The sequence below is a fragment of the Loxodonta africana genome, chromosome 1 (genome assembly GCF_030014295.1).
Source record: "Loxodonta africana isolate mLoxAfr1 chromosome 1, mLoxAfr1.hap2, whole genome shotgun sequence".
Classification (NCBI taxonomy): domain Eukaryota; kingdom Metazoa; phylum Chordata; class Mammalia; order Proboscidea; family Elephantidae; genus Loxodonta; species Loxodonta africana.
This window is the reverse complement of record NC_087342.1, coordinates 52,848,136-52,911,772: the sequence shown is the minus strand read 5'-3', so window position 1 is coordinate 52,911,772 and position 63,637 is coordinate 52,848,136. Positions and strand designations below refer to the sequence as shown.

General features: G+C 40.8%; 1 protein-coding gene across 1 annotated transcript; it reads right to left on the bottom strand.

Moving 5' to 3' along the window:
• Positions 1 to 12,195: 12,195 nt before the first annotated feature.
• On the bottom strand, positions 12,196 to 59,377 carry SMIM13 (small integral membrane protein 13). The gene is made up of 2 exons (XM_003416492.4): positions 59,201 to 59,377; positions 12,196 to 16,517 (listed from the first exon to the last, which is right to left on the bottom strand). The coding sequence occupies exons 1-2, from the start codon at positions 59,277 to 59,279 to the stop codon at positions 16,330 to 16,332; spliced, it is 267 nt and encodes an 88-aa protein (XP_003416540.1). The 5' UTR covers positions 59,280 to 59,377; the 3' UTR covers positions 12,196 to 16,329.
• Between the last annotated feature and the right edge of the window lie 4,260 nt (positions 59,378 to 63,637).

Genomic DNA, 63,637 nt, shown 5'->3' with positions numbered 1-63,637 from the left:
CTCTTTTACTTCATCATTTCTTTCATTCTCTTTAGCTACACTCCATTCAAGTGCAAGTTTCAGAGTCTCTTCTGACATCCATTTTGATCTTTTCTTTCATTCCTGCCTTTTTAATGACCTTTTGCTTTCTTCATATATGATGTCCTTGATGTCATCCCACAACTTGACTGGTCTTTGATCATTAGTGTTCAATGCATCAAATCTATTCTTGAAATGGTCTCTAAATTCAGGTGGGCTATACACAAGGGCATACTTTGGCTCTCGTAGAGTTGTTTTAATTTTCTTCAGCTTCAACTGGAACTTGCATATGAGCGATTGATAGTCTGTCCTGCAGTCGGTCACTAGCCTTCTTCTGACTGATGATATTGAGCTTCTCCATCATCTTTTTCCACAGATGTAGTCAATTTGATTCTTGTGGATTCCATTCGGCGAGGTCCATGTGTAGGGGCACCATTTATGTTGTTGAAAAAGGGTACTTACAATGACAAAGTCATTTGTCTTGCAAAATTCTATCATGCAATCCCTGGCATCATTTCTATCACCAAGGCCATTTTTTCCAACTGCAGATCATTCTTTAGTTTCCAACTTTCACATTTCAATCACCAGTAATTATCAATGCATCTTAACTGCATGTTTGATCAATTTCAGACTGCAGAAGCTGGTAAAAAATCTTCCATTTCTTCATCTTCGGCATTAGCGGCTGGTGCATAAATTTAAATAATAGTCGTATTAACTGAAATACACAGAGTCACTGTACTGAAAGAACTGGTTGACATTCAACCATTTAAGGAGATAGCATATGGTCAAGAAGCAATGGTATTGGAGGAAGAGGTCCAAGCTGACTGAAGTCACTGGAGAAAAACAAGGCTTCAGGAATTGACAGAATGCCAATTGAGATGTTTCAACAAACAGGTGCAACACTGGAAGTGCTCACTCATCTGTGCTAAGAAATTTGGAAGATAGCTACCTGGCCAATTCCCTGGAAAAAACCCACGTTTGTGCCCATTCTAAAGAAAGGTGATCCAACAGAATGCAAAAATTATTGAACAATATCATTTATATCACATGCAAGTAAAATTAATTTTAATTTTCTTTTTTTAAATTGTACTTTAGATGAAGGTTTACAGAACAAAGTGGTTTCTCACTAAACAGTATACACACTGTTTTACAACATTGGTTAACAACCCCACAACATATCAACAGTCCTCATTCTCAACTTTGGGTTCCCTATTGCCAGATTTCCTCTCCTCTCCTGCCTTCTAATCCTTGCTCCAGGGCTGGTGTGCTTCTTTAGTCAGGCTTTGCTTTACAGGGCTGTTCAATCTTTGGCTGAAGGGTGACCTCAGGATTTACTTCATAACCAAGATAAAAGGTTGTCCAGGGGACATACTCTCATGGTTTCTCCAGCCTCTGTCAGGCCAGCAAGCCTGGTCTTTCTTTTTGAGTCAGAATTTTGTTCTACGTTTTTCTCCAGGTCTGTCCAGGACCCTCCATTGTGACCCCTGTCAGAGCAGTGAGTGGTGGTAGCTGGGCACCATCTCGTTGTACTGGACTCAGCCTGGTGGAGGCTGTAGTAGATGTGGTCCATTAGTCCTTTGGACTAATCTTTCCCTCGTACCTTTAGTTTTCTTCATTCTTCCTTGCTCCCAAAGGAGTGAGACCAGTGGAATATCCTAGGTGGCCACTCACAGGCTTTTAAGACCCCAGACACTACTCACCAAAGTAGAATGTAGAACATTTTCTTTATAAACTATGTTATGCCAATTGAGCTAGATGTTCCCCGAGACCATGGTCTCCACAGCCCTCAGCCCAGCAATTTGGTCCCTTAGTGAGTTTGGATGTGTCTATGGCGCTTCCATGACCTTACCTTGTACAGGTTGTGCTGGCTTCCCCAGTGGCAAGTACAATTTTGCTGAAAAAAACTCAAAAATGTTTGCAGCAGCACATCAACAGGGAACTGCCAGAAATTCAAGCCGGATTCAGAAGAGGATGCAGAACAAGACATATACTGCTGATGTCAGATGGATCTTGGCTGAAAGCAGAGAATACCAGAAAGATGTTTATCTGTGTTTTGTTTTTTTTTTTTGACTATGCAAAGGCATTTAACTGTGTGCATCCTAACAAATTATGGATAACATTGTGAAGAATGGGAATTCCAGAACACTGAGTTGTGCTCATGAGGACCCTGTACATAGACCAAGAGGCAGTCATTTGAACAGAAAAAGTAGATACTGCATGGTTTAAAATCAGGAAAGATGTGCATCAGGGTTGTATCCTTCCACCATACCTATTCAATCTGTATGCTCAGCAAATAATCTGAGAAGTTGAACTATATGAAGAACACGGCATCGGTATTGGAGGAAGGCTCATAAACAACCTGCAATATACAGATGATGACTTCGCTTGCTGAAAGCAAAGAGGACTTCAAGCACTTACTGATGAAGATCAAAGACAATAGCCTTCAGTATGAATTAAACCTCAAAAAGAAAAAGCAAAAGTCCTCACAACTGGACCATAAGCAGCATCACGATAAATGGAGAAAATATTGAAGTTGTCAAGGACTTTATTTTACTTGGATCCACAATCAGCACCCCTGGAAGCAGTAGTCAAGAATCCAAATGATGTATTGCATTGGGCAAATTTGCAGCAAAAGACCTCTTTAAAGTGTTAGAAAGCAAAGATGTCACTTTTAGCACTAAGGTGCACCCGATCCAAGCCATGGTATTTTCAATTGCCTCATACGTATACAAAAGCTGGACAGTGAATAAGAAAGACTGAAGAATAATTGACAGCTTTGAATTATGGTGTTGGCAAAGAATATTGAATATACATGCCATGGACTGTCAGAAGAATGAACAAATCTGTCTTGGAAGAAGCACAGCCAAAATGTTCCTTGAAAGTGAGGATGATGAGACCTCATCTCAAGTATTTTGGACATTGTGATGGTTAAGATTGTGTGTCATTTTGGCTGGCCATGATTCTCAGTGTTTATATGTGATCAGTCCCACGATGGGAGTAGCAAATCAGTTGAAAAGAAGTTTCCTTGGGGGTGTAGCCTGTATCCAAATATAAGCCGACGTTATGGCTTTTTTGCTTACTTTGTATCCTGTGGCTGCCTCCTCTTCATCTAACCTCTGGTACTTGGGACTTGAGCTATCAGCTTATCTGCCAATCTTGGGATTTGCCAATCTTCATAGCCTGTGAGTGGGAGCCCTCCTCTCCAACCTGCCAATATTGGGTTCGCCAGCCCCTGCAGCTACATGAATCAGAAGTCTTGCAGTCTCGCCTGCCAATCTTGGGATTTGTCGATCTTCACAGCCTGTAAGCAAGAGTCCTGCTGTCCAAGACCTGCCAATCTTGGTTTCACCAGCTCCTGCAGCTACATGAATGAGAGAAGCCTCTATCCTGATCCATAGACTTGAGATGTTCCAGCCTCTACAATTGTGTGAGCCATTTCCTTGATACAAATCTCTATATTTATATATTTATACATTTTACTGGTTTTGCTTCTCTAGAGAACCCAGCCTAAGACATGTGGTACCAAGAATGGTTCTAGAGAAACAAAATTGTAAGGTCGAGTTTTCTAAATTTGTTCTCAAGTCTGGTTAGTCTTAAAGATGTTGATGACTCTGCTTCCAGCAGTAAAGAGGGCACTGCTAAATTGATGTCGTGAGGTGGCGATACAAATACACAAAATATCACCACCAGTAGATCAGGTATTGGTGAAAGGTGAGGCTCTGGGTAAACACATGTGTGATATCTTTCCTACAGTTTTGTCAGAATGAGATGTATAAGGAAGCTGGTTGGTTGGTCCTACTTTCGATAGACAAACTGGTGAAAGAAAGATGTGCTCAGAGTTTCAGACTCAAAGATCAAGTGCCACGTAAATGACTTCAAGACTTCCACTTGTGCTTTGAAAAAAAGTCTTATTTCTTGTAGTAACAGAGCTGAAATTGCCAAAAATCAAACCCAGAGTCTTGTTGTAAGAGTGGCTGAATTACAATGCCAGCTCAATTGCCAACCTTGAGAGGTGCCTGAAGTTGAAGTAAGGGCATTGATTGGGAAGAAATGGAATCCTGAAACTTGGGATGGGGACATATGGGCAGACGATCAGGAAACTGGGGACACTGAGCCCCTAAATTCCATTGAGTCACTCCTGCCAGCAGAACCACTCCCATCTGAAGAGATTACTTCATGTTTGTCTGCTAAACCACCCTGCCCAGAAAAACCATTAGTCCCTCCATTCCCATCTAATGAGATTAGCCCTAGCCCAGCTGCCTCTAAAGAGCCCTTGCCTGAGTCATTGCCTGGGGTATGGCCTGAGGCAGATGCTTTACAGGACAATGCTGAACGTTCTCAAAATAATTCCACACTACCGATTCTGGTTCAGGTCCCAGTAAGCCCCAAAAGGTGAAGTACAAAGTGTGACCCAGGAGGGGGTATGTTACACTCCAAATGAACTGCTTGACTTTTCTATTATGTACAAACAAAAACCTTGGGAATATGCGTGGGAATTGCTATTAAGGGTGTGGGATAATGGTGCCAGGAACATAAAGAAGTATTGGTCTGAGTTTATTGATATGGGTTCACTGAGCACAGATTCTTCATTCAATGTTTCAGCTCAAGAAGTTAGGAAAGGATCTAATAGTTTATTTGGTTGGGCTGCTGAAGCATGGATTACGAGGTGCCCTATACTAAATCGAGTTGAAGTACCACACCTGCCTTGGTATACTGTAGAAGAAGGTATCCAAAGGCTTAGCGAAACTTGCATGTTAGAGTGGGTTTGTCAGGTTAGATCCACAGATCCACACATGGAGTGTGCAGAGGACACACCTTGTATCATAACTGTGAGGAACAAATTTGTGATGGGAGCCCCAGCATCCTTGAAGACTGCTGTGATTGCTATTTTATGTAAATCAGATTTGACAGTGGGAACTGCCCTACCTGAATTAAGACACCTAGCTACAATGCTGCTGGTTGGACCCCATGGTAGTAGGGGCCAAGTGGCTGAACTCAATCAACAAAGACAAGGTGGGCGTGGTTACAGTAATGGACTACAGAGTCAGAGCAGTAATCAGAATATTCTGACTTGTATGGATTTATGGCATTGGCTACTTAGTCATGGTGTCTCTAGGAGTGAGATAGGAAATCTACTATTTACTTAATCTGTACAAACAGAAGAATTCCAGGTCCAGTGAACAGCAGTCTAACTTGAATCACCAGAATAAAGAGTCACAGTCCCTCAATCAATTCCCAGACTTGAGCAAGTTTAAAGACCCACAACCCCTTGAATGAAGGGGAAGCTGGGTTCCCTTGAGGAAGGACTCCAATACACTGCCAAAAATTTTTACTGTTAATCTTTCTCACAGCCTTTTACAAGAGTGACTGTTCATTGGGGAAAAGGAAATAATCAGACCTTTCAGGGATTACTGGATACTGGCTCTGAACTGACACTAATTTCAGGAGACCCAAAACATCACTGTGGTCCACCAGTCAGAGTGGGGGCATTTGGAGATCAGCTTATGAATGGAGTCTTGGCTCGTGTCCATCTCACAGTAGGTCCAGTGGGTCCCTGAATCCATCCTGTAGTGATTTCCCCAGTTCCAGGATGCATATTTGGAATAGCTATACTCAGCAACTGGCAGAACCCTCAAGTTGGATCCCTAACAAATAGAGTAAGAGCTATTATGGTAGGAAAAGCCAGCAGAAGCCATTAGAACTGCCCTTACCTAGGAAAATAGTAAACGAAAAGCAATACTGCATTCCTGGAGGGATTGCAGAGGTTACTGCCACCATGAAGGACTTGAAGGATGCAGGAGTGGTGATTCCCATCACATTCCCATTCAACTCACCTATTGAGCCTGTGCAAAAAAAAGATGGATCTTGGAGAAGGACAGAAGATTATCAAAAATTTAACTAGGTGGTGACTCCAATTGCAGCTGCTATTCCAGATGTAGTTTCATTGCTTGAGCAAATTAATACATCTTCTGGTACCCAGTATGCAGCTATTGATCTGGCTAATGACTTTTCCTCCATACCTGTTTTGAAGGACCATCAGAAGCAGTTTGCCTTCAGCTGGCAAGGCCAGCAATATACCTTCACTCTCCTACCTCAGGGCTACATCATCTCTTCAGCCCTATGTCATAATTTAGTCTGCGGGGAACTCGATCGCATTTCCCTTCCACAAGACATCACACTGGTCCATTACATGGATGACATTATGCTGATTGGACCTAGTAAGGAAGAAGTGTCAATGACTCTGGACTTATTGGTAAAATATTTGTGTGCTAAAAAAAAAAAAAAATTGGTAAAACATTTGTGTGCTAGAGGGTGGGAAATTAATCCCACAAAAATTCAGGCATCTTCCACCTCAGTGAAATTTCTAGGGGCCCAGTGGTGTGGGGCATGTCAAGGTATTCCTTCTAAAGTAAAGGATATATTATTGCATCTGACTGCTCCCACAACTAAAAAGGGAGCACATGCCTAGTGGGCTTCTTTGGATTTGGGAGGCAACATATCATTTGGTTGTGCTACTTCAGCCTATTTATCAACTGACTGGAAAAGCTGCTAGATTTGAGTGAGGGTCAGAACAAAAGAAGGCTCTGCAACAGGTTCAGGGTGCTGTGCAAGCTGCTCTGCCACTTGGGCCATATGATCCAGCTGATCCAATGGTGCTTGAAGTGTCAGTGCCAGATACAGATGCTGTTTGGAGTCTTTGGCAAGCCCCTATTGGTGAATCACAGTGCAAACCCTTAGGATTTTGGAGTAAATCCCTGCCATCCTCTGCAGATAACTACTCTCCTTTTGAGAAACAGCTTTCACCTTGTTACTCAGCCTTGGTAGAGACTGAATGCTTAACCATGAGACACCAAGTCACCATGTGGCTTGAACTGCACATCATGAACTGGGTGTTTTCTGACTCACAGAGTCTTAAAGTCAGACGCGCACAGCAGCACTCCATCATTGAATGGAAGTGGTATACACAAGATCAGGCCTGAGCAGGACCTGAAGGCACGAGTTGCATAAGGAAGTGGCCCAAATACCCATGGTCTCCACTTCTGTCACATTACTTTCCATCTCCCAGTTTGCACCTATGGCCTCATGGGGAGTTCCTTATGATCAGTTGACTGAAGAAGAGACAACTTGTGCCTGGTTTACAGATGGTTCTGCATGATAGGCAGGCACCACTCAAAAGTGGACAGCACCAGCAGCACTACAGCCCCTTTCTGGGAACTTCCTGAAGGACAGTGATGAAGGGAAATCCTCTCAATGGGCAGAACCTCGAGCAGTGCACCTGCTTGTTCACTTTGCTTGGAAGGAGAAATGGCCAGATGTGTGACTGTATACTGATTCATAGGCCGTGGCCAATGGTTTGGCTGGATGGTCAATGATCTGGAAGGAACATGACTGGAAAATCAGAGACAAGAATTTATGGGGAAGAGGTATGTGGATAGACCTCTCTGAATGGGCCAAAGAAGTGAAGATATTTGTGTCTCATGTCTCACTAAATGGTGACCTAAGCAGAGGATGATTTTAACAATCCTGTGGATTGAATGATCTGTTCTGTGGAAACTGGTCATCCTCTTCCCTCATCTACTCCCATCATTGCTCAGTGGGCTCATGAACAAAGTGGCCATCGTCGCAGGGATGGAGGTTATGCATGGGCCCAGCAACATGGACTTCCACTCACCAAGGCTGATTTGGCTATAGCCACTGCTGAATGACCAATCTGCCAGCATCAGAGATCAACACTGAGTCCCCGATATCATGCCATCCCTCGACATGATCAGTGAGCAACCTGGTGGCAGGTTGATTACACTTGGACAACTTCCATCATGAAAGGGCATTTTGTCCTTACTGGAATAGACACTTACTTTGGATATGGATTTGCCTTCCCTGCACACCACGCTTCTGCCAAAACTACCATCCGAGGACTTACAGCATGCCTTGTCTACCGTCATGGTATCCCGCACAGCATAGCCTCGGATCAAGGGACTCACCTCACAGCAAACGAAGTGTGACAGTGGGCCCATGCTCACAGAATTCACTGGTCTTACCATGTTCTCCATCATTCTGAAGCAGCTGGCTTGATAGAATGATGGAATGGCTTTCTAAAGACACAATTAGGGTGCCAGATAGGTGGCAAAGCCTTGCAGGGTTGAAGCAATGTTCTCCAGGAGGCTGTATATGTTCAAAGCAGTGTCCAATATATGGTGCTGTTTCTTCCATAGCCAGGATTTATGGGTTCAAGAATCAAGGGGTGGAAATGGGAGTGGCACCACTCACCATTACCACTACTGACCCACTTGCAAGATTTTTTGCTTCCTATCCCCAGGACGTTATGCTTTGCTTCCAAAGGGAGGAATGCTCCCACCTGGAGACACATCACTGATTCCATTGAATCAGAAGCTAAGAATGTCACCTGGTCACCTTGGGCTCCTTATGGAGGTAAAGAAGAGTATGTCTGGAATGCAGGAGATCCCTTAGGGCATCTCTTACTATCACCACGCCCTGTCATTAAAATCAATGGAAAACTACAGCAACCCAATTCAGACATGACTATTAATGGCCCAGATCCTTCAGGAATGAAGGTTTGGGTCACCCCACCAGGCAAAGAACCACGACCAGCTGAAGTGCTTGCTGAGGAAAAAAGGGAATACAGAATGAGTGGTGGAAGAAGGTAGTTCTAAATACCAGTTATGGCCACATGACCAGTTGCAGAAATGAAGACTGTAATTGTTATGAGTATTTCTGCTTTGTATGTGTGCATCAAATATTTTTGTTTTCTTCACTTATGAAGTATAAGATGTAAACGGGGCTATTGTGTTTTTGGTTGTACGCATGTTAGTTGTATCATGTTAGGAACAAGTATGACTTTATAATTGTCTTTATTCAAAGATTATTATGGTTTAAGGAGGTGTGTGTACATGTGCCAAATTGACAAGGGGTGGACTGTGATGGGCCATGATTCTCAGTGTTTATATGTGATCACTCCCACAATGGAGTCTGTTGTGAGTAGCCAATCAGTTGAAAAGAATTTTCCTTGAGGGTGTGGCCTGTATCCAAATACAAGCTGACATTGTGGCTTTTTGGCTTGTTCTGGATCCTGTGGCTGCCTCTTGCTTGTCTGACCTCCAGTTCTTGGGATTTCAGCTTATCTGCTGATCTTGAGATTTGTCGATCTTCACAGTCTGTGAGTAGGAGCCCTGCTCTCTGACCGGCCGATCTTGGGTTCGCCAACCCCTGCAGCTAAGTGAATCAGAAGTCTTGCCTGCCAACCTTGGGGATTCGTCAATCTTCACAGCCTTTGAGAAAGAGACCTGCTCTCCACGACCTGCCGATCTTGGGTTCGCCAGCTCCTGTGGCTATGTGAATCGAGAGAAGCCTCTATACTGATCCATGGACTTGGGACATTCCAGCCTCTACAATTGAGTGAGCCATTTCCTTGTTATAAATCTCTACATATATTTATACACTTTACTGGTTTTGCTTCTCTAGAGAACCCAGCCTAAGACAGACATGTTATCAGGAGGGAGCAGTCCCTGGAGAAGGACATCATGCTTGGTAGAGGGGCAGTGAAAAAGAGGAAGACTCTCGATGAGAGGGATTGACACAGTGGCTGCAACGATGGGCTCAAACATAGCAACCATTGTGCGGATGGCACAGGACTGGGCAGTGTTTTGGTCTGTTGTACACAGCATTGCCATGGGTCAGAACCAACTTGACAGCACCTGACAACAACAAGCTTGGTGGGTTTTTTTTTTTTTTTTTTTTTTAACTCCTTAGGCATTGTTACCATTAGCAGACTAAGAAACAGAAATTAAATGACTCACCAACTATCAAGTTACAGCATTTGGGTAGAAATTCAGTTCTCCAGATCTACACTAAGGTCCAGATTAGCCATCTTCACTGGTCTCACACGCACCTGGACTTATCCTCAAACTGTCCCCTCAAACATTCTCCACCGTATTCTTCATGAGTGATCCATTATTGACTAGTCCTTCCTTGCCCTTCACCTACCATATCTAACCAATCACCAAACCCTTTCACATCGACCCCCATTAATGTTTTCAATTTCTCCCCGTTACCACCAGCCTTGCACAGACTCACATCATCCTTTGCATGGACTACTGCAATACTGCCCTGTTGCCACAATTTTTTAAGTCATATTTCAGTGACATCATTCTATAATAATGGTATCAGTTGAACCTTCACTCTTCAAGTTCCTTCTTCATTTTTCTTCTAGCACATTACTGTCTTCCAGTTCTGTTTCTGATTCTTTTATCATTCTTAATATCCTTTTCCAGGTTCTTAAATATTGATGCTCCTTGAGCCTGTTCTTAAAGCCTCTCCCCTGACAGATCCTATTTTTGCCTATAGCTTCAACTACATCCACGTACCAATGATCACTGAGTCTGTATTTTCAACCCATACCCTCTTCTGTGCCCCAAAACTATTTTTAGAATGGGTCAGCATTTCTGTCCACACAGATGGCCTATAAACATCTCAAATTCAACACGTATGCCCCACAATGGACTTCCTATCTTCCACCTCCCCATGCCCAACTTCCAACCTATTTCTTCTATCTGCATCCCTTAATGTTACCAACCCCAAACTTAAACACTAAAACCATCTTTCACTTACCTTTATCCACTTGCCTTCACAATCGAATCTCAAGTCCTATTGATTCTGCCATGTCCTAAAGCATCCCATGATTACCTCTCCTTCCCTATCGATCACTAACTTTCTATTTCCTTGCTTGGACTACAGTAAGAGACTCCGTTTCCATGTGTCTCCAGTAGATCCTCCTCACAGCAGTTAACGTAAGCTTTCTACACCAGCTGCATTAGTACATGTGCTTGGTCGAGCAGATACTCAATGTGTTAAGTGAATCAATACTATCATGTTCAATTTAAATAAATTTTGACATTCTCCATCACTCACAGCATGAATTTCAAAGTCTTTGCCACTGCATACAAGGCTTGATGTGACCTAGATCTTCCCTACTTCTCTAGCCTCAAACTAGTGTCCTCCATCCACATCCTCAGAATAACCAACTATCTACAGTTCTCCCTAAGAGGCATCTTCCCATGACTGCCGTCATACATGCTTTCTTCTGCTTGGAATTCTCTTCTCACTCTATACCTGAAAAACTATTCCCTTTAAGATTCTTGCACTTTCATTGCCCTTCCCTCCTCTTCCTCGACCCTAACAAAACTCTCCCATACACAGCATCATTTTTATAGCTCAGTTAAAGTACTTATGTCAATACTTCTCAATTTCCCTTACTGGTTTGCGGGGCCCCAGAGGTCAGGATGACAATGGCATTTTGCACCTTCCCCAAAACATTCCTCTCCCACTCTCAGGAAAGCTCCTTCCTCCTTATAAGGATTATTCCCCCTGGAATCTCCAGGCCTTGAGATCAGTCTTCCAAGTCCTGGACCTGGTACCCAGCTTACGGTCATCTTCTCCATCCGAACTCCACCTCTAAAATTCCATTCTGCCCTAAATTTCCTACTCTGCCCACCATACAAACATGTCACATTCATAAATACCTTCAATCCCCCACTCCTCACACACCCCATTTATCAGTATTTACTAATCTTAGTTCTTTTACAACCCAGCCCAAATCCCAGGGCTAATCTTCAGCAATCTTTAATGACCTTGCCCTTTAGCCACACCTACCTTATGAAATCTGGCTCTGGTACAAACCACTTTTTCCCACCCTACATTCTTGGTAACTGAGCACTGCTGGCCAAAAATCACACCTTGACCCTTAGCCACTGCAACTGATGGCTTCCTATCTATATGGGTTTTCAAAGGCATTCCTCAATCTCAATACTTGAATTTGGTCAGTTTCTCCTTTTACTCCTCCTGGTGGTTAATACTAACAAAAATGTGAAGCCGACCTGTAGTAAACAGATTCACAAGACAATCCTGGGGTGGTGGGTAAAGTATGAGAAGAAAACGAAAGGCTAGATATGGATAAATGTCATTTAGATCGAATGCTGTATATCCTTTAGGTTCTAAGTCAATTACTTTGATGGAACTAGTAATACCATGACTATTTTAATTCTTATAGATTACTTGGAAAAGGAGCTGAAGTGTGGACCATTAAAAAAAAATGACCACAAATCCCTTCATGTCAAGGTATGCTTCATACTTATTATACGTTATCAATGAGACATACATAACTTTTATTTTCATTATAATTTATTCTCTGCAGTTTAAAGTTAAAACATCACACAAACCACAAAAGCTTTAGATACAGTATCCACCAGTTTTAAAACAGAAACAGTGAAGAGGCAAATGACCATTTACACACATTCCTCATCTCTTAACTTACATCTTGGTATACAGAGACTATTAACACACACAAGTCTAGTTTCCTATAAGCCTATTTGTCAAGCAGCAAGATGACAACGCATCATAGCATAGCACAGGGTGTTTTCTTTAAGAAACCACAGCAGCGGTATTTGGTGAAGGGTTATGCATAGAACTGACTTGAAGGGTAATGCTAAACATTCTTCACAAAACAGGCAGCATTTGTATATTAACAAATGAAAAATGTTACTATATGCTTTAAGTTAGAAACTATAGGATACTTTAAAAGCAGACAATACAAGATGCTGTAGTTCTAGACTTCATGACAAAATGCCCTTCCATCAGCTGCTTCAAGGTGTACAACCTTTGAGTGCTGCTCATTGGCTTTTCAAAGTGAACTTCAAGTATAAAAGCACTTGAAGTGTACCAGTCGAACGCTAAAGCTACACTGGTTACATGTTACATTAAAACACAGCTTTTAAGAAAATTTGACTTTAAAAAAGATTACATCATTGACGTAAAATAATTCAAAATTTGTTACTCTGAAAAACAAAAACGTGCGACTTTCAAATCTTTCAACACATTTTGGTTTAAAATGCCACATTTTGTGAAGCCATTACTTAACGTTGCAAATGTTCAGCAAAATAAACATCTTGACATTGTTTTTAAACCTAATAGCATCTAAAGAAATAGGTCAGCAAGTCTGTCACCATGTGACAATGTAGTTAACGTCTCCACTATGAAAACATCATTACAAAATCCATTAGATGAATTCTATTTTTAGCTTGGTGTAACTATTAGAGACCTATTTGACAATGCTACACACATATATTTAGTGGATTTTTTTTTTTTTTTTTTTGGCGTTTAAATCAGAGCAATGCTACCAAGATAATTACTGTATACAGGCAACTTCCACAAGTTTCAGAGGCAAAAGAAGAAAAAGATTTGGGAATGGTTGGTTGGGAAGGAAATGAAACCACTTACCGGAGTCCTCAATTTCAGAATTAATTCTCAAAAAGTGACATACTTTATCACTATTGTTCTCTGTGAGGACTCAGATAAGATTCTAACACTTGTATAAGTTTTTAATGCTCATAACCTTTTAAATTTTAGTATTAACCACAGGCTAGTCCATCTCCTACTGAGAGACTGAAAATGCACTTGTGCCCTAGTTCTGGTAAGTTCACTATACCTCATAAATAATTCTGTGTAAACCAGTTTCTCTTGCTCCTCTTAGTGGCCTTAGAAACAGGTAATATGGTGTCTGTGCTGGGGGGGAGGGAGAAAGGTGGTGAGCAGAAAGAAAAAATTTTTTTTAAGTTTTAAACAAAGGAATGAGTTTGTAGTATATTCATAATGACATCGGTGATATTTTTTATCTTCCTAGTTGAGAATTAAAGCATGGTGAACATGGGTTCTTGGGTATATTTCTCAAGTAAATTAAGCAGAACACTTAAAATCCATAAAATAAGACATTTTTGAACTTATAAACGTCGATAAATAATGTCAATATGTATACCCTTACACAGGTTAATATACTTTAGGGGAGACCCTTGCAGATCTGGGAGGCTGCCAGCCATCGTTAATGCTGACACAACAGAAAGCTCACATGCTGAAGTGTTTTTCAGCAACTATTGTTATCCAAACATAAGACACCCACTACGAGGCAGAATCCACAGCTCAAAACACCAGACCATGAAAGACCCAATTTAAATGTCCTCCTAGTACCAAGAACCTTTCTAGGCATTTTTTTCTAACTGATGATCGTTTTAATGAGATATTAAACTAGTATAAAGCATTAAAATTAATGCTTGAAACTCATGTCGCTGTATATATATATATAAAAAAAAATCCCTATAGTCACATAAAAATAAAAAATTGTATCCAATAAGGAAATGAAGATTGTCCCCACTCTCAGAGGCTGGGGATCTTCCCCTACAAAATATTTAAAGCTAAAACTATGCTCTTTGAATTCACTTTTAGCATATTCCAAGAGCTACAATGACAGCGAAGAGGTGTTCACTGGGACTACAACTTGGGGCAGATCAAGTGAACTGTTCGTAAGAAATCAAAACCATCAGCATGAAGTATGAGGTATCCAATATAATTATGTACTATCATAAAATAGGAATAATATTTTATGATGACTAGTTCTTGAGAAACAAAGGTGAAAAACATAAAAAGAACTTGGGTTAATAAAATAAGTTGGCTTTGCAATTTGTTCTTCTACAAAGCAGTTAACACTAATAAGTAGAAAGGTCTTTAATTCATTCAGTCCAGAGTTCAGTTACGACAAACACGGAAACCTGGCAAGTGCTGCTTTACAGGTGAGCAAGCATTCTCACCCACCCTATTCTTTCCTCATTACCAAGTGCCGCTGAGGTCTCATCACTGAACTGTTGTTTGTGAAGAAGTACCTTCTCCACAATGCAGGCCTTGAGCATGAAGTCCTCCCACACAAAGAGAGGAACTAACCCACCTCTCCTCAAGTAGAAGACAGTTCTTAGATCCCTAACTTAACTGCTTCAAATCTTGAATAGGTTACCTCCCACCACCCTCCCCCCGCAAAAAAAGTACTTCATAGAGGATAACTACTTTTAGCAACGAGTCAGAATTAAGCTCCCCAATAAATAATTGCTATACTAGAATGACAAATTTACAAATATCATTTTTAATCTAACCTCAGATACCATCAATTGTTAAGATGCACCATATATATCATTAAGAAAAACACTGCCAATTGAACTGTGACACAATGCTTTCTATTAGGTAGGATGTTTATTTAATATTTATCGAAAGAACTCTTTCAGAGTTACACAGATCAAATAAAATTTGATCTTGTGCAGACAAAAGTGTGTGAAATAAATTGGTTAAGTTATAACTATAACTTCGTATTCCGAGTCCCTTTCTTCTGAATCACTTTTCAAATCACAGTCATGGATGTCTGGATTTTCCCATATAACACTGCCTTCTGCGCCACGGAGAGCACTGGGGATGCAGCACTTCTTAAGGGAGTGCTCAACCACTGTCTTCTGTTTACAGTCAGCAGGAAGCACCGGACACAATGATGTCTGACGCCTTAATGACAGTCCTGCTCGACGCATGAATCGGTCACACCAGCCTCTCGTTGCTTTGAATTTGGTTTCACCTATTCCGAGGGTTTTGGCAATTTCTCCTGCCTTCCACTGCATCGCTTGGCGTGTGACAGGCAATCCTTTTGCACGTGTCTCACTGACAAAATGTTGTACAGCTTCATCTACTTGTGGGTATCTTCCTTTCTTAGGTCCCGTAAAACACTTTGTTGTTGCTTTGCAAGAAAATATGGAATTTCGGTCATTCCTCCAACGACGGATATTTGCTTCGCTAATATCAAGTGCACGGCCCGCTGGTCTGTTTCCATGTTTTTCTGCATACACAATAACTTTTCGTTTCAATGCTGAATCATAGTGTAACCTTTTTAAAGACATTGTTTAAAGCCAATTAAACCTACACGCTTGATACCAGCAATACACAAGTCAGTTACAGTGATGACACGATGACAAGCTATAACCACGTTCACACATGCACAGGCTAGGATAATTACATCACGACTATTGCCAGGTTGACAGCAATTTTATGATGCATCCCGATTTCAGACAAGTTAAAATGTGAAGAAAAACATACACTCTAGAACTAATAAAATACCGAGTTGTGAAGCCTGTAATGTTTACCAGATTTGCTTTAGTCCAAGGAAATAAAGCCTAAAAAGCCAAGGAACACATATATAAGTACAAAGCTAGTAAAGTTAAAGATTATTTTTAAATGAAATGGTCCATTTCATTTGGTTTTAATTCCCTTTATTTTTATATGGCTTACATGTAAATCTTTTTTTTTTTCCCTTAAATTGGACTTAAAATCCAAACACAAATGTTCTTCAGTCTTTTAGCAAATTTTCAAACCATGTGACTACAGACAGAGGCTCCCAGTCGCCTTCCATCATCTGCGAGTAAAGGACAACGTCCAGGGTCAGTGACTTTCCTCAGCAGGTACCCTCCTCTGGCGAGCGGATCTGATTCTGTGTGGAGAGGATGAAGTGTCTTCTTCTGTTTCTGATCCGGAGGGTTCATGGTCTCCCTCCTGGGATCCCGTGTCTCCCACCAGCTCCCGCAGAAACTTGAATTTAGATAAGAAAAGATGCCAAACAAAATACCAACCTAAAGAGAGACAAAAACATTAAGAAAAATTATTACATACATTGTTAGTGATTCAGGACACACAAGTTAACTGGGATATGGGGATATGTTACAAAATGGTATATATAGTACAAATAGATATATATGTGATTAAAATATACATTTAAGAAGTTTTTTTAAGCATATACTATGTGCGAGGCATAAGGATAAACTGTAGGATCACACAGTGGTACCAAAAACTGTTTCTGCTCTTGTGGAACTTAGATTTCAAACTTGGCCCATCTACTAAAATTTTAATGATTATGGTACCCTAAGTAAAAGGTACCCACATGTCTGTCAGTTCATCATACTGTGGGGTCTTGTGTGTTGCTGTGATGCTGGAAGCTATGCCACCGATACTCAGATACCAGCAAGGTCACCCTTGGAGGACAGGTTTCAGCTGAACTTCCAGACTAAGACACACTAGGAAGAAAGACCCAGCAGTCTACTTCTGAAAAGCATGAGCCAGTGAAAACCTTATGAATGGCAGAGGAACACTGTCTGATATAGTGCTGGAAGATGAGCCCCCCATGTTGGAAGGCACTCAGAAGATGACTGGGGAAGAGCTGCCTCCTCAAAGTAGAGTCGACCTTAATGACATGGATGGAGTAAAGCTTTCGGGACCTTCATTTGCTGATGTGGCACGACTCAAAATGAGAAGAAACAGCTGCAAACATCCATTAATAATCAGAACATGGAATGTACAAAATTATGAAGCTAGGAAAATTGGAAATCGTTAAAAATGAAATGGAACACATAAACATCAGTATCCTAGGCATTAGTGAGCTGAAATGGACTGGTATTGGCCATTCTGAATTCGATAATCATATAGTCTACTATGCCGGGAATGACAACTTGAAGAGAAACGGTGTTGCATTCACCATGAAAAAGAACATTTCAAGATCTATCCTCAAGTACAATGCTGTGTAGTGATAGGATAATACCCACATGCCTACAAGGATGACCAGTTAATATGATTATTATTCAAATTTACACACCACCGACTAAGCCCAAAGGTAAAGGCACTGAAGATTTTTACCTGCTTTGCAGTCTGAAATTGATCAAACATGCAACCAAGATGCATTGATAATTACTGGTGACTGGAAACAAAGAAGAAGGATGCGTAGTTGGAATATATGGCCTTGGTGATAGAAACAATGCCGGAGATCGAATGATAGAATTTTCCAAGACCAATGACTTCTTCATTGCAAATACCTTTTTTTTTTTAACCAACATAAACAGCAACTATACACATAGACCTCGGCAGATGGAATAGACAGGAATCAAATCCACTACATCTGTGGAAAGAGACGATGGAAAAGCTCAATATCATCAGTCAGAACATGGCCAGGGGCCGACTGTGGAACAGACCATCAATTGCTCGTATGCAAGTTCAAGCTGAAACTGAAGAAAATCAGAGCAAGTCCACGAGAGCCAAAATATGGCCTTGAGTATAACCCATCTGAATGTAGAGGCCATCTGAAGGATACATTTGATGCATTGAACACTAATGACCAAAGACCAGACAAGTTGTGGAATGGCGTCAAGGCTATCATACATGAAGAAAGCAAGAGGTCACTGAAAAGACAGGAAAGAAAGAAAAGACCAAGATGGATGTCAGAGGAGGCTCTGAAACTTGCTCTTGAACGTCAAGCAGCTAAAGCAAAAGGAAGAAATGATGAAGAACTGAGCAGAAGATTTCAAAGGGCGGCTCAAGAAGACAAAATATTGTAAATGAATGACATGTGCAAAGAGCTGAAGATAGAAAATAAAAGGGAAGAACACGGTTGGCATTTCTTAAGCTGAAGAAACATGAAAAAACTCAAGCCTCGAGTTGCAATAGTGAAGGATTCTATGGAGAAAATATTAAATGACACAGGAAGCACCAAAAGGAGATAGAAGGAATACACAGAGTCATTATAGCAAAAAGAATTCGTGGACGTTCAACCATTTCAAGAGGCAGCATATGATCTGGAACCGATGGTACTGAAGGAAGAAGTCCAAGCTACACTGAAGGCACTGGCGAAAAACAAGGCTTCAGGAACTGACGGAATATCGAGATGTTTCAACAAACAGATGCAGCGCTGTAGATGCTCACTTATCTATGCTGAGAAATTTGGAAGACAGCTACCGGGCCAACTGACTGGAAGAGATCCATATTTATGCCTATTCCCAAGAAAGGTGACCCAAATGAATGCAGAAATTATCGAGCAATATCATTAATATCACATGAAAGCAAAATTTTGCTGAAGATCATACAAAAGCGGCTACAGCAGTGTATCAACAGGGAACTGCCAGAAATTCAGGCCAGATTCAAAAGAGGATGTGGAACCAGGGATATCACTGCTGATGTCAGATGGATCCTGACTGAAAGCAGAGAATACCAGAAGGATGTTTACCTGCGTTTTATTGACTATGAAAAGGCGTTCTACTGTGTGGATCATAACAAACTATGGATAACATTGCGAAGAATGGGAATTCCAGAACACTTCATTGTGCTCATGAGGAAACTGTACATAGATCAAGAGGCAGTTGTTCAGACAGAACAAGGGGACACTAAGTGGTTTAAAGTAAGGAAAGGTGTGCGTCAGGGTTGTATGCCTATTCAGTCTGTATGCTGAGAAAATAACCTGAGAAGCTGGACTATACGAAGGAAAACGGGGCATCAGGATTGGAGGAAGACTCATTAACAACCTGCACTATGCGGATGACACAACCTTGCTTGCTGAAAGTGAAGAGGACTTGAAACACTTACTGATGAAGATCAAAGACCACAGCCTTCAGTATGGATTACACCTCAACATAAAGAAAACAAAAATCCTCATAACTGGATGAATAAGCAACATCATGATAAATGGAGAAAAGATTGAAGTTGTCAATGATTTCATTTCACTTGGATCCACAATCAACACCCACGGAAGCAGCAGTCAAGAAATCAAAAGACGCACTGCGTTGGGTAAATCTGCTGCAAAGGACCTCTTTAAAGTGTTAAAAAGAGAAGAGGTCACCCTGAAGACTAAGGTGCACCTGACCCCAGCCATGGTATTTTTAATCGCATCACATGCATGTGAAAGCTGGACAGTGAATAGGGAAGACCAGAGAAGAATTGACGCCTTTGAACTGCAGTGTTGGTGAAGAATACTGAATATACCACGGACTGCCAAAAGAACAAATCCGTCTTGGAAGAAGTACAGCCAGAATGCTCCTTAGAAGCAAGGATGGCGAGATTGCGTCTTACATCTTTGGACATGTTGTCAGGAGGGATCAGTACCTGGGGAAGGACATCATGCTTGGTAAAGTACCGGGTGAGTGGAAAAGAGGAAGACCCTCAACGAGATGGACTGACACAGTGGCTGCAACAATGGGCTCAAGCATAACAACGATTGTAAGGATGGCGCAGGACCGGGCAGCATTTCATTCTGTTGTACATGGGGTCGCTATTATGAGTCAGAACTGACTCGATGGCACCTAACAACAACAACGAGTAAAAGTGTCTATTATATAAAAATCATTTTTTTGAGAGCATTTTTCTAGAGAAGAAAGACTATGCTTTGATATTTACTCAGATGTTCATACCTCAATGCTATTTACCAAAAAGAAGTTTGCGTCAATCAGAAAGTCAAAAACATTCAATGGCAGGAGTCAATTGCACTATAGTGAAAACTCTTCAGTCAGGACCATGCTATTCATAAGCTTCTGGAAATAATAAATTTCCAAAGAAAATAAAAATTTCTTTTATTACATGATTAAAGAAAAATGCGAGATCATCAGATCTCATGTTCAAGATTTTAAAATGTATGGTATTTTCATGTCAACATCTTTAAAAAGTTTGAATAATTCTCTTAAAAAAAATACTCACCAAGTGGTGTTTGATTTTGCAAGGAACTTTACATTTACTAAGTTTTAGGTACCTGCTAGTAAGGTATCTAAAGGAGTGCACAAGATAAAGCCTCAACCTGTAACTGGTTGTTCTGAAATGTTAACAGCATGAAAAAAATTGAACCACTGTCACAGGGATTTCCATGTTAACATGCTAACATGTTTTCTTGATGCCTTACTACTTTAAGCTCTCTGGTTTCACAGAAAAGCAATGGACCAGAGCATATTCGGATGACTAGTATTTTATTAAAAAAAAAAGCTTTTCTACCTTGGTGTTATCACAGAAATCCTTGGACTATAGTCAGGCCTAGATAAAAGTTAAGAAAGTTTCTAATTTAACATGTTTCTTTCCATCAAAAGGCTAATTAATGTTGAGAGATTTAATCCATTTCTCAAGTTTGTGCTTTCCTTTTCACTTGAGTGCTGTGTGTTAACACAACAAAAATATATGTTTTGGTCAACTGTGTTTGAGTGAAGCACCTAACTTTGCAAAATAGTATTTTAATGGGATTTCAAGTTACCATGTTCCCCCATCCACCCAAAATTCTTTACAAAATAGCACAACAAACTAGTGGAAAGAAGGGGACCAGAGTCCCAGTTGTGACAGAAGATTCACGGAACTACTGAGGAAGTAAATAGCATGGAGTAAATAAGCATACTATAAAAGGATCCACTGACTGAGCTGTGTGCTTGTCCCTTGATCGAAATGGCTTCTAACTCTGGTTTTTTTTTTTTTTTTAATCTTTTTGTATTGAAATATAACTCACATACCATAAAATTCACCCTTTTAACAGCATGATTCAGTAGTTTTTAGTATACTCACAAGGTTGCACAACCATTACCGCAGTCTAACTCCAGAACATTTTCATCATCCCGAAAAGTAACTCCATATTCGTTAGCAATCATTCCCCGTTCCCTCCTCTGCCCTAACCCCTGGCAACCACGAATCTACTTTATATATCCACCGATTTGCCTATTCTGGACAGTTCTTATAAATGGAATCAAATAATATGTAGCTCTTTGTTTCTGGCTTGTTTCACTTAGTATGTTTTCAAGGTTCATCTATGTCGTAGCATGTATCAGAAGTTCTTTCCTTTTCATTGTTGAATAATGTTCCATTGCATGGATGTACCACATTTTGTTTATCCATTTATTAGCCGGATTCCACTTTTTGGCAATTATGGATAACAAAGTTCCCACTTTTTAGCAGCCATGAACATTCACTTACAAGTTTTTGTGTGGACGTACGTTTTCATTTCTCTTAGGTATATGCCTAGGATTGAAATTGCTGGGTCACATGGTAACTCTGTTTACCCACTTGTAGAACGGCCAAACTGGTTTCTAAAGTGGCTGCACCATTTTACATTCCTACCAGCAGCATATGAGGGTTCTAATTTTTCCACAACCTCATCAACACTTGTTATTGTCCATCTTTTTGATCACTGTCATTGAGCGTGTGAAATGGTTTATCACTGTGGTTTTGATTTGCATTTTTCTAATAACTAACGATGCAGAGCATCTTTTTATGTGATTGTTGGCCATTTGTATATCTTCTTCAGAGAAATGCCTATTCAAATGCTTTGCCCTTTTTTAATTGGTCTTTTTCTTTTTTATTATTGAGTTTTAAGAGTTCTTTATATATTCTGGATACTAGACCCTTATCAGATATATGATTTGCAAGTATTTGCTCCCATTCCGTCGGTTTTCACTTTCTTGATGGCGTCTATTGAAGCATAAAAGTTTTTAATTTTGATGAAGTTCAGTTGACCTATTTTACTTCGGTTGCTTGTGCTTTGGTGTCAGATCTAAGAAATGACTGCCTAATCTGAGGTCATGAAGATTCAGACCTATGTAAATCTCTAAGAGTTTTATAGTTCTTACACTTAGGTCTATAATACATTTTAGTTAAGTTTTTACATATGGTATTTTTTTTATACAAGAGAAATCCAAATTCATTCTTTTGCATGTGGATATCCACTTGTCCTTGTACCATTCGTTTAAAAGACTGCCTTTTCCCCTCACTGCATTTCTTGGCACCCCTGTTGAAAATTAACTGACCATAAGTGTATGGGTTTATTTCTGAACTCTTAATTCTACTCCATTGATCTATATGTTTATCCTTATGTCAGTACCACATAGTGTCTCAATTACTATAGCTTTACAGTAAGTTTTGAAATCAAGAAGTGTGAGTCCACTGACTTAGCGCTTCTTTTTCAAGACTGTTTCAGCTATTCTAAAATTCATTTCTACACAAATTTTAGAAGCAGCTTGTTAATTTCTGCAAAAAAAAAAAAAAAGGCAGATTAACATGGACTGCATTGAATCTGTAGATTGATTTTGGGATAGGGACTGCACTAAACTTGTAGATCAATTTGAGGATCTATTTTCTTTTTCTTGACACTTCTCTGTACTTGCCAAACTATCCATGATCAATACGTATGGTTTTGATAATTAGGAAAATCAGGGGAAAAGCAAGTAAGAAACTGGTAAGTCTAAACCATAAAACATTCTGTAGACTTAATATTTTTTAAATACTACAAGGCCATTTAGTTCGCCTAAATTAATAATGCTAGTTGATTTCAATAGATACTAAAGCAAACTTCTTTTCTCCTAGGTTAGGTTAAAGAAACTAAAAGTTTAAAAAACTCATTCACCCAAGATACTATGCTAAACAGGGATTGTGAAGGTGGATTTATCATCAGCGAAATTATGATCCAGCCTAAAGAGGGTGGCCTTGATTTCATAAAGATCAAAGATTCCAACAGTGACTACAAGGTACAAAATGACCACAAAGCATAGTTAGGGAGGGGACTGGAGGTATTTTGGCTGAAAAGGGGGGTTACGGGGAAGGGCCATCACTACTGGGGTTTTTATCATAAAATACTATAGTGCACTTGGGACGGTTAAAAGAAAGCAAAGACTCCCAGCACAGAAATTTACAAAATAAGGAACCGAGGATAGCTATAGTAGTCAGTCTTGGGCGATATAAAGACATCGACATTTAGCTAAATCACAGACTCTCTCTTGCCCAATTTTAATAAAATGAACCAAAAACTAATCAAAAAAAAAAAAAAATTGCCGGTAACCAAACAATGTAAGGGATTCAATCTCAAGACAAGGTCAGAATGTGGCAGCCAAAGACAAAAATTTCAGACTCTGGAGGTCAAGGTAAAGAAGGCTGCTGACTCCACACTTGCCACTTCCCTCCCCACCCACGTCACTGAATTATTCAGACTACACACCTCTTTAGTTTTTATTCCCAAATCTGGAGATAAGCAAACTTGGAAGGAGTGCATTTTTTTCTTTCCCCTCTTCTGCCTGGTGTGGGGGTCATGGCAGGGGAAGGAATAGTGACACTACTTCCCACAAAAAAATTGTAAGGTAGAGAATTCCTCTAACAGAGATATGAAGTTCATCTTCTGGGCAGCCAAAAAGAACAAATCTCTACTGTGCTTGGTTTTTACAATGAGTACCGTATGACAGGTGGGAGTCCAAGGGAAAGAGACAAATTGTAGTGTTGGTAACTGCAGTGGGATCCACTGAAGTGAGGAACGTTCAGCAAGTCGTCCTCTCCTAGAACTGGAATTTTGGGGAGTACCTAGGAATTGTAAAGGAGCCCTGGTTGCACAATGGTTAAGCACTCAGCTGCTAACCAAAAGGTCGATGGTTCGAACTCCCTCAGCAGCTCTGTGGGTGAAAACACCTAGCAATTACAGCCTAGGAAACCTATGGGGTAGTTCTCTGTTACATGGGGTCACTGAGAGTCAATCTACAGCACCTAACAACCAAAAACAAAAAACCAAACCCACTGCCATGGAGTCAATTCCAACTCATAGCAACCCTGTAGGACAGAGTAGAACTGCCCCATAGGGTTTCCAAGGCTGTAATCTTTAAGGAAGCAGACTGCCACATCTTCTCCCGTGGAGTAGCTGGTGGGTTCAAACCATCAACATTTCGACTGGCAGCTGAATACTTACACACTGCACCACCAGGGCTCCTTTACATACAACAACCAAAACAAAAAAAGAACAAACCGGTTGCCACGGAGTCAATTTTGACTCATAGCTACCTATAGCAACAGGCATGATAAAATCTGATACTTCTACAATGGATTATTTGCCGACGGAGTAGTAACAGCAGCAAACAAAGGTTGGTACTTGTCTCAGGGTTCTCCAGAGAAAAAGAAACCAGTAACATCTGTAGGTTAGGTGACAGGCTGGACATTCCAGTCACTCTGTGTTCCAGAATCAGTAGGCCAGGAAGTGGGTGCAGGGGTGGGTGGGAGGAGGGAGTTTCCAACAGGATGTCTATATACAGTCTTGAGGCAAAGTCTTTCTCCTTTGGAAAACATTTTGCTCTTAAGGCTTTCAACTGCTTGGAGGCGGCCCACCTACATTATTGAGGGTGATCTGCTTTACTTAAGGTCAACTGATTTAAATGCTCATCACGTGTAAAAACCTTCAAAGTATCATCTAGACTACGATTGGTCAAACCAATGGGCATCATAGCCTAGTCAATCTGACACACAAAATTAATCATCCCAACACTGAAAATGCCAGGCAGTCTGAAATGAAAAACACCACCAGGAAAAGCATGACTTAGCAAAGAAAAACTAAGCAGGTACTGTGGGGCCAGATAAAACTGCTAATAAGACATTCATTGGCTATGTTAACTGAACATGGAAATAATAACTTTTTGTTTTTTTAACTTTGGGACAGTTCTGTGAAGAAATGCTTTCCACATATCACATTATTTAATGGCCAGCTTGCTGCTCAATTTAACCATCTGGCCCATCACATACTTTTGGTATGTCACACTCCCTGGAGTTAATCAGGCCCACCTATTCATCTTTATTCTTAAATCCTACAGTATTTACACTGATCTTTTGACAAATATAATACAAAATAGAAAGTCACATACATAGTTAACCTCCTTTTATTTTGATAAAGCAACAGTTCAAGTTAACAGAAACCTCAAGACCTAACTTAACCAAAAAAGAGGAATTGTTATAAGCTCACAAGGGTTATGTCATAGAACCCAAGAAGGAAGTGCCCTTACCAGGGACTAGAACCAGTGTGAACTGAGGTCATCCTCAGCATTGGGTTTCTCCTGTATGTGTGCTTCACTCTCCTTTCTTCTCTTCCGCAGTTTTCCCTTTCCCAGTTTACATCACTTCTCCGTTCATAACCTCAAAAAACATAGCCTAGAATCTCTGTCTCAACCTGAGTTATGTGTCAGCCCCAGGACTAGTCTGTTTTACCTGAGGACAGACAGAGGTACTGTGAACATGGCTGTAGGGCGTAGCCCTGGGAGTACTGCTGCTGTTAACTGCTGTCTCTGGCCCCTGACTCATGGCGACCCCAAGCACAAAAAAATGAAACACTACCCAGTCCTGTACTATCCCCATGATTATTTGTGGATCAGACCATTGTGGTCCATAGGGTCTTCATTAGCTGATTTTTGGAAGTAGTCGCCAGATCCTTCTTCCTAGTCCATCTTAGTCTGAAAGCTTTACTGAGATCTGTTCAGCACCATAGCTACATGCAAATCTTCACTAACAGACGGGTGGTGGCTGTGTTTGAGGTCCACTGGCCAGGAATTGAAGCCGGGTCTCCTGCATGGCAAGAATTCTACCACTGAACCACCATAAACCAAAAAAACCAAACCCGGTGCCATCGAGTCAATGCTGACTCATAGCAACCCTATAGGACAGAGGAGAACTGCCCCATAGAGTTTTCAAGGAGTGCCTGGCGAATTCGAACTGCCGACCTTTTGGTTAGCAGCCATAGCACTTAACCACTACGCCACCAGGGTTTCCATAAGTGCCCTCAATTCCGAGAATAAAAGCTGTTTTCAGAGATTAGAGGGGAGTGGATAGGAGAACCTGGAGGAAGATCCTCAGTAAAGACATCTCCTCTACCTTTATTAGGCAGTAGGCTCCAAGTTCAGAGGTCAGAACCCATCAGTGGTTCTGTGATCTGCTCCTATGAAGATTACAGCCTAGGAAACCTTATGGAGCAGCTCTACTCTGTCTTACAGGGTCACTGTGAGTCAAAATCAACTCAACAACACATAACTACAGGCTCCTAAAAGTCTGTCTCCACTATAGGAGCAACCAAAAAAACTATCCTAGAGCTAGGCAGGCAATTCATTTGCTGGATAAAGCCTGACCAAAACCGTCAGTCTTCTTGGGATCTTCCATGATTCCTTTAAAACCTCTATATAATGTAACCTTTGATAAATGTCCACACTGCAAGAGATCTTCGACCTCTTGAGCAGAGAACTTGGTGGTGGGGGTGGAGGGGGTGTGGAGATGAGCGTCTATCAGACAGTACTGGGAGTCACATTCCCCCTTTTAGGGAACAGAACACCTATAAATGTAAGGCAAGTTCAAAAGTACTTATTATCCGATGGATTGACCCCGGTCAAAGATATATGATTACCATGTTGCAGCCAAACTGGCTACCCATCAGAATCTGCTGGGGAGCTTCTAAAAACTAGAATCCCAAGGACTCATCCCAAGGACTCATCCTAGATTTCCCAAATCAATCTCCAGGGACCATGCTTACTCATTTTTTTTAAAGCTCCCTGGGTGATTCTGATGCACAGGAAGGTTTGGAAAAGACAGAAATAGAGTGACGAGGAAACATAAGTACTGTTGCCAATTATGGAGATTAGCCAAGAAAAGGAGAGAGGGACAAGCAATGGCATGCCAGTGGGCAAGAGAGAGCCTGTGTGAGAAGACCCCACTGGGAAAAGGCAACCAAAGCGATACAAAGACCAACGGGACAATGTGATCATGTAAGGCGGAGCTATGAAGAAGTGCCCATTCAAAACCTGTAAGACGACAGGCCTCACCGATGACTGGGGCCAGCTGGGGCCATGCTGCAGGGCAATGCATTGAGGAATGACGCAATGGAAGACAAATGGAAGAAGTCGGAACATAAAAAATAACGTCTTTGCTCCCAGTAGAGCTGCCTTGTTTCTGGTTAAAAGAATGGCTTAATATAACACAGAGTTCGTTCTCTTGTATGCTATGAATGTAAAAGAAAGAACAAGTAGGAGGTTAACTAATATAAAATGGAGCATCATCCTCTGTCTTAGTTATCCAGTGCTGCTGTAACAGAAATACCAGAACTGGATGGCTTTAACAAAAAGAAATTTATTCTTTCACAGTTTAGGGGGCTCCAAGTCCAAATTCAGGGTGCCAGCTCTAGGCAAAGGCTTTCTTTCTCCATCCGCTCTGGGGAAGGTCCTTGTCACCAATCTCCCCTGGCCTAGGAGCTTCGAAGTGCAGGAACCCTGGGTCCAAAGGACATGCTCCAATCCCAGCAGTACTTTCTTTTTTTTTAAATATAGTTTTTATTGTGCTTTAAGTGAAAGTTTACAAATGAAGTCAGTCTCTCACACAAAAACTTATATACACCTTGCTACATACTCCCAGTTACTTTCCCCCTAATGAAACAGCCCGCTCCTCCCTCCAGTCTCTTCGTATCCATTTCGCCGGCAGTACTTTCTTGTTGACATGAGGTCCCCCTGTGTCTCTGCCTTCCTCCCTCTTTTGTATCTCGAAAGAGACTGACTCAAGATATAACCTAATCTTGTAGACTGAGTCCTGCCTCGTTAACATCATAGAGGTAGGATTTACAACACATAGGAAAATCACATCAGGTAACAAAATGGTAGACAATCACACAATACTGGGAATCCTGGACTAGCCAAGTTGACATACATTTTGGGGGGACACAATTCAATCCATAACACCCTCTATCTCATGCTATTGGTCAAGGGCACCAAATAACATGAGGGGCGTATGTGTAGGTATGTGTGTTGAGAGGAGGAGAGGCACCACAGACACTAAGGACAGAGTTACCAGTTCAGATCTGTAACTCTGATGTTGTTGTTAGCTGCCACCAAGTCAGCCCCTACTCATGGCAACCCCATGCACAACAGAACAAAATGCTGCCCGGTCCTGTGCCATTCCCATGATCACTTGCAGACTGAACCATTGTGATTACAGGGTTTTCATGGCTGATTTTTGGAAGCAGATTGCTAGGCCTTTCTTCCTAGTCTGTCTTAGTCTGAAAGCTTTGCTAAAACCTATTCAGTATCATTGTAGATCAGCCTAATTTGGACTCTGGGCCTTAGTGACTAGCTTTACCCACGGGTATATGTGTGTGTTTGGGAGGAAGCAGGCAAGAGGAAGAATAATCATTAAAACCCAGGCTACTTTTTACTGAAAGGGGCTTCTCCTTTGTATCCTGCATGCCAAGCACAGACAGAACCTCTTATGGAAGTATAGCTCATTCGATCCCTCTGTCTAAACTTGATACGCAGACACCAGACACCCTGTACCTACTCTTCAACAGAATGCATGTATTTTACCACGTTCCAGAATTTATTGAAAGAGAAATGTAAGGGAGGAGGGAGAAGAAAGGAGAGGTGGAGGGAAAAGGGCTGTCCACAATTATATGTACCTACAGTCAGAAACTCATGCTGATTGTTCAAACAAGCACTGTGGTTTTTCAGAGTTTAAAAGGCAAGTCTGTGCCTTGCTCCAGTCTCACACTGATTAGCCTTGTATGTACAAAAAAAAGCTGGCCGACAATAAGGAGCATATATATTTGGATAATCAAAGGAGCGCCCACTGTGTGCGCCAGTAACTAAGCATTACTTCAGAGGATGAATTTCATGAAACACACTGTACGTGGTTTTTCTATGCAAGATAAATGTGCAGCAACAGGAGGGCAGTGATGGCAGAAAAACTTCAGTGAAGAACCATCACCAGCAACACATCACAAATCCGGGATAACTGTATTTTCACATTTATTATAAAGTTCTCAGTCCTCAAAGTGCTTTTACATTCATTATCTCATTAACACAACAGCCCAGAAATCATATCCCCGTTTTCTAAAGAAGATAATGGCTCAAAGCCACTCACAGTCATTGTAGAGCATCAATCAGGCAAAACAAAGCGATGAATTTAAAAAGTATACCAAGTCTCTCAGGTTTTGATGGCAAAAGCATGGCTAAAACACAAAATACTATTTAGAGAATAAGGATTCGATTTCATTACCCAAGATCTTTTTAGTCCAAAAACCCAGGTACAATATAACCACAAACTTCTTACCTCTGTGAATTGTGGAATCATTACACTGGACTTATACATCATTCTACCTTCATGATGGCATCTAAGTGGCTAACTAATTGGCTCCATACCAACCTTACATTTGTATAAAGCTTCTTCCCATTTTCAATCCTATTGCCTTATTTCCATCTTACTCTAAAGGCAGCTAAGTCTCACTTGTAAAATAATATGTTCAAGGCCACAGATGTAGGTTAAGCAAAACAGAGCCAATACAGCTTCACCTACCCTGAGACCAGAGAATTAGATGGTGTCTGCTACCACTACTGACCATTCTAACCAGGCCACAATAGATGGGCCCTGACAGAATGGGAGGAAAATGTAGAACAGAACTTCAAATTCCTAAACAAATCACCGGACTTACTGGACTAGTTGAGACCGGAGGACTCCCCAAGACTACTGCCCTGAGATACTCTTCAAATCTTGAACTGAAACTAATCCAAGGTCACCTTGTACCGAAATAACAAATTGGCTCCAAAAATAATGAATATCACCAGTAAGTACTGTGCCCCTTTAAAAAATCACCTATATGAGACCAAACAGTCAACGACTTTAAAACAAAGATGAGAGTGTAAAGGGGCAGGGGAACTTGATTAATGGAAATGGAACAACCAGAAGAGAAATAATGAGAATATTCATGTTTTGTGACGAATGTAACCAATGTCACTGAACAATTTGTGTGGACACTGCTGAATGCAAACCTAAACTGCAGTGTAAACCTTTACCCAAAACAGAGATTGGAGGAACTTCCAAGACTATGGCCCCTGGACACCCTGCTAACTCAGAACTGAAGCCACTTCCGAGGTCCACCTTTTAACCAAAGATTAGACAGGCCTATAAAACAAACACACATGAGCAACGTGCTTCTTAGTTCAAGAAAAGTACACGAGACCAAATGGGGAACACCCGCCCAAAAGCAAAGATGAGAAGGTAGGAAAAGGACAGAAGAATTGGACAAATGGACATGGGGAACCCAAGGTGGAAAGGGAAAGGGGGAGAGTGCTGACACAATGCAGGAATAGCAACCATTGTCACAAAGCAATTTGCGTATAAATTTTTGAATGAGAAACTAATTTGTATTGTAAAATTTCACCTAAAGCATAAAAAAAAAAACAAAAAAACAAGCTCTTCCGCCTCCTATCCAACGTTCCCACTACTGCACACCCTTTCTCGATGACATGCTTTGTTGTTGTTAGGACTGATAGCGACCTCATATAAAACAAAACAAAACACTGCTCGGTCCTGCACCATCATCACAATTGTTGCTGTTTGGGCCTACTGCTGCAGCCACTGTGTCAACCCATCTCATTGAGGGTCTTCCTCTTTTTCACTCACCCTCTAGGCAAAGCCAAAAGCAAAGCCCCTGGAGATACCATTACTGAATCAAACAACAAAATTCTGAATCATGATACCTCCAGCACTTTAACCACCACACCACCAAGGCTCCTTGGTGCATAAAATACACGCATTGATTGTTAGCCACTGTTACCATTTCCTGGCCTCCAGCCTCTTCCCCTCCAGGAAAAACTACACAGACAATATGAGGCTATTACCACTGTTACTAAGAATTTTAAGCATCATTAATATATAATTCTAAAATCTCTCTACTATACTATCTCTTCAATACGTACTGTCTTGGGCAATCGCTTTAGCACCACAAGTTCACCTCTCTCCTCCACTGTATTTATACTATTTGTCTGTCTTTCCCAATAGATACAGGTTTCTTAAGGAAGGGGAATGTATGGCTTATCATTGTTTTCCAGTGTTTCTTCTATGCCTTAAAACAGTACCTGCCAGAGTCTCAAAACAAATCAACCAACCTCTATCTCCCTCCTTCAAAAAAAAACCTACCCATGAATTTAAGGGTTCAATGACTTTCACCAGTTGACCCAGTTCTGAGCTTAATGTTAGCACTGAAGACTCCTACACCACACAACATGCTGTTGTTGTTGTTGTGTGCCAACGACTCAATTCCAACTCATACTGTTACTACTACCCATTGCCGTCGAGTCGATTCCGACTCATAGCAACCCTGAAGGACAGATTAGAGCTGCCCCATAGGGTTTCCAAGGAGGGCCTGGTGGATTGGAACTGCTGATCTTTTGATTAGCAGCCATAGCTCTTAACCACTATGCTACCAGGGTTTCCGACTCATAGAGGCCCTATATGACAGAGTAGTACCACCCCATAGGGTTTCCTAGTCTGTTATCTTTACAGGAGCAGATTGCCAGGTTTGAACTACCAACCTGTTGGTTAGCAGCAGAGTGCTTAACCACTGTACTATCAGGGCTCCTTATACTATGTAATACAGCAAGTACATAATATATCTGGTAAACCAAAAAAAAAAACCAAACCCAGTGCGGTAGAGTATGAAGAGAATTGTGTCCCCCCTTTCACGAATATATTGAAAAAACCTAACAACAAATTGACCTAATCAGTATTTATAAAACATTCCATTCAATAACATTCTTTTCACAAACACCTGAAATATTCACCAAGATAGACCATATTCTACATCATAAAATAAGTCTCATTAAATTTAAGGATAAACCCTCATAGATTTTATCATACAAAATACAATTGTCTGACCATAATGAAATTAAACTAGAAATTGAAAACAAAACATTTTGGAGAAAAAATTCAAAATTTAAACACCATACTTCTAAATAACCCATGATTCAAAGAAGAAATCACAGGTGAAATTAAAAATATTTTAAACTGAATAAAAATGGAAAAAATCAAAAGTAGTATCTGGAAAGAAATTTATATCATTAAATACCTATTTTAAAAAAGAAAAAATCTAAAGTCAATAAACTAAGTTTCCACCTTAAGAAACTAAAAAGCAGTCAAGGGGGACATCTAGCTCAACTGGCATAACAGTTTATAAAGAAAATGTTCTACATCCTACTTTGGTGAGTAGTATCTGGGGTCTTAAAAGCTTGTGAGCAGCCATCTAAGATACTCCACTGGTCCCATCCCATTTGCAGCAAGGGAGACTGAAGAAAACCAAAGACACAAGGAAAAGATTAGTCTAAAGGACTAATGGACCACAACTACCACAGACTAAGTCCAGCACAACTAGATGATGCCCAGCTACCACCACTGACGCTCTGACAGGGATCAAAATAGAGGGTCCCGGACAGAACTGGAGGAAAATGTAGAGCAAAATCCTAACTCACAAAAAATAAAATATAAAAGACCAGACTTACTGCTCTGACAGAGACTGGAGAAACCCCTAGAGTATGGCCCCTGGACACTCTTTTAACTCAGTACTGAAGTCACTCCTGAGACTCACCCTTCAACCAAAGGTTAGACAGGCCCATAAAACAAAATGAGACTAAAAGGGCACACCAGCCCGGGGCAAGGGCTAGAAGGCAGGAGGGGACAGGAAAGCTGGTAATAGGGAACCCAAAGTTGAGAACGGAGAGTGTTGACATGCCCTGGGGTTGGCAACCAATGTCACAAGACAATGTGTATTAACTGTTTAATTTACGCTGTAAACCTTCATCTAAAGTACAATAAAAAAAAAAAAAAGTCACTTAATTTGAATCATTTGAGTGAAAAAAAAAAAGAAACTAGAAAAGTATAAGGTAAAATCAAAGAGAAGGAAGGAAATAAAGATATATAAATCAATGAAATATTTGGACAAATAATAGTGAAAAAAATTAATGAAACCAAAGCTGATTCTTGGAAAAGATCAATAAAATTTATAAACATCTAGCCAAACTGATCACACACAAAAAAATTTACCAAATCAGGAATGAGACCACAACAGATCCTACAAATATTAAAAAGATGAGGGAATATTATGAACTTTATATCCATAAATTCTACAATTCAAACAGGCATAGTGTTGGAAAGACATAAATTACAAAAGCTCAAAGAAATTGTAGTTAAAAACCTTCTCAAAAAGAAAAGTTCTGGCTGAGATGAAATCTACCAAACATTTAAGAAAGAAAATTCTTGCAGTTGTGAGAGACACACCCTAGGGTAACTCCAGTGAGTCAAACCCTCGAGTAACCCTTGTGTGACAGACTGCCCTCAAGTGTGGGCTGAACCTGTGACTTGATTCTAACCAACAGAATATGGCAGTGGTGATGAGCTAGCTACTCTTCAATTAGGCTACATAAGGCAAAAGTGAAGGGATCCTGCAGATGTAATTAAGGTCTCAAATCAGTTGATTTTGAGTTAATAAAAAAGATTATCGTGAGTGGGCCTGACTCAATCAGGTGAAAGCCTTTAAAAGAGGGACTAGGACCCACCATGATATCAAAGATTCTCCTGCTGGTCCCAAAGAAGCAAGTGTCCATGATTCCTACGGGCCTACAGCCAAAAGGAACTGAATTCTGCCAACAATCACATGAGGCTGGAGCAGGACTCCAAGTTCCAGAAAAGAATGCAACGAGGTCAACACCTTGATTACAGACTTGTGAGACACTGACCAGAGGACCCAGCTAAGCTGTGCCCAAACTCCTGACCCAAGGAAACTGTGAATAAATAAATGTATGTTGTTTTAAGTTGTGAAGTCTGTGGTAATTAGAAAACTGATACATCAATTCCACACAAACTCTTACAAAATATAAGAGAAAAGGAAACGCTTCCCAGGCCATTTGATGAAGTCCGCATTACCCTGACAACAAAACCAGACAAAGGCAGGTAAGAAAACTACAAATTTTCCTCAGGAATGTAAACACAAAAAACCTTAAATATTTAGTAAATCCAGCAATATGTAAAAACGATAATATATCATGATCAAGGGGGATTCATCTGAGGAATGCTGGGTTGACATTAAGTTAAAAAATCAATCATTATAATTCACCATATAAACAGATTTAAAAAAACACACATGACCATTTCAATAGCGACTGAAAGAAAATGTTTGAAAAAATCCAACATCACTTCCTAAAAAAAAAAAACTTAGTAACATAGGAGTATGAATTAACTTTCCTTCCTCAACTTGATAAAGGACATCTTAAAAAAAAACTTGCAGCTAACATCATACTTACAGGCAAAAGACTAAATGTTTTCCCCTAAAAAGATTAGTGCTCTGGCCACCTCCTTTCAACACTGGTTGAGGTCTTACCCAGTGCAATGAGCCAAGAAAAAGAACTAAAAGACATACATACACATTGGAAAGAATAGTAAAACTATCTTCATTTGCAGCTGACATGCATCTCTGTGTTGGCATTTACCAAAAAAAAAAAAAAAAAGAAAAAGCTTGTAAATGAGTTTTTAGCAGTTTTGCTGGGTACACTGTCAATATATAAAAATCATTTGTGTATCTACATACTAGCAGCAAACAGAAATTGAAATTAAAAGAATACCATCTACAATAGCATCAAAAAATATGAAGCTTGTAGGGTTAAATTTAACAAAAATGAGTCCAAGATTTCTATTATACAACAAAATATCCAAAATGTTGCTGAGAGAAATTTTAAAAGTCCTAAAAATTGGAGAGAGATTATGATCAAAGACTGGAAGAAGCAACAATTCTTTCCAACTTAATCTTCAGAATCAGTAGGTCTATTTTGTAGAAACTGGAAAGCTGATTCTGAAACTCATAGAATAATACCAAGGATCTAAAAATGGACAAAATGATTTTGAAAAAGAACACTGTACAACCTATGCAACCAAATTCCAAAATTTATGTAGTATTTTATTGCCGTAAGGACAGACATATAGGTCAATGGAATGGATTCAAACCCACTGCCGTCGAGCTGATTCCAACTCATAGCGACCCTAGAGTCCCCAAAGAAACCCGTATGTTATAGCACCTACTACGCTCCAAATGCAATTCTTACTGTTAAAGATATATCAGCGAACATAACAAAGCTCCTGCCCTCTTGGACATTACAAATGAGCAATAAACATATTTGCCCGACAAGAAAAGTATACCGAAGAAACAACGCAGAGTAAGGGGAAAGAGGGCATGTGGGTGGGAGGGGAGAGCAGCATCTTACAGAGAGGTTAGGGAGGTATCTCAGTTACCTAGTGCTGCTGTAACAGAAATACCACAGGGCTTCAAATCAGTTCAGAACAGTTCAATAACTGCCCATGTAAACAATGGCAATACACGTGTAGCATAGCAACCAAATTTGTTGCCCTTCAGATTTTGACCCAAGTGGGAAACAAACAGCTGCTGTATCCTACTCAAAGATGGCAGACAACCACAATACTCTGAATGTGTCCACTCCTTCTATGGGCCTCTCTTCTAGTTTCTGGTCACTGCCATCAATCCTTGGTGCTCTTTGGCATCTGGTCCCCCACATGCGTGTCTCTGGTTGATTAGGTTTAAGACCAACCCTACTCCAGTCTGACCTTGGTAACAAAGCAGAAGAAACCATCTATTTCCAAACAGGATCATATTCGCAGGTACAGAGTCAGGATTTCAACACATATTTTTGGAGGACAGAATTCAATCCATAACAGGAGTCCACACTGACACCGGAATGATTTGTTGAAGGAAGTGGCCACATAGCTATTCAGAGGATAAACACTCCAGGCAGAGAGAACAGTGAGTGCAAAGGCCCTGAGGCAGGTATGTGACTGATATGGTATGTTCAGGTTAACACCGACTAGGCCAGAGTGACTGGTACAGATGAGCGGTAAGATGAGGGCTGAGCAGCAGCAGGATCACACATTACCTCAAGGACCACCGCAATGACTGGCTTTTACACTTTTTAAGCCATGGGCAAGTTTTAAGCAAAATAGTAAAGCGTTTCAACTTCCTTTTAAAAAACGCAGTCTAGAAGCTGAAATGAGAATTGATTGTAAAACACGAGAGCAGAAGCAGGGAGACTAGTAAGTCTGCTTTAAGAACCCAGGCGAAGGATGGCAGCTTGATTAAGGTGGTAGCATAGAACATTCTGGAAAGTAAAAAGCTGGATTTAAATATATGATATTTTGAAAGTAAATCCATTAGAACAGACTGACAGCTCAGATATGGGGTATGAGAGAAAGAGAGGAAAGTCAAGTATTAGTACCAGGTTTTCAGCCTGGGCAACTGGAATGATAAACTTGCCATTTGCTGAGATGGGAAAGCCTGCATATATATGTGGAAGTTGCCAACACAAAGATGCTGTTCAAAACCTCAAACCTGGACAAACTCACTTAGGGAATGGGTGTCACAGGTAAGAAACGAAGCCCTAGGATCTTGAGGAGATACAGAATCAGCAAAGGAGACTGAGACAGAACGGTCGGTGAGGTTGGAGCACCAGGAGAGGGGAGTGGCCCAGAAACCAGGCGGAAGAGGACGAGTCAGCTGTGTCAAGTGTTTCGGAAAGGCCAGGTAAGAAGAAGGCTGGGAATACACATTTATCAACGTGGAGGGTGCTGGGGACGCCATTTACAATTCAAAAAAAACAGACTTATTGTGGTACCTGAGCAAAGTACCACTCACTAAATGATATTAGTAATGCTAAAAGGCTAAAAAGAGTTTTCAAATTATGTGGTTCCTTGTCCCTGCTCTGATTTTTAAGGTCCCTGGGTGAGGCAAACAGCTTACACTTGGTTACCAACCAAAAGGTTGGCAGTTTGAACCCACCTAGCAGTACCACAGAAGAAAGGACTGGCAATCTGCTTCTGCAAAAATTACAGCCAAGAAAACCCTATAGAGTTCGGCTGCACTCTGTAATATATGGGGTCACCATGAGTCAAAATCAACTCAACAGCAATCGGTTTGATTTGGTTTTTAAGATGCTTAAAAGAAAGTGAGTCACTAAAATAAGTCTGATTTATAGGTTTCCATGATTATTTGCAATCAATAGACTGTTCAAATGCTTAAGAAAGTTTTGTTTTTTAGATTATAGTGGAAAGATTAGATGTTTTAAGTGTTCAAGAGAATCAATCTATTAAATGTCCAAGGGAATGATTAAATATGGAAAATGTATTAAATATTTAGGGAAATTTGTTCTGTCAAATTTCTGAGTTGACCGAACATTAACGAATGAATAAAATACTTTTGTATAAAAAAATGCAAAACATACTAAATAGCACAAGATCTGTGCATTGATTTTACGGCTTAAGAAAATTTGGATTTAAATTTGTAAATTAAATGCTGATTAAAATAAAACCATATACAGAGGTAAAGAGATTGACTTAGTGCTTGCTGAGCTCTCTCTCAAAGGCCTGGGCAAAGGGAAAGCTTGTTTCTGTTTGGAAGGAGGGTGATAACAGGGAATACGTACATACACTCAAGATAATGAACCCCATGTGAAAGTACAGCATACCTACATTAGTAGACCTTTTTCAGAGATACTTGCAATTTGCTGTTGAAAGGAATGACTAAGCTTTATCCCCTTAGCAGAATTTCTGGAAGGTAGACCAGATTTCACTTATTTTTGTATCTTAGTACCATGCTTATAATAATGCCCAAATAGTGGGGGGATGAATGGGTGTAAGACACATAGCCCAATCACTGGGAATGAATGAGAAAGATAAACTAATCCCTAAGGTTGTTTTGTGTGAACTGAGAAGAAGAGAGTTTTAGGGAAAGATTCTGAGCTCTGAGACAACGAGAAAAAGAAAAAAATGCAATTTGTCATACTGGCCCTGCACACCACGATAACCTGTGTAGTCCCTAATGTTTGTACATACTTCCTTGCGAGAGACACAGTATAAAAGGTTCTGCCTCCCTTTGTTCAGTGAGCTTGATTTGAGGTGCACACCTCATTGCTCCTTGCCTGTGCACTTGCAATAAACACTCTTCCACCGTCCTCACCTCGGTGTGTCTTTATTGATGAGAAGCTGCAAGGAGGAGGACCTGCTTTAGGTAACATTACCTGCTGTACAGGAGTCACCAAATGGTACAAATGGTAAAGGTGCTTGGCTGCCGAACAAAACTTTGGAGGTTCAAGTCCACCCAGGGGTGTCTCAGAAGAAAGACCTGATTATCTACTTCTAAAAAATCAGCCACTGAAAACCTTATGGAGCACAGTTCTACTCTGACACACAAGAGGTCGCCATAGTCAGGATCAGCTGTTTTCCTGCTGTATGAGTGTCTTCCCTACAAACCAGTCAGGGGCAGGATTATGTCCTATTAATACCTGGATACCCATGTAGTGGCCATGAGCCACTACAGCACCTGAAAGTAGAGCTTGACAGTGTGTTTTATTGAGTAATAGTAAAGTTATTTGTCTTGCAGCAACCCTGGTTCATACCACCCATACTTAAGACTTATTTCTAATGGGAATTTAGTTTAATAATTTATACTGAGGAATTTTTTTCATTCACTCCTCAAATATAAGGGCCTATTACATGCCAGGCACTGTTCTAAGATCTAGGTACAGAGCGAGATAAGGTCCCTGCCCTCATGGAGCTTACACTCTAATTTAGGTAAACCAAAAACCCACTGCCGTTGAGTCAATTCCAACTTGCATGAAACGTCTCATTTCAGGTAGTGTTAAAACATAATGCCAATGTGATAAAGAGTGACTGGACTGGCTACCACAGGTGGTCAGGGAAGGTCTCTCTCTGTGGTGACTTCTGAGATGAAACTTGAATGATGAACCAGTGTGGTGCAGTGACTTAATATGGCCCTCCTAATCATTGTTTTTGTAACTCCCACCAGATGACTGGGTGGGACTATGCAAATAAGACGTATGGAACCCTAAGGAAGAGATTGGTCAGTTCTGCAATCTCGCTAGGCTCAAAATGAGCCATCTCAGAGGTGTAAGGGAGGATCTCAGGATCTCAACACCACCAAGAAAGAAGAGCCAGGAGTGGAGTGCGAACTTTAGACCTGGGATCCCTGCACTGAGAATGCAGTGAGGAAACAGAGAGAGGAGCTGTAACATAGAAGACAGTGAGAGACGGTAGCACAAAACGGCAGGCACCAGAAGACTGGCACAAGACAGCTGCATGCAGTAAGGCTTGCCTATCCATGGAGCTAAGAGGTATAATGCTTGCCCAAGAAGGCCCCCAGCAGGGCCCAGTGGCACCGGGCGAGAAGAAGCTGTGCTAATGGAAGAACTGTATCCTGAGTCATTTCTCATCCTGACCCTGAATTGTATCCTGTTATTTCCCTAATAAACCACGTAATTATAAGTACGGTTCGTGAGTTCTGCGGGACGTTGCAGCAAATTATCAAACCCAAAGATGAGAGGGAGAGTAGAAAGGGATGATGGGGTGCTACAGCAGTTTGGAAAAGCTGCACATTGGGACATCTTTAACCTCTGCCTCACAGGAACCAGCTTAGTACTGATCCTTATAAAATAAATTATTCATTTAACCAGTCACGTGAAGAGATAGAAGAAGACTGAGGACAATGGCCCTGCAGATGATACAAGGTTGGCCTGTTCCTAGAATGTTGTGAGTAGTGGGAAGAGTGGTTGGAAATGAGGTCAGAGAGGTAGGTGGGGACTAGGCTACACAGTAAGAAATTTGGAATTTATTCCAAAGGAAATGGGAAACCACTGAAGAATAGGTTTTAAGTAAAGGGGGACACTTTTAAAAAATTATGCTAAGGACAAGTGGTAACTGACATAGCTGAGGAAAAAAAAAAATTGGATGGCAGCAGACAGGGAACTAATTGGAGCCAAAATGCGATGAAGAACCACGGAAATGATCAGGACCTGGGGCCGATCAGGGGGAAGACAGGGAAGAAAAAAGAAGGATTGGTTGAAAGTCTATAAAACTGTCACACACCAGGCAGCCAAGTTTATAACACTCAAGCCAGAAATTAAAAGATTCCTCTCTGGAGAAATGGAATACCTACAGAGAATAGCTCTCCAGGTACTGACAATTGGGAATAAACTAGAGAACCCGCCAACTCACTGTCCAATCATCTTGTGGTGAGCCCCAAACTAGCATCGTCATATTTTAGTACATCACCCTTAAATGTAAACAGAAAACAGATCGCTAGACATTTGCAGAAAACCTCCATCAAGGAAGAGATCAAACCAACAAGGAGAAAAAACATGGATGAAACAAGGGGAATGCATGGAGAAGAAAAACACTATTAAAAATTAAAAAAGTACAACTAATATGCTTAGGGAGATAAGATATTGCACACGTGATGCAAGAACAAATGCTACAGAAGAGGAATAATTAGATAACGAGAAAGCTCTTAGATATTAAAAACTGGAGAGTGTCTTGGTTACCTAGTGCTGCTGCAACACAAATACCACAAGTGGATGGCTTTAAAGAACAAAAATTTCTTTCCTCACAGTTCTGGAGGCTGAAAGTATAAATCTGGGTCTCATCGTGTCAATTCCTTCCTTGTCAGTATCCCCCGGCACTCCTTGGTTCCTTGCTTGTAGAGGCTCCTCACGTGGTATCTGTCTTCCACCATGTGTTGTCTCTGTGTCTACTCTGGTCTTTTTATAACTTCGAAGTCATTCCCTACACTGGAATGACCTCACTAACATAACAAAAGAAACCCCTATTTCTGAACAGGATCACATCCACAGGTACAAGGGCCAGGAAATCAACACATATTGGCAAGGGCGGTGGGAGGGGGGCACGATTCAATTCATAACAGAGAGCTAAAATAAAAATTCAATAGAAGAGAGAAGATTAAATCCAAAACACCTCCCAGAAAAGAGAGGGGAGTAGTGAAGTGAGATGGAAAACAGGGGATAAAAAGATAAAATGAAAAAATCAGCCAAGGAGGTCTAACATTTAACTAAGAAAAGCTTCAGAAAGAAAAAACAAAGAAATGGAGGTGAGAGAATTATCAAAGATCTGAAATAAGAGCTTCAAAACAGAGGTGCCTGGCATATCTAGGGTGGCTGGCCTCCATTTTGTTTTGCAATCTTGCTTCTGCTTTATAGCTATAACGCTCACACTAATTTCAAGTTTGCTGAACAATGTGGCCATGCTTAGACAAGTGCAGGCAAACCCAGGGAGGGTTCGAAAAAACAATCTTTGCCAGAATGTGGCTATGCCTAGGCAAACCCAGGCAAGTCCATGGAGGATCAACCAACAAGAACCCTGCTGGCAAGTTCCTGATTCTGCCACAACTATCCCCACGAAACAGCTGCCCCTTAGATTTGTTGGTTTTCACTCTGTGTGGGTTAATCACCTCCCCATTCCAGTGTCTCTTATGCTTTCAATAAATCCCTTTGTTTCACTTTAACAGTGTCTGAGAGTTTTGCTCTTCAACAGATCTAATACAAAAATTTTCCAGAAATAAATAAATCTGAATTGAAAGGGCCCAGAAAAATGAAAGACACACACCAAGGCATATCACTATCAAGTTTCCGAATGGAAACCCTGGTAGCATAGTGATTAAGTGCTATGGCTGCTAACCAAAAGGTTGGCAGTTCGAATCTGCCAGGCGCTCCTTGGAAACTCTAAGGGGCAGTTTTACTCTGTCCTATAGGGTCGCTATGAGTCAGAATTGACTTGATGGCAGTAGGTTTGGTTTTTTTTTTGCTGATAAGGTTATCCAAAAAGCATCCAGAAAGAGAAACCAATTCACTTATAAGGACAAGGAAACAGATGGCATCAAAATCAGGCCTGGAAGCAATGCATTAAAAACTCTGGATGGAAATTATCTGCCACCCAATCTATTCAAATTATCAATTAAGTATGAAGGTAGAAAATACATAAAAAGACATTTTCAGGCATGCATTAGTTCAAAATTATTTTCCATGGACCCTTTCTTAGAAAGCCACTAGAAAATGTGCTCCAACAAGAGCATGAAATAGGATGATGATCTTCAATCACAGAATAGGAGTTACAGCAAAGAAAGTAAAGGGCAGGCCCAGAATGACAACAGTTTTGAAGGAAGGTGAGCTCTGGGTCTTAGAGGACGAGGGGAGTGGAAGGAGGAACATTTAGTTTTAACATCCAGGGAATGTTGCTGATGGATGTGTGTGAGAGATTATGGAACACTACAGGGAGGGCAGATGAATAACAATGGATACATACAAAAAAAGCAATACTAGGTAAATTAATATGTGATTTAGGAAATAATATTGGTGTCATTATTCCCTGTCCTCGAGCACAGAGAATGTGGCCCAGATGGGCTCACATGGGCTCACAAGGACACATCAACTGGGCCCTGAGATAAAGACAATAGATAGAATAATCTTGGAAAACATCTTTTAGGGAACCTTCCACATAAGCCAGAACACAAAAGACTTTCCACTCTTATCTTTTTTATTTGTGAATAGAATTTTTTTGGACCAATGAAGACCCTCCTGACTGAAACCTGTACCAATGATTGTTGAGAGGGAAAATTCAAAATGTAAGATCAGTTTCTAGCCAATCTGTGAAAAGGTGAAGCTTTCAATTGTTTTGCTCATTTCATAACATTAATATATACTGATGATTCTGTAATATTCTGAGACATGGCTGTGGCAGCATGCTTGTCCGTTTTCCCATTCATGCCTATTCTGTAATATTTCCTTGGACTCAGGCAGACATGGCTCTAGCAACATGCTTGTCCACTTTCCACTTTTGTCTTTTTGAATATATGCTGAATAAAACTTCCTTTTGCTTTACTAAACTTTGTGATGTTTTCCCCTACAACATATGGCAATTATTAACTTCAAGAAAAAAATGAAACTTTGAGCCCAGTAATGAAGTCACTCTTGAGGTTCACCCTTCTGCCAAAGGTTAGGCCCATAAAACAAAATGAGACTGAAGGGGCACGCCAACCCAGAGGCAAGGAGGAGAAGGCAGGAAGGGACAGGAAAGCTGGTAACGGCAAACCTAAGGTTGAGAAGGGGAGAGTGTTGACATTTCGTGGTGTCGGCAACCAATGTCACAAAACAATGTATATTAATTGCTTAATTTGCTCTGTAAAGCTTCATCTAAGGTGCAATAAAGAGAAAAAAATGGAACCTACTGAAAACCAAAATTGAAAAAACATTTACAATAGCTTAAAAAAATGGAATATTTAGGTAAAAACTAACAAAATATATATAAGCTCTGTATGCTAAAAACCACAAAACGCTAATGAAAGTGATCAAAGAAAACCTACATAAATGGAGACATATGTATATAGACTGGAAGACTTAACATAGTAATGATATCAATTCTCCCCAAAATTGATACATGATTTTAACACAATTTGAATCAAAACCTCAGAAGGATATTTTTATAAATCTAGACAAGCTGATTCTAAAATTTGTATGAAAAAGCAAAGTAACTTAGTCATCTAGTGTTGCTATAACAGAAATACCACAGGTGGATGGCTTTAACAAAGGGAAGTTTATTTTCTCACAGTAAAGTAGGCTAAAGGCCAAATTCAGGGTGACAGCTCCAGGGAAAGGCTTTCTCTCTCCATCAGCCTTCTCATCAGTGTCCCTCTGGATCAGGAGCTTCTCAGGAGCTTCTCAGTGCAGGGACCCCTGGTCCAAAGGACATGCTCTGCTCCTGGCACTGCTTTCTTGGTGGTATGAGGTCCCCAACTCTCTGCTTGCTTCCCTTTCATCTCTTATATGATAAAAGGTGGTGCAGGCCACATCCCAAGGGAACACCCTTTACATTAGACCAGGGATGTGACCTCGGTAAGGGTGTTACAATCCCACTCTAACCCTCTTTAACATAAAATTACAATCACAAAATAGAGAACCACCACACAACACTGGGAATCATGGCCTAACCAAGTTGATGCATATTTTGGGGGAACACAATTCAATCCCTGACACAAAGGAACTAAAGTAACCAAACATGTTGAAAGAGAAGAACAAAGTTGGAGCAATCAGACGATCTGATTTTAAGACTTACTATAGGGCTTTTTTTTTATAGGGCTACAATGGAAACCATGGTAGCATAGTGGTTAAGAGCTACATCTGCTTAACCAAAAGGTTGGCAGTTCAAATCCATCAGGTGCTCCCTGGAAACTCTGCCAGGCAGTTCTACTGTTCTATAGGGTCACTATGAGTTGGAATCAACTCAACAGCACTGGTTTTTTTTTGTTTTTTTTTAAATTGGGCTATAGTAATTAAGAGTATTATCCTGGTATACGAAACCCTGGTGGCATAGTGGTTAAGCACTACGGCTAGTAACCAAGAGGTCGGCAGTTCAAATCCGCCAGGCGCTCCTTGGAAACCCTACGGGACAGTTTCTACTCTGTCCTACAGAGTCGCTATGAGTTGGAATCGATTCGACGGCAGTGGGTTTATCCCGGCCTAAAAATATATAAATGGAAAGAACTAGAGGATCCAGTACACACCCACACTTATACAATTGATTTTTCAACAAAGATGCCAAAACAATGCAATAGGAAAAAGAGAAGTACATCTACATGGGGAAAAAAAAGCCTCAGTCCCGCCCTCCCTTCACACTATATACTAATTTAAAATATATACCTAAAAACCATAGATTCTAGTAAAAACAAAGGATATCCTCATTACTCTAGTGTAGAGAAAGACTTCTCAGACAGTATACAAAAGGCATTAGACATAAAAAATGTTTAATTTTTTTTTAATTAAGAAAAAAAATGATAAATTGAATTTCATCAAAATAAAAAAGTCTCTTCAAGAGAAACCATTAAGAAAGTGAAAAGGAGGCAGGGCAGGATGGCAGAGTAGTCAGACACTTCCAGTGATTCCTCTTACAACAAAGACCCAAAAAAACAAGTGAAACAATTATATATATGACAGGCTAGGAGCCCTGAACATCAAAGGCAAAGTTAGAAAACAGACTGAGCAGCAGGGGGAGGGAAAGCGGGTTCAGAAGCAAGGAAGAGTTGCCAGACCTGAATCGCCAGGAACCCTCAGCCACCATTCCCCGAAGCTACCACGGAGGGCTGGCCATAGCATTCCTAGCATTCCTTTCCTGAAGTTCTAGTTTCCTCAGGGAGAGACAGCATACTCATACCTCTGGTTCTGGAAACAGAGAATGGCACTCTCTACAAAAGCTAAGTACTTGCGTTTATTTTACCTCAGCCCCAGACCCCAAGCCAGCTTCAGTGACTGTCGACTTCCCCAGGACTGAGACAGGTCTTGCTGCGTATCCTGAGCCATTCTCCTGGCCATGGAGAAGGAATAAATTCACGACAGGGGGAAAAGATAATACACCAGCTCCACTAAGCTGGGGAGCTAAAGACCGAAGCAGAAAGAGTCCAAACACTTTGCATAACTTTCACCCCTGCATGGACCTGTGTGGGCCCATTTCAGGAGAATAGGCCCTTGTTGGCAGACTGCAACTGTTTCAGCTGTGCAGTGGAGAGGTGGGTGTTTGATGTTTGACACCATTTTGCCTATTAAATAGAGTCCTCAGCTACCTACATCAGGGGCCTAAGAACTGGTGGCTGCACCCACGTCACACAGCCACCTGCGACAGGGGTCCAAGGATAACTGGTACCTCTCAGTCCTTACAACCAAAAGCACTGGGTGCCCATGGTAAAGCGGCAGAACCCAACCACCTGTGCACTCTAGGGAAGAGGGATGCACTTTCTCACAGACACTTGGGGGATAGTTGTCAGCCCCCTGCTTTGTTCCCTGCTACAGATACTTCTGCCTACACCAATCACCCCTGCCTCTCTAAGACTGTAGAGCAGAGCCTGTACCACACACTTGATGACCAACTACCTGGACACCTGAGCTGAATCCATACCAAAAAAGTGAATGGATTCCTAGGCTCATATACCTGGTAACAGCTCTAGCCATCTGGTGGCAGGACGTTAGAGCTTCGAAGGCAAAAATGATCAAGCTAGCTTGCTCAAGCAGCCTATTTAGGCATATCAACACAAAACAAAGAAAGAGGCTAGGATACAGTAAGCAAACATAAAATAAATTAATACAATAACTTATAGATGGCTCAGAGACAATAGTCAATATCAAATCACATAAAGAAGCAGACCATGATTGCTTCAACAAGTTCCCAAAACAAAGAACCAAAGGATCTTCCAGATGAAGGTGTATTCCTGGAACTACCAGATGCAGAATGCAAAAGATTAATATACAGAATTCTTCAAGCCATCAGGAACAATATCAGGCAAAACACAAAACAAACTAAGGAACATAGAGATAAAACTGTTGAAGAAATTAAAAAGGCTATTAAAGAACATAATGAAAAATTTAATAAGCTGCAAGAATCCACAGAGAGACAGCAATCAGATATTCAGAAGATTAACAATAAAATTACAGAATTAGACAACTCAACAGAAAGTCACAGGAGCAGAATTAGTGAGACTGAAGATAAAACACTTGGCATCGATACATGTGAAGAGAAATGAGATAAAAAAAAAATTTTTTTAATGAAGAAACCCTAAGAATCATGTGGGATTCTATCAAGAGAAATAATCTACATGCGATTGGAGTACCAGAACAGGGAGGGATAACAGAAAATACATAAAGAATTGCTGAAGATGTGTTGCCAGAAAACTTCCTCTATATAGCAAAAGATGAGAAGGTATCTATCGAACTCCACATAAGATAGATCTCAAAAGAAAGTCACCAAGTCATATTATAATCAAACTTGCCAAACCAAAGATAGAGAATTCTAAGAGCAGCTAGGGATAAATGAAAAGTCACCTACAAAGAAGAGTCAAGGAGAATAAGCTCAGACTACTCAACAGAAACCATGCAGGCAAGAAGGCAATGGGATGACTTACATAAAGCACTGAAAGAAAAAAATTGCCAGCCAAGAATCACATATCCAGCAAAACTCTCTCAAATATGAAGGTGAAATTGGGACATGTCCAGATAAACAGAAGTTTAGGGAATTTGTAAAAACCAAACCAAAACTACAAGAAATACTAAAAGGAGTTCTTTGGTTAGAAAGTCAGTAATATCAGATATCAACCGAAGACTAGGAAACAGGGCAGAGCCACCAGATGTTAACCCAGACAGGGAAATCACAAAAATACATCAAGATTAAAAAAAGAGCTCAAAACAGGGAAACAGCAATGTCATTATACAAAAGAAGACAAAGAGATGTAGTCATAGATCATTCATAAGGAGAGGAAGTCAAGGCAATATAAAGAAATAAAAGTTAGGCTTAAACTTACAAAGATGGGGTAAATACTAACGTAACCACAAAAGAGAATAATAATCCTACTCATCAAAATAAAATACAATAAAAGGTTCAGCAAAAACAAAATTGACAACAACTAATAAGAAGACAATATATAAAGATAAACCACTCAGCACAAAAAATTAAGTGGGAAAAAGAAAACTGTCAACAACCACAAAAAAAAGACATCAAAATGATGTCTCATACCTATCTATAATTATGTTGCATGTAAATGGGCTAAATGTGCCACTAAAGAGAGAGAGTGGCAGAATGGATGAAAAAAAAACACAACCCGTCTATATGTTGCTTATAAGAGACACACCTTACAGACACAAACTAAAACTCAAAGGATGGAAAAAAATACATCAAGCAAACAACAATCAAAAAAGACCAGGAGTGGCAATACTAGTTTCTGACAAAACAGACTTTAGAGTTAAATCCACCACAGAGGATAAGGAAAGACACAATATAATGATTAAAGGGACAATACACCACTAGGATAAAACCATATTAAATACTTATGCACCCAATGACAGGGCTGCAAGATACATAAAACAAACTCTTAACAGCATTGAACAGTGAGATAGGCAGCTCCATAATAATAGTAGAAGACTTCAACAGGCCACTTTTGGTGAAGGACAGGACATCCAGAAAGAAGCTCGATAAAGACACAAAGATATAAATGCCACTATCAACCAACTTCACCTCATGGACATATACAGAACACTCCGCCCAACAGCAGCCAAGTATACTTTCTTTTCCAGTGCACATGAAACATTCTTTAGAAAAGACCATACATTAGGTCATAAAGCAAGCCTTAACAGAATCCAAAACACAGAAATATTACAAAGCATCTTCTCTAACCATAAGGCCATAAAAGTGGAAATCAATAACAGGAAAAGCAGGGAAAAGACATCAAACACTTGGAAACTGAAAAATACCCTGCTCAAAAATGACTGGGTTATAGAAGACATTAAGGATGGAATAAAGGATCCAAGAAGAATGAAAACATGTCCTATTAGAACCTTTGGGATGCAGCTAAAGCAGTGCTGAGGGGTCAGTTTATATCCATAAATGCACATATCCAAAAAGAAGAGAGGGCCAAAATCAAAGAATTATCCCTACAACTTGAACGATAGAGAGCAACAAAAGGAACACTCAGCTACCAGAAGAAAGCAAATAAAAAAAATTAGAGTAGAATTAAATGAAATAAAGAACAGAAAAATAATTGAAAGTGTTAACAAGACCAAAAGCTGGTTCTCAGAAAAAATTAAAAAATTGATAAGCCATTGGCCAAATTGACAAAAGAAAAACAGGAGAGGATGCAAATAACCCGAATAAGAAATTAGATGGGCGATATCACAACAGACCCAACGGAAGTTAAAAGAATCATATCATACTACCACGAAAAATTGTACTCTAACAAATTTGAAAACCTAGAAGAAATGGATGAATTCCTAGAAACACACTACCTACCTAAACTAACACAAACAGAACTACTAAATAAACCCATAACAAAAGAAGAAATTGAAAAAGGCAATTAAAAAAATTCCCAACAACAACAAAAAAAGCCCTGGCCTGCATAGCGTCACCGAAGAGTTCTACCAAACTTTCAGAGAAGAGTTAACACCACTACTACTAAAGGTATTTCAGAGCATAGAAAAGGATGGAATACTCCCAAACTCATTCTATGAAGCCAGCATATCCCTGATACCAAAACCAGGTAAAGACACCACAAAAAAAAGAAAATTACAGACCTATATCCCTCATGAACTTACATGTAAAAATCCTCAACAAAATTCTAGCCAATAGAATTCAACAACATATCAAAAAAATAATTCACCATGACCAAGTGCGATTCATACCAGGTATGCAGGGATGGTTCAACATTAGGAAAACAATTAATGTAATCCATCATTTAAATAAAACAAAAGACAAGAACCACATGATACTAACAATTGATGCAGAAAAGGCATTTGACGAAGTTCAACACCCATTCATGATAAAAACCCTCAGCAAAAGAGGAAGAGAAGGAAAATTCCTCAACATAATAAAGGACATTTATACAAAGCCAACAGCTAACATCATCAAATGGAGAGTCTGAAAGCATTCCCCTTAAGAATGGGAACCAGATAAGGACGCTGTATCACCACTCTTATTCAACATTTTGCTGGAGGTTCTAGCCAGAGCAATTAGGCTAGATAAAGAAATAAAAGACATCCAAATTAGAAAGGAAGAAGTAAAGTATCTTTATTTGCAGATGACATGGTCTTATACACAGAAAAACCTAAAGAATCCTCAAGAAAACTACTGAAACCAATAGAAGAGTTCAGCAGAGTATCAAGAAACAAGATACACATACAAAAATCTGTTAGATTCCTCTACACCAACAAAAAGAACATCGAAGAGGAAATCACCAAATCAATACCATTTACAGTACCCCCAAGGAGATAAAATATTTAGGAATAAATCTTAACCAGAGACGTAAAAGACCTACATAAAGAAAACCACAAGACACTACTGGAAGAAACCAAAGGAGACCTACATAAGTGAAAAAACATGCCTTACTCATGGACAGGAAGACTTAACATTGTAAAAATGTCTATTCTACCAAAAGTGATCTATAGATACAAATTACCAACTTCATATGGAAGGGAAAGAGGCCCCAGATAAATAGGGCATTACTGAGAAAGAAGAACAAAGTGGGAGGCCTCACACTACCTGATTTTAGAACCTATTACCGCCAGAGTAGTCAAAACAGCCTGGTACTAGTACAACAACAGATACATGGACCAATGGAACAGAACTGAGAATCCAGACATAAATCCATCCACATATGAGCAGTTGATATTTGACAAAGGCCCCAAAACAGTGAAATGGGGAACAGTCCTTTTAACAAATGGTGCTGGCATAACTGGATATCCATCTGCAAAAAAAGGAAACAAGACCCAGACCTCACACAATGCATAAAAGCTAACTGAAAATGGTTCAAAAACCTAACTATAAAATCTAAAACAATAAAGATCATGGAAGAAAAAATAGGGACAATGCTAGGAACCCTATACATGGCATAAACAGTATAGAAAACATTACTAACGATGCACAAACACCAGAAAAGAAACTAGATAACTGGGAGCTCCTAAAAGTCAAACACTTATGCTCATCCAAAGACTTCACCAACAGAGTAAAAAGATTACCTATAGACTGGTAAAAAGCTCTTAGCTATGACATTTCCAATCAGCGTCTGATCTCTAAAATCTACAAGATACTGCAAAAACTCAACAACAAAAAGACAAAAATCCAATTTAAAAAATTGATAAAGGATATGAACAGGCCCTTCACTAAAGAAGGCATTCAGGTAGCTAACAGATACATGAGAAAATGCTCACGATCATTAGCCGTTAGAAAAATGCAAATCAAAACTACAATGAGATTCCAATCCAAAAAACACAAAAGAATAGATGGAGTGGTTGTGGAGAGACTGGAACACTTATACACTGCTGGTGGGAATGTAAAACAGTACAACCACTTTGGAAATCGATTTGGCGCTTCCTTAAAAAGCTAGAGATAGAACTACCATACGATCCAGCAATCCCTCTCCTTGTAGTATCTCCTAGAGAAGTAAGAGCCTTTACAGGAACAGATATATGCACACCTAATGTACATTACAGCACTGTTTACAATACCAAAAAGATGGAAGCAACCAAGGTGCCCATCAAAGGATGAATGGATAAATTATGGTATATTCACACAATGGAATACTACGCATCGATAAAGAACAGTGATGACTCCATGAAGCATTTCAGAACATGGAGAAATTTGGAAGGCGTTATGCTGAGTGAAATCAGTCAGTTGCAAAAGAATAAATATTGTAGGAGACCACTATTATAAGAACGCAAGAAACAGTTTTAACAGAGAAGAAAATATTCTTTGATGGATACGAGACTGGGGATGGAGGGAGGGAGACGGGTATTCAGTAATTAGTAGACAAGAACTATTTTTGGTGAAGGGAAAGACAACACACAATACAGGAGAGGTCAGCACAACTGGACTAAACCAAATGCAAAAAAGTTGCCTGAATAAACTGAACGCTTCGAAGACCAGCGTAGCAGGGATGGATGGGGGTGGAGAGCATGGTTTCAGGAGACATCCAGGTCAATTTGCATAAGAAAATCTATCAAGAAAGATTCTGCATCCCACTTTGGAGAGTGGCATCTGGGGTCTTAAACGCTAGCAAGTAGCAATCTAAGAAGCATCAATTGGTCTCAATACACCTGGAGCAAAGGAAAATGAAGAACACCAAAGACACAAGGTAATTATAAGCCCAAGAGACAGAAAGGGCCACATAAATCAGGGGCTATGTCAGCCTAAGACCAGAAGAATTAGACGGTGCCCGGCTACAACCAATGACTGCTGTGACAGGGAACACAACAGAGAACCCCTGAAGGAGCAAGAGAGCAGTGGGATGCAGACTTCAAATACTCATAAAAAGACCAGACTTAATGCTCTGACTGAGAGTAGAAGGACCCTGGAGGTCATGGTTCCCAGACCTTCTGTTAGGCCAAGACAGGAACCATTCCCAAAGCCAACTCTTCAGACAGGGATTGGACTAGACTATAAAAGAAAATGATACTGGTGAGGAGTGTGCTTCTTGGCTCAAGCAGACATGAGACTATGTGGCCAGCTCCTGTGTGGAGGGGAGATGAGAAAGCAGAGGAGGACAGAAGCTGGCTGAATGGACACGGGAATACAGGGTGGAGAGAAGGCGTATGCTGTCTCATTGGGGGAGACCAAGTAGGAGTATATAGCAAGGTACGAAAGACTGACTTGATTTGTAAACTTTCACTTCAAGCACAATTAAAAAAAAAAGTGAAAAGGCCAGCTACAGATTGGGAGAAAAGTATTCACAATACATGTTATCTGATAAAGAACTAGAAACCAGTACGTCCACGAACCCAACTTTAATATGTGAGAAAATCCTTGAATAGGTACTTATTTAAAGAAAATGTTTGAATAGTTAATGTGAAAAAATTCTCAACATCGACAGTCATCAGGGAAATGCAATTTAAAAATACACTAAGGTATCACTGTACACCCAGCACATTGGCTAAAACTAAAAAGAAGGATAATATTAAGAGCTGGAGAACTCTTATACATTGCTGGTGGGAATGTAGATGGTACAATCACTTTCAGAAATTATTTGGAAGTTTCTAAAAAAGTTAAACGTACATCTCTCCTTTGATTCAGAAATTCCACCCCTATAATCCAAGATGCGTGAATGCATAATGTCCACAAAAAAGACTTGTACAAGAATACTCATAAGGACTTTATTTTTGATGGCTTAAAAATAAAAAAATGACAACCAACTAAAGAATAAAGAAACAAACTGTGGTATTTTGATATAATGGAATACTACTCACCAATGAAAAATCTCAGACATTACATTAAGCAAATGAAGCCAAACACAGAAGAGCACATATCATAGGATTCCATTCATGTAAAGTACAAAACCAGGAAAAGTACAGTGATATAAAACAGAATAGTGGCTGCCTGGGTGGGAAGAGGGCAGAATCAGGGGGTAAGGAACTTTTGGGAGTGGAAGGAGATGGTTTGTATCTTTAGAAGACAAAGCAGAAGGCCAGTAATCCACTTTCTCTCTTCACAGAAGGTGGGGGGGGGGGCGGTGGGGGGGATGCCTCCAGGGAAAGCATAAAAATCTAATCTCCTTGTCAACGAGACCTCTAAGTAATTTGCTGATATTATTTCCTAAAAAAGAAGAGATCTCTCTGAAATGCCTTTAGTAGGATGCTTCTCTCTAAAGAATGTTACAGTGAATCAAAACCAAAAAAAAAAAAAAAAACCCACTGCCATGGAGTCAATGCCAATTCATGGCGACCCTTTAGGTACAGGACAGAGTAGAACTGCACCATAGGATTTCCAAGGGTGTAATCTTTACAGAAGCAGACTGCCACATCTTTCTCCCACAGAATGACTGGTGGGTTTGAACCGCTGACCTTTTGGTTAGCAGCCAAGTGCTTTAACCACTACACCACCAGGGCTCCCAACAGAACCCATGATTTATGAATTTATGAGGCAGAGTGTTCAGGAGAAAGTCACATACACAACCCTCCGGGATATGAAATGGATATGAGATGTTCCATAATTGGTGTATGAAAGTTACCAGAGGACATGTCTGATGTGGAACACAGGATCTAGGGTCTACCCTTGATATTGAGCACTGTTTCATCTGAGCCTCCTGACTGCCTGTATCCTGGAAACTACTGGTAAAAGTTTGACACTGGGTAAGATCTCTGAGTCTGATTCACAATCTGATCTTGTATGTTAGTTCAATCTTGATAAGGGTGTTGGTTACATGAGTATATGATCTATCAAAGCTGACCAAGTGCTACACAAGATTTGTACATTTTTATTGTACAAAATTATACCTCTATAAAGTACTATTAGAAAAATAAAACTATATTCCTTTAACTCTATTCACCAGAAATTCTGTAACCGTAGAAACAATGCCTAAATTAGTAGCTATGTACATTCCTAACACTCAGATTCTAGTCTCTAAATACCTCCCTTTCCACTAAAAGGAACCACACCCATCAGAGAAACCCCTGCTTTCCAGGACTGCGTCAGAAAAGGTACAATATGAGCATAAAACATCTTGTTACACCAGAAAGCAAGGTAGTTAGCAGACTACCAGATTATGTCAAAAGGACACAACAGCCAAAGATGGGATAATCTGAGCAGCAAAAAGAATAACGTCTACAGTAGATTAAAACACTTTAAATATGTTTAAAATTCATTAGTTCACAGTGATACTTAAAGAGAAAAAAATTACCATCTGAGGTCAATGTCGGATAATGCTAGGGAATAAACTTACTATTCTGAAAACTAGCACCTAGCACATAAAAGGAAAGAATCAAACATTTATCCTGCCTTTCTGGAACAAACTATGTTTCAGCATGACAAAACAGCTGAATTTTCCAGCTAATAAACACAGTTTCTGACGGGAAAAAAAAGACATACGAAGTGGAAAAGACAGCATCAACTCTAAAGTATTCTTGAAAAAAAAAAAAATTGAACCTGAATCTGAACAAACCTTGAAATCTAATTACCAAAAAAGGAAATACATAATACATAGGGATAAACCAAGCCCATTAGGAAGCCAAGGATAGAGATTAAGTGTTCCAAGAGATACCCCAACCAAAATGCAACGTATGAACCTCACTGAGATTCTGATTCAAAGAAACCCACTGTCAAAGGACATTTATGGAAAAATATAGGAAATCTGAACACTGACTAAATATTAAATGATATTAAGAAATTACTGTTTGTTAATTTTCAGGTATGAATAGTGGTTATGTTAACTGTTGTTAAGGATAATTGTGGTTATGTTTAAAAAAAGAATCTTTTTCCATTAGAGATATGTGAAACATTTATAGTGAAATCTTTTCAATGGTATTTGTTGTTTTAAAACAGGTTAGGAGGTATAGATTAAAAAAAAGACTGGCCACATGTTTGATAATTGTAAACATTGGGTGATGGGTACATAAGGGTTAATTATTCAGTTCCCTCTTTTGTAAACTTTTGAAAATTTCTATAGTTAAGCGTTTTCAAAAGAACAGAAAAGAAACTGTAAATGAAACATTCAATAAAATCCAAAAATGATAATGAAAAAATGAAGAACCACTTAAAAAAGGTGGTGTAGTCATATTCTACTATTTGACCAGCAAAGAACAATACTTGCTCCATCAAAATATAATACTTATGATATTAATGATATGCAGGGATAAGAAATGGGTCTACTCTGGTTCATAAATAACGTCTAAAATAGAAAAATCAAGAAACAGCAATGAGTAAGTTATTTAGAAACATGGACGTAACTAGGAGGAAAAGTGAAACTTAGGTTTGAAAGGAACTACTCTTTTATAATTCTCTTAGTATTACTGAGTTTTGGAACTATATTTTTCCTAAAAACTTATGATAAAATATTTTCTTAATAAAAACAGTCTGGCTAGTATGTGTAAAGTGGATTACAAAGAGAAGGGGAGGGGTGTGGAAAACTGGGAAATGACTAGTTAGGAAACAAAGGTATATGAAAGATGACGTTGGTGGTGGAAGACATGGAGAGGATAACATATTTCAGATTTTTTTTTACGACATAAAACTGAGAAGACTTGCAGATGGATTTGATGTGTGTATGGGAAGGAGAATAGGGAGTAAAGAAAAGGGAAAAAAAACCAAGGATGACACCAAAGTCGTAGGCTTGAACTACTACTGAGTGGATGCTGGGACCATGTGAGATGGGAAAGACTGGGAAGAGGAGCAGATAGCAGAAATGAAGTGTTCCTCTTTTAGATGATGGTTAGGTCTCCAAGCTGGGATACCAAGAAAGAGGTTTGATGTATGAGCCTGGGGCTCGAGACAGAGGTGACAGCTGGAGATACAAAATTTAGGGTCATTAGCCACAGTTGATACTTCAATCTCTGACACTAGACAAGATTCTACCTGGAGATGATATCAAGAGGACCCCAGGCCAAGTCCTGGGCTCTCCAACACTAAGAAACTAGTTAGAAGTAAAGAAAAAAAACAGAATATCAGCATATGTCTCACTGAATAAGGGTAAGGAAATACTGTTCCATAAATTTTTTATTTCACAGCTAGATGGACAGACATACATATAAAGTAATTAGCAGATGTCATTTATATACTTACGAAGTTCCGGGAATATTATAAAAACCAAACTGGTTTTCATCAAGTTGATTTCGACTCACAGCAACCCTACAGGACAGAGTAGAGCTGTCCCATAGGGTTTCCAGGTAGCAGCTGGTGGATTCGAACTGTCAAACTTTGGGTTAGCAGCCGATATGTGCCACTGAAAACTGTGGTCAAAAAAAAGTTAACAAATTCTTGAGGTAGAGTATGAGAAGCCAGGAAAAGATAGAGAGAACAATTGACCAGTGTGGTAGGAAGGAAACCATGAAAGCGTAGTGTACACAAGTCAAGAGAAATGCTTTACAGAGGGCATGCTCACTGAATAGAATTAGTATGAGAGGTAAAGTACGATTAGAACCTGCTGGCTTGGCAACATGGAGGCCATTACTGAGAAGGGCAGTTTCAGTCAAAGGTGGGGGTGGAAAACAGACCTAGAGAGGTTTTTAAAGCGAATGAGGGGTCCAGAAGTAGAGACAACCAATATAGACAGGAGGAGAAAAACGTCCCTAGGAACCTGAAATTGAAAATCAGAATTCCTGTTTTGAAAGAGCTTGTCAGTCATAAAACAAACTAGGCTGTGAGTTCCTTGGGGCAGACCCCTAACACAGATTTCTGTGTCCCCAGTGTCTTGTAGGCACTCAACACTCAGAACCCAGAACCACCCAACGGCAGAGACTATTAATCTAAACTCCATGAGTGAGATTAAAAGAGGGTAGTCCGTGAAGCCCCTGAAATAGGAAAAAAAAAGAAAAAATGCATTGGTGGTTTTCTAAGGAAAGGGATCACAACATTCATCAGATTCTCAAAAGGGCTTATGACCACCTTTCAACAAGTGCTGAAAACACGGCACCCTAGTTTCTCTCCCAAATCTGGCCCCATGCTTCCCTCCTCACCTCCAAGTCCCAGCAACATCCTAATCATAACATGAGCTATCCCTTCAATAGCTCTCACGATAAAACTGTGCTTTTATTATTTCTTCACTAGTTCTTGACCATATCAATTAAAATAAGGTGTTTTCCCCAACCACACACCTCCCTTATTCCATCAGGTTTCCCTAAAGGCAGGGCACTTTTAGAAAAATGAATTAAGTTAAAAAGCTACTGGGAGCTGAGAGAACAAACCAAGTGTATGTAGCATTTAGGGATTCTCATGGGTCTCTGGGTGGCAGTTAAGCGAGCCCTTGACTTAATAGCTGAAGGTTGCCTGTTTGAACATACCCAGAGATGCCTTGGAAGACAGGCCTGGCAATCTGCTTCTGAAAGGTCCCAGCCTTGAAAACCCTATGCAGCAGTTCTATTCTGCACACAGGGGGTCACCATGAGTTGAAAGGGACTCAATGACAACAAGAAGGCAAGTTTGACAATGTTGTATCCAAGGTGGGGTATGGTCTATATGTGACATCCCATCTCCAGGTAGCCTGAATCTTCAAATGAGGAAGGATAACGTGCTGTTATCCTTCTCACACCTGAACAAATCACAAGAACCTGGTTTTCTTTACTTTATAAGTCTTAAATATCTGCAATTAGCCCAAAATCTTGACATCACAAGGGAAATTCAAAAAAGGCTTTTAATTTGTTTAATCCCACCAGAAATGAAAGGGTATAAATTTAGAAACTTTAACTTAGTGTGCTAGTAAAGAAAAAAATTTATATACATATATATATATTTGGTAAATAAAAACCAAACCTGTTGCCATCAAGTCGATTCCTGCTCATAGCGACACTACAGGACAGAGGAGAGCTGCCCCATAGAGCTTCCAAGGAGCGGTTGACGGATTGGAACCGCCACCCTCTCGGTTAGCAACCAAACACTTAACCACTGGCACCAGATCCGAATATGTACACATGCATGCGTGCACACACACACCGTTTTTAAACACAGCTCTGATGCTGAGGATTAACTGTGTAATGAATAAATTCTGTAGTATTTATTGTGAATTCTGACCAGTTATTCCATCAACCTGAACCCATACTTCAGTCTTGAAAATATGAAAAAATAAACTCACTGACATACGTTCTAAATATTTCCCAAATTATTACAATTTCTCAGCCACTCCTAAAAGACCTGTGGTTATCGGCTGCTGGTGTATAAAGAAATTCAAACCAAAACTCGTTGCCATCGAGTAGATTCTGACTCATAGCGGCCCAATAGGTTAGGGCAGAACTGCCCCCATAGGGTCTCCCAGGCTGTAATCTTTAGGGAAGGAGACCACACATCTTTGTCCAGTGGAGCAGCTGGTTGGTTCCAACCGCCAACATTTGATTTAGCTGCCAAATGCTTTACCACTGAGACACCAGGACTCCTTCGAATAATCAAAAAGCTCTAAAACTGCCAATATTACTTTGAGACGAAAGTTTAACATCCTCTCATTCCACGAAGGAAAAACCGACAACAAAACTGCACCATTATTACAGAACTAAGTCTTAGGTTACCTGGCCCTGGGAGTTTAATATAGCCGGTGTTTTTAAATTCTGCCTAGTCTCAACATCTGTTTGGAATTTGGTTTAAGCCTGAATTCGAAATAAACAAACAATTTCACGTGTACTTAAAAGCCAACCCGGTCCCTATCCCTGATCGAAAGAAGGTAGTGAAACCTCTCATTATTATTAGGGTGAGAACCTGGGAAGGCAAACAGGAGTAACCAACCACTTCACCTTCGAATACAGGCCAAGGTTAAAATCTGGGCAGACTGTGTAAGAATGGCAATCAGGAGCAGACACTGCCGGTGAAGCAATATCTCGTTTAACGCAGAGTCAAGATGCCCAGCCCGGGATCCCGTTCTCTCCCTTCCCTGGATGACCCGCGGGCCCGTCATGGGTCAGCCGTACAACTCTTTCGAGCTCACTCCAGAGAAGTAAATGGACAAAAGATCACATGAAGACACTTGTCCATCATGCCTTTTTGTTTTGTTTTTTAACCAGACAAAACAAGCCAGATGTATGAGTCAAGCCCATGCGTACAGCCCTGTGTAGCTGGCCCGGCGCCGGGTGCCCCCACTCACCGCACACCATCAGCAGCAGGACGATCAGCAGCGTGGCCACGAACACCAGCAGGGTCAGCCCGACGTTGTGCCACCACATCTTGGGGAAAGGAGGGAGGTCGCGGCAGAGAGGCAGGACGGGGACCACGGCGGGGCGGTGGGCCCGGACGGGTTGCGTCGTGCGTCGGCTTCAGCGACGGGCGCCGGGCGAGACTGGGCGCCGGGGCGACATGCGCCCCTCGGCAGCGCCCCCGGGGCGGGGCAGCGCGGGGGACGGACGCCGCAGCACGCCCGCCCGACCCACCCAGCTACTCGCCAGGGGCGAGGGAGCGCGGGAGGGAGGGGGTCTGCGGGGTGCCCCTAGGCGCTCATCGCTCCGGGGTGCTGGGGACGCGGCGCCTGGAAACGCGGGCGGCGGCCGGATGCGCTTCCATGGCCGACGCCGCGCGCGTGCGGTGGGAGAGAGCGCGAGCAAAGGGACACGCGGCGGCCACCCGGCTCTCGTCGCCGCCCGCCGGAGGGTCCCTTGGCCTCCACGCACGGCGGATGCCAACGTCCCAGCCGCAGCTGTCTCCGACCCCAAGCCCCCTCCCCCTGTGGCAGCTCATCACCCAGCGCCCCCTCCGCTCACCGCCCCGCGGCGCGGGGGAGCCTGGGAGATGAAGTGCGGAGCCTTCAGGGAGGCGCGAGGATGCAAACCCGGAGGGACTACAACGCCCAGAGTGCACCGCCGACTCGGCGGTTTAGTCGCTGCCACCTTCTCGTCCCCTCTGTCTTTGGTCTTTCTGGAGTACAATCTCTGCCTACCCAGTGCGGTTGGTGTACTGGGAACCGACTAGTCGGCTGCCGCTCCTGCGCTGTGCGGAGGCGCCAGTGTGGTTTCAGCCACCACTCCATCCATCTTTGTTGAAAGCCACGATCGACAACAGAGGAGAAGGAGCGGGGATGCTGCTGCCTGAAAAACTGGTTGCACCTGAACCCAGCCCTGTTGCCGTGGGCGAAAGTTGGATATTTAGGATCTTTGAGGAAGTACTCAAGACCCTGTCAAAGAGACGTGCTAAAGACACGGAATCTACCTTTCTTCCCTGCAGCAAGTGTTATGTTCTGTTTACATAGGTAATGTGTTTCATAAATGGTCCGCGGGTGGCTTAAGGACATCTAAGTGTGCCCTAAGTTCACCTACCCGAGTTGCCAGTTTGATTCAGCTGCTTCCTTGAGACCAAGCGACAGATGACCCACAACTGAACATTTTGCCGCATGAGCTTGAACAAACTACTCTGAAACAAAATAATAATCTGAAGTACTTTACCTTTACCTGAAGTTGAAAGTCCCCAGTTCTGCCAGGTTACATCCACCTGTTTAAAGAGGTACCCCTAGAAAAGAAGATAAACGTGTAGGCCTCTTTTAGAAGGAATTAGGTATAACCTTCACGTTTTCCTGTGATTCTCTTGCTCCCTGTGATACCTCTCCGCTGTACTACAAATTCCTTTTCCTTGTGCTGTCTCCAAAAACAAAACAAAAAATCTAAGCAGCAATTCCTTAATTTAGCAAATATATCCTGACCATACCAAGCTGCCTGTTCTGAGGGCTCTGTGCTCTAAGAAGCAGCAATTTGAATATGTACTGTGGATGACAATGCATTAAGGGATAGTTACTTCGCAGAGGATTTTATGTGTACATTAAATTCAGAGACTGAACTCATCGCAATTAGAATCTATTAACAAAAATTCAACGGGCTTTTTTCATGGATGGGTCAATGCTATTGCATAAGTGTGTGCCATTGAGTCAGTTCCAACTCACAGCACCCCTATATGATTAGAGCTGCCCCATAGGGTTTCCTAGGCTATAATCTTTACAGGAGCAGATTGTCACGTCTTTTTCCTGCAAAGCCCCTGGTGGGTTCAAACCACTAGCCTTCTAGCAGCCAAGAGCTTAACCATTGTGCCATCAGGGCTCCTTATTGCATAAATAAGACAGATTTTATTAAAATCCACTTGAATGATTGAAAAATACAGTAAAAACACCTGAAGGTTTTTGTTTTCTCTTTCATTCACATATATTGAATAACTAATACATGCCAGACACTGTTATAGGTGCCGGGAAAACAGCGGTGAATAACAAACAGAATGCCAGTGCTCACAATGCTTAGAGTTGGAAGATACAGACAATAAGCTTAAGTAGGGAAATCTCACACGCTAATTCCTCTCATGAAAACAAGCAGCATGGCTGGATAAAGATTATTGTTGTTGGTTGCCGTCAGGTGGATGCCAATTTATGGTGACCCCACAGAGAGTAAAACCGCTCCCTAGGGTTTTTGTTGTTGCTGTTGAGAATATACACAGCAAAACGTACACCAATTCAACCATTTCTACATGCACAATTCAGTGACATTGATTACATTCTTTGAATTGGGCAACCATTCTCACCCTCCTTTTCTGAGTTGTTCTTCCTCCGTTAACATAAACTCACTGTCCTTTGGTTGGGTGGGTCACTGCCCTTTGATGTTCCTATTTAATCTTTTGAGTTGCTGCTATCACTTTAATCCCATAAAGATAGTTCTTAGAAGAGCATAATGCTCAAGGCTAAACCATTGTTCGGTTTTAAGAAGACTTCGGGGGATACTTTTGGTTTCTGCTCCACAGGGTTTTCAAGGCTGTGACCTTTCAGAAGCCCATCGCCAAGCCTGTTTTCTGAGGTGCCTCTGGGTGTGTTCAACTGAGAACCTTTAGGCTAGTGCTTAACTGTGCCACCCAGGGACTCCGTGATAAAGAGGGGAGTGTTAATTTAGACTGGGGAGTCAGGTAAGGCCTACGTGAGGAAGTGACATTTAATCTGAGACCTGATTGACAAGAATAATATGCACACCTAGCAAAGGAGCATACCAGGTAAAGGGAGCAACTAGCACAAAAGCCACAAGGAGCAAACAAACCCGGCAGTGTTTCTCTAAGCCTTGACAGTGTTTCTTAACCATGGATGCACATTTTGAATCACCTAGGGAGGTTTGAAAAGTGCAAGCGGCCAGACCCTATCCCCATCCAGAAATGAATCTCTGAAGGTAGGGCCCAACCACAGAATTTTTTTTAAAAGCTCCCAGGTGATTCTAACGTACACTCATAGTTGAAAACCATTGCTCTAAGGCAGTGGGCTTCAAAGAATGATCTCTGAATTAGCAACATCTGTGTCTCCTGGGAACTTGCTAGAAATGCAAATTCTCAGGCCTTACCCTGGAACTGAATCAATTAGGATAAGAACCAATGGACTTAGTGAAAAGTGGACAGATTTGGGATATGGGTTGGAAGGAAAATCATGAGGATTAGCTGAGAGATTGGATGTGGGGGCAAGTGAGAGAAAGAGAAGAATCAAAAATGTCTCCCAGGCTTTTAGCCTGAGCTTCTAGGAGAACGATGGTGCCTTTCCTGAAGTGGGAAGACTGTGCAGCAACAGGCTCCCCAGAATGCTTTAGAAACTCTTATCTGTAGAGACTCTTACCTTCGACGGCTTTTAACGGCTTCGATCTTTAGAAGAAATCCTTAAAGACCAGCCTTTGAGGAAACAGGATGAAGGAGGCTGTGGCTTGAGCAAAGTCACACAGCCAGGAACCAAAGACTAAGCCTCAAAAACCTAGTATCTTTCCAACTAAACCAAGCTGCCATGTGCCTTTTCACATACTGTGCTGGCATAGATGGTTTTTTTCCAGGATGAATTCAATAAGCGTTTTCAAGAACAAAGTCATAAGCCAGTTATTTCTGGAGTCCTACTTACTGTTCTCATCCCTTATAAAATGCCCTGCTCGCTCCTTTCTGACCTGGATCCTACTTAAGCTGCAGTATCTGTCCCATTTCCTCCTCGGTTCAGTCTCCCAGATTGCTGTTCATTTGTGTCTCCCCTCTAAGCCAGTGATTCTCAGCCTTACACGTACATTGGAATGAAAAACAGATTCCTGGGTTTCACTCAAGGTATACTGAAGGTGGGGGGAAAAGGGCATGGGAGGGGGTCTGTATTTTTTTAATGTCCCCGAGGTCTTGATCAGCCAGACTTCAGAAACATTCATGTAAACTACATTTATCAATTAATTATGTAGCTACTTTGTAATATTCCTTGGATTGTTTTTATGTTATTATTTCACACTTCATACATATACCATATGCCCTGTTTTCCAAATCCAATGATTAGGGGAAAAAAAAATGATTAGGGAGCATCTCTTAATTCTTACTGCTGTTTCATCCCATGCGGGAGGGATCTCAATTGGTGTAATAATACACCTGGGCACTTTATGCTCCTTTACTCCCTCTGCCGGTCAGGGAAGGAGCCACTTACCTAGTTGGTGCCTCTGGGAAAGATAAGCTGGGCTTACTCAGCTCCTCTCCTCCCACGTTCCTCTTACGAGTTGCTTTATTCCTCACCTGGGTAGGCCCTCAGCATAGCGCGGTCTGCCCTAGTCCACTGTGGCCTACGATG

Bases quoted from the DNA above. Each gene is read 5' to 3' on its own strand.
- SMIM13 (XM_003416492.4), bottom strand. From the start codon at position 59,279: ATGTGGTGGCACAACGTCGGGCTGACCCTGCTGGTGTTCGTGGCCACG. The intron at 16,518-59,200 runs GTGAGTGGGGGC...GTCTCTCTTTAG, and splicing joins CCTGCTGCTGATGGTGTGCG to GTTGGTATTTTGTTTGGCAT.